Source organism: Hibiscus syriacus, unplaced genomic scaffold (assembly GCF_006381635.1).
Source record: "Hibiscus syriacus cultivar Baekdansim isolate YM2019G1 unplaced genomic scaffold, ASM638163v2 tig00111208_pilon, whole genome shotgun sequence".
Taxonomy (NCBI): domain Eukaryota; kingdom Viridiplantae; phylum Streptophyta; class Magnoliopsida; order Malvales; family Malvaceae; genus Hibiscus; species Hibiscus syriacus.
In genome coordinates, this window is record NW_024063020.1 from 1,536,700 (window position 1) to 1,608,788 (window position 72,089).

Sequence of the window (72,089 nt, forward strand, 5' to 3'; positions counted from 1 at the left end):
CTGAATTCCGGTATTCTTACTGCTACTCCACCCTCTATCAGTGCGATTTGATGAGGTGATCGAGTCGAGTTGTTCATAATATGTTCTTGTTGCTTTGTTAGTTTTTTGTTCATAACAAAATGCTGTTTGTTCCTCGCATTGTAAATTGAGAACTCATCATTATCCAATTGCATTTTGGATCAGGTTGTAAGCTATGACTTCAAGGAAGAGAGATTTGCAAACTTGCACCGCTCCGCTATCGGCTTTCCGGAGTCACGATTCTTTTACACTGGCACACCGGCTTCATCAACTTCGAAAGAAGCGGCTTTGAAAGGCGAGGCATTGGTGAGGGCTCAATTTCAACAAGATCCATATGGATGTATAGGATCGCTTAAGAAGAAGAAAGTAGGCCGTGATCCTTTCCACCGGTCGATCCCATATCCGAATGGATGCCCGGAGATTGAAGGTCTGTTCAGATACTGTGGGACTGCTCCATATCAAGGTTCACTCCCATGGACATAGCAAAATTAACCATAGCAAAAGACACTTGACCACGTGATATAAGTACTTGTTAAATGCAATTTCAATAACCAAATCAATGGAGTTATATATATACATACATACATACATACATATATATATATATATATATATTTCGATGTGTTATTTTCGTTTCTTTTTATATATTATGTCTTTTTTGTAAGGAACATTTTGAGATTTTGGAAAAGTTATGGATTCATTTAAAAACAACATAAAAAGAAGCTATTGTTCCAACTCAATGGAACTTGCTTATTTAAGCAACATACATAAAAATAAAAACAAGCAATCTGCAGATGATGTTTCAAACGAAGGGACAGAGAGGAAACCCCAAAGGGTGTTTATTTCATGTAAAAGTTGAAGAATTCTGGGAAAAATTCTAGCCTGTCTTCCTCAAGATTGGACACTTTGAAGCTGCTTCCATGGCGGAGGTATCATCAATGGCGGCACCTTTCAAGAGTTCTGCAAGCAGTTTTCCCCTAAATATTTAAAATATAAATTTAAATTGAATCAAGTAATTCTAATAACTTAAATATAACTCAAATTTAAAAAAAAAACTTAAATTTAACTCAAATTAAAAAAAAAAATGTTTGTGTTAGTACGATAGTTTTGATGACTAAAATATATTCTAAATAATGTCATTAGCCTCATAGTTACATCCAAGTGACTTGGTAGACATTAAGTCTCTCATCCATTGGACTCATTCAAATCTCATTGGTTGTATTTTCTTTTTGGAGGTTTAACATCTTTTTTAATTCAATAAAAAAATTAGGAGTTATATGATAATATTTGATTGATGGTTATTAATTTAGTAAAAAACAATTATTTATAATTAATTAAATTAAATTTTTTGTTAATATGATATCACACGTGAACATGTACGTGTATTTATCATGTCATTATTTACTATGATTTAGACATATCATAGTCAATATTTTTTTCGACATGCTTTTGATGAATCAATTTTAATCGTTGGTAATCAATTGACTAATAATTTTCATCGAATGAGAATAATTTTTTTAACATAACATGAAACGTTTAAGGGAAAATATGTTCTAAAAAATTAAAAGTAAAATTAACAGCATTATCAAAACATTATACCCTTTTAAATTACCGCAAACGTTGTGAATTAGATATTAAATAAGTAGCTTCAACTCATTAAAAATATAGACCATTTACGTTGAGTGTGCACTAAATTTTGACGAAGTTGAACTCAATCAACTTACTATCTCATTTGCAGCTTTACTCTCGAGGGCAAATGATTTGGCCCCTATCGAAGTTCTTGTAAATCTAACTAAATTTGTTCTTGCTCTAGCCATGGAGATTTAAGCTTCCATCGGAGATTAAACAAGTGGGATTATTCCAAATTAGATTTCAACAGAGGCAGTAATTTCAGATATATTTGAAACATTTTCAGATTTGAAATCGATCTTGAAGCAAAAGATTGAATCTTAAATTTCATCTGAAAAATTCATTGAAAGAGGAACCATCAGAAACCAATAATTATCCCCAGAAGCTATAAAGCGTTACGGTCCGCATCATGGTTCAATCTCCTCCTTGGAGAAGATCACATCATCTGGTTCCTTTACTTTTAATTTTCCTTTCAATGCTTAGAATTGAAGATCTTCGAGGCAGACAAAAGGGTTTTGCGAAGATGAATCTAATGCCGTGAAAACAAAAACTCTTTCAAAAATCAAAAGATAGATAATTGGGGGATAATAAAAGCTCAGAGGAAAATATGGGTAGAGAGAATTATCAGCACAGATTATCAGCGTGGTGCATGACTTCCTCTAATTTTCTCATCATTGCGCAGATTCTAGAGTAGAATTTTTTTTAAAAATAATGAATTTTGAAGCTAAATTGATAGGGAAAATCAATGCGATACAAGAAAGCTGCAGGCTTGAACTAAGAAAGATGCTATGAGGTAATCAACTGGGTTCGACCATTTATAAAGGGGAAGAAGCTCTAAGAAAAACCCTAATCGCATCTCCTGTTTTCTTTATTTTATTATCATTACCGTTTTACCCTCCGTTTCCCTTCCTATTTCCTGTTTTCACTACGATTTTTCCTTTTGGGCTCTGGTCTTTGGGATGGTTGCTTTCGTACAGCCCAATTAACTCACCCAACTTGTTAACTCCATCGAGCCATGCCAGAAGAGTCCCGGCTCGATGCGTCTAAAGTTCCTCTCAAGAACTCTACCAACGTCCGAGCCAAGCTCTTTTCTTCACCACTCTTTCTTCTCAACGATTCTTCCCCCGTCAACCCACTTGGGAGGAAGCTCAAAACCCGAGAGATACAGCCACCTAGTAAGGTTATGTCTACAACAATGCGGAGAACTCAAACTCATTACGTGTTCGACGAAATGTCTCACACAAGACAGCGGGCTTTGAAAGCCGGCAAAATGATACACGCACAAGGTTTGGAACTTGGGTTTTGTTCAAAAGGGTTGTTGGGAAATGCAATTCTCGATCTTTATGGTAAATGTGGAGATGTGGATTCTGCTAAGAAAGCCTTTCATAGCCTTGAGAAGAGAGATGTATTCGGTTGGAACTCGGTTATTTCGATGTATTCAAAACGAGGCTTGGTAGAAGAAGTTGTCAAGAGCATCGGACCTTTGCTGAACAGTGGGGTGTTGCCAAATGAGTTCACGTTTGCAACTCTTTTACCCGCATGTTCCAGATTGAAAGATGTTGGGTTTGGTAGACTAATGCATTTTTTTGTTGTTAAAATGGGCCTTGAAGCGAGTTCTTTCTGTGAAGGTTCTCTTATTGATATGTATTCCAAGTTTAATCATGTAACTGACGCTAGGAAGGTGTTTGATGGGTCATTGGATCTTGATACAATTTCATGGACATCGATGGTTGCGGGTTATGCTCAGGTTGGCTTAACTGAGGAGGCGCTAAAAGTGTTTGAAACCATGCTGAAAGATGGTCATATACCTGATCAGGTGGCTTTTGTTACCATCATGAATGCATTTGTCGGCTTAGGTAGACTTGATGATGCACGTGCCTTGTTTTCCCAGATGCCTAATCCGAATGTCGTAGCCTGGAATGTGATGATTTCAGGGCATGCCAAGAGGGGTTATGAGGGTGAGGCTATTGAATTTTTCCGTAATATGAGGGCATCTGGAGTTAAGTCCACACGCTCCACATTCGGAAGCGTGTTGAGTGTAATTGCTAGTTTAGCAGCTTTAGACTTTGGCTTATTGGTTCATGGAGAGGCAATTAAACAAGGGTTGAATTCGAACGTTTATGTGGGAAGCTCTTTAATCAATATGTATGTCAAGTGTGAAAATTGATGCTGCAAAGAATGTATTTGATGAGTTGCATGAGAAAAATTCCGTCTTGTGGAATGCAATGCTAGGTGGTTATAAACAAAATGGTTGTGCTGATGAAGTCATTGAGCTGATTTCTCAGATGAAAGGGTCTGATTCTCACCCTGATGAATTCACCTATACCAGTACCTTGAGTGCATGTGCTAGCTTAGGATGTTTGGAAACAGGTCGCCAATTTCATGGGTTAATGATCAAGAACAAATTCGCATCAAATTTATTTGTGGCAAATGCATTGGTTGATATGTATGCAAAATCCGGTGCTTTAAAGGAAGCAAGGCAGCAGTTTGAGATCATCAAAGATAGAGATAATGTTTCTTGGAATGCAATTATTGTTGGATATGTGAAGATGAGAATGAGGTTGAGGTTTTTAACATGTTTCAAAGAATGATTTTAGATGGAATTGTGCCTGATGAAGTGTCCTTGGCTAGTATACTAAGTGGTTGTTCAAATTTTCAGAATCTTGAGAATGGCAAGCAAGTCCATTGTCTTGCAATCAAATCTGGTTTAGATAAGAGCCTCTATGCAGGAAGTGCCCTTATAGACTTGTATGCCAAGTCGGGGACCATCTGGGATGCACATAAAGTCCTCCATGTGATGCCTCGACAGAGTGCGGTCTCCATGAATGCTTTGATTGCTGGATATGCGCCAAAACATTTCGATAAAGCAATTATCCTATTGCAGGAGATGCAGGTTGATGGATTGAAACCATCTGAAGTAACATATACTAGCCTTTTAGATGCTTGTAATGAACCTCATAAGATGAACATAGGAAGGCAATTCCATTGTCTTATAGTGAAGAACGGCCTTTTGTGTGATGAAGAATTCCTGGGGACTTCTCTCCTTTGCATGTACATGAACTCCCTCAGAGATACAGATGCAAGAATTCTGTTTGAGGAGTTCAAAAACCGGGAAAGTGCTGTCTTATGGACTGCTTTAATTTCAGGTCATACTCAAAATGACTGCAACCATGAGGCCTTACACTTCTACCGAGAGATGCGTGGCTACAACGTATTACCCTACCAAGCTACATTCGTCAGCGTCATTAAAGCATGTGCTGCTTTGTCTTCTTTGCAAGAAGGCAGACAGATCCACACTCTAATTTATAAGACTGGTTATGTTTCAGATGAGTTGACAACCAGTGCCCTTGTAGATATGTATGCTAAATGTGGGGAAGCTAAATGTTCTGCTCAAGTGTTCGATGAAACGAATAGCAAGAACGGTATTAGTTGCTGGAACTCAATGATCGTCGGGTTCGCTAAAAATGGTTATGCAGAAGATGCATTGAGAATATTTTTTAGATGAATCAAACACATGTAATGTCTGATGACGTCACATTCCTTGGTATTCTTACTGCATGTAGTCATGCATTGAAGGTATCTGAGGGTCGTCAAATTTTCGACACAATGGTTAATTATGGGATTCAGCCAGCCGAAGATTTCATCGACAGTCTGAAGTTCAAACCCGATGCTATGATTTGGTCTGCACTACTTGGTGGCTGTAGAATACATGGAGATGAAACTAGAGGACGGCTGGTTGCAGAGAAACTGATCGAATTAGAACCGAAAAATCCATAACCCTATGTGCTACTGTCTAACATATATGCTGCGACGGGAAAGTGGGATGAAGTGAATGCTGTGAGGAAGAGAATGCGTGAAAAAGGGTTGCAGAAGTTCCCAGGTTGCAGTTGGATCGTCGTGGGACGGAAAACGAATATGTTCGTTGCAGGCGTTTTTACCCAGAAAGCACACGGGTGTTTTTACCCAGAAAGCACACAAACAATCAATAATTATTTGTCAGACACTCATTGACCAAATTTTACCGATCTAACAATCATTTGATGACATAGATGGCGTGGATCACCATTTGTACCTTCACTGGGTTTTCGTCCGAGTTGCGCCACGTAAGCAAAACGTGGATCATCAAACGGGCAAAGCATGAATCACCATCTGCGTTTTTCATTATTCACATTGAATTATTGGGTACTCCATTATTACCCGAGGCTTAAAGCTCGATGACTCACCCCTCTCCCTCCCATATAAATTCTTCCAAATGCAAACATTAAACCATACCAAAATTACTTTAACATTCTTCCTTCTATCAATCTAAGTAGATTTTATTATAGTTTTTAGAAGAAAAAATTATTTATTATTATATTATATTTATTTTTTATTTAATTATTTTACTAAAATTTTTTGTACTAATGATTTTGTTTTATTTTGTGTTAATATAAAATGGAAGGCGGGATCAAATCTCGAGATATTTTCCCGAGATGGTAACAATGTTGAATTGTGTTATTAAATTTACTGTGATTTTTTTAAATATTTTAGCATTAGTTTATTTTTTAAGTTCATATATTATTTATTTAATTAGGCGTATTTAATCTATTATTTTTGTAGATATAAGACTCATCAATCTTTCAAACTTTCAAACTCTAAAAATGAGACGTATTTCAACTATTGTTTATTATGATGGAGAAATTAGAAAAGATGAAACAAGTGTTGCCTTCGTATCAAATCATTCTGTCATAATATCATTAAAGAGAAACATCACTCTTGAGGAGTTGTTCACTAAAATTTCAACGAATATTCATGTTGGAAGTACTAGAAGATTGTCCTCGCTTCAGTGCAGATTGTTAACTCAGTTCAAAATATCAGCATCGCATACACTCAGTTCAAAAGCCGTATGACACGATGCCTTTAAGTTCAAGGGGAAGTCATTCAACTTCCAGCTTGTTCGACCTAAATATCGGCATCGTAGAGGAACCTTCATCTTCACCAGAAGAACCTCTTCATGAGCTAGGTGCAGATGGTGCTGAGACTGGACTATTCGTTGAGTTAGAATCACCGTAGTTCAACATGAACTTCGATGATGATGATGTAGATGAAGTTCTCACAACTATGGTACACACCGAACCTCCATCACACATGTATGAAACTGACTATGGTGCAATGTACGGGCCATAATTTGAGGATATGTCTAATGTTGGTGACTGTGGATTTAACTCATCAATCAATAATGATGAGTTATATATCGAAATTAAGTTTCCATCGAAAGAAGAAGTGATTATTGCTATTAAGAATTACAACATTCATAACTCTATTCACTATAGAGTCGATCGATCTACCACTGAAAAGTATGTCTGCTACTGTGTCCAACGTGATAACGAATGTAACTAGATGGTTCGTGTATCGAAGAGGAAGATGAAAAATAACATATGGGAACTAACAATATACAAAGGTCCTCATACATGTTGTGCTAGATGGATTAACCATGACCATCCCAACTTGGACTCTGATATTATTTGCCAAGCCATTATACTCATGGTCAAAGCAAGCTCCCATATAGCTATTGTTGTGTTGATTTTAGCTATACAGTCTCAATATGGGTACACCGTCTCCTACATGAGGCAAAGCAGAATGCCATAAAAAACTACACGGTGAGTGGGATTCATCCTACAATGAACTACCAAGTTGGTTTAGGGTAGTGCGCAGACCGAATCTTGGGATAATAGTGGACTTCGAAACTTGTCATGCATACAACAATGATCGAATAATTCGCGATCAATGCCAATTCTACCGATTGATATGGATTTACCCACAGTGCATTAATGTTGTGAAATACTGCAAGCATGTGGTCCAAATTGATGGGACATTCTTGTATGGAAAATACAAGCAAGTTCTACTATTGGCAATTGTTCAAGATGGTAATCGCAATATTCTTCCACTTATTTTTGCCCTTGTTGAAGGAGAAGATACAGATTCTTGGGTTTTTTTCCTCAAAAACTTGTACTTACATGTTGTCACGAGAGGAATATCTGTGTCATTTCATATCGCGAAGCTGGGATCAAAGCAGAAATGAAATTTTTGGGTCCAATGTGGCAACCACCCTATGTCCAATATTGGTACTATGTCTGACATATTGCCACGAACTATCATGGAAAGTTTAAGAAGAATGATGAACGCCAATTACTTGTGCGCATGTATATGTCACATTTCTTAATTTTATTTTTGTACAATTTTCTTTTTTTATGGGAACTTAACAATAAGTACTATATAAATCGCTCAGGTTACGAACTAATACCTCAGACGTTTGAGTTCATGCTTCAAGAATTACGAGGGAAAAATGAGAAATGATACAATTATATCAGTCTCATCAACAAATAAATATGGACAAATGCATATGATGGTGAATATCAATATGGACACATGACGACCAACTTGGCTGAGGCTATTAATACAACCTTAAAGGGGGGGCGCCATTTACCAATTACAGCTTTGGTTAAAATGACTTATTTTTTTTTTGGGAGCATTTTTTGCCAAGCTCGGTGGACAAGCTTAAGCTTGGATGCAAAACGGTCATGTTTATCACACAAGATTAGTTGCAAATCTACAAAAAAGAAATGATGTTTCAAATGGAATGTCTGTAACTATCTTTTTCTCGAACCCATAAATTATTTCATGTCACAGAAATGTCACAACCTCTTCAAAGGATTTAAGTTAACTCGTTCAGAGTTAATCTACAAGACAAGTGGTGTGACTGTGGGTTTTTTCAAACTTTGAAGTATCTATGCTCCCATGTCATAGCAGTTTACTCTTATACCCGTCAAGACTTTAACATTTTTTATGGATATCGTATACTGATTTTGCAGAAGTATTTAAGGTATATAAATTTTAGTTTCCCTTATAGGTAATGAGAAAGACCTAAATGAGGTTCAAAATTGACTTCCGATTATACCAGATCCGTCCTTATTAAGGAAAACATATCGTCCAAAATCCACTCGAATTCATTGTGATATGGATATTCAAGAGACGTCCAAAGAAAACAAAAGATGTGAGCATTGTAGAAACCTAGGCCATAATAGGAAAAATGTTCATCTTTTTTATCATCACGTAACAATTGATGTTGTACCGATAAAATTATTTTTTCTGAAATATCAGCTTGTGTTATTTTATTTTCGTTTACATTCAAGTAATGGGCTACTCAAGTGAAGATTAAGCTCACAAACACTTCAAGGTTTATACCCCAAAACCTTAAATACACTCTCTCCCAAAAAGTAATTACAAATTTAGCAAACTAAAGAAAAAACCTCACAAAGACAAATAAGTTTGCACTAATTAAGCTATCACTCAAATTACACTTGAACAAAATAAACAACGTAGCTTTTAAGTGTGTTTACAACAAAGAATTTACAAATTAAGCACAAAACTAATATTTGATGTTGGTAAATTAGTTCAATATGATTCTTGATGACCTTGGGAAGCATTGACCTTCAATTTATACCTTTTCCAGTAATCGTAGCCATTTGGAGCCTTTGGGGATCATTATAGCCATTACCTACAACCAAAAATAATATTTAATGTACAATAGATCGATCCTTTATTAAAAGGGATCGATTCTTTATTAAAAGGGATCGATCCCAAACTCATTCTTGTCCAAGGGATCGATCATTTTTTAAAGGGGATCAATCCTTTGGTCAAAGGGATCAATATATTTTTCTAGGGGATCGACCCTTTTAGCCAAAAATCCTTAGAAACTTAACTTTAAAGTGCAAAAACGATCGAGTTTATTTTTGAAAAGGTTCGACTAACTCGGAAAACATTTAAAACATATTTTTCAAGTTAATTTGGACTTTGAATTATTTTTGATAAATTTTTGACAAATTCAATTAAGTCCAAAAATAATTTTGCAATTTAATGTTATATCAAAATATTAATTCAACAGAAACAATACAAACTAAACAAGTCTATCGATGTCTGCGTCTCGAATGTGTTACACAGGGCGGTGGATGCCTATTTCGATGAGGGTTTCTTCATATAAGTTGTTCTTCCTCCTCACTCTCATCATCATCATCATCAGTATCAGGTACATTTTGTTGATCAGGGATGGATGACGATGTACCATCTCTATAGAATAAGGACACTGGAGGTGTATGACTAATCATCCTACCTCTCATAGAAAACTGTGAAAATAGTGAAAACATAGACATTAATGAATGCCAAAACTGGGTCAGAGGTGTCTGAGTCTATGGTGGCGCATCACACCCATATATGATGCATATGAAGCCCACGCTAGATCTACAAGCATGGAACTATAATATCCGCCTAGAGGGGTCATAAAACCCTACAGTGATGGCATCATAACCTGCTGTGGTGGCATCTGAAATGGAGGCTGTAACACCCCCAACCCATACCCGATCCGGCTACGAGTCTGAGATGTCACATTGACTTTTCAAAACCTTTACTTGAACAAAATAGTGAATAATTTTAAAACTTTTACTAAATACAATTGACTAATTTACATAAATTAGTATCATATGATTTTACAAAACCAATTCGAGTATATCGGATTCAAATCTTTATTTACATGCCAAATGCATATATTTTCTGATCTGAACTTTGTAAAGGAGATACTGACCTGTCTTGCTCCGCATTGCTCTCTATATTCTTCTCGAACCTACGTGTGAAACAATAACACGCTAAGTCGATGACTTAGTGAGGCAAATAAAACATATAATAGAAATCATAAAACATTCCATATAACAAACCACATGAACATTTAATACTAACTTATCATACAAAATCATATAATAATTTCATACAAAATCACACACCTTTTTATATAACAAATACACTCATATACATATATCATCATCTACTTTCTTAACATTATCATATATATTATTATCATTATCATCACATTATTTATCACATGATCTTGTACTTATCATTTCTGTATATCATATCACACATATATCATTTCACCAAGAAACACCCATAAATCTTAATTCATGTAACACATTTCCTATCACCAAAAGCATATACATTATATATATTGTATTTATGTTATCTATTTGATTAGCCCATGATACACTTATGAGAACTATAGATATGTGAGTCTATAGAGGTTGTGCACTAATGTTGTCACCATAGCTCGTATAAATGCACCGAAGTACCGCGTAGAAATGCACCGTAGTGCCACGTAGAATTGCACCGAAGTGCCGCGTAGAAATGCACCGTAGTACCATATAATAATGTCCATAAGGACCACATATCTTTCTTTAAGAATCATATACATATACTAAGGACCAAGTATGTGTCTCAAAGACCTCATAAATGTCCCAAAGAATATATATATATCCCGAAGGACCACGTAGACCCTCGACTATTGGCATGCCAACTATACCCCTAGCTCTCATGATACATAACATGGGCATTATCATTTATTTCATTTCAAATATTCACATAAACATGTAATTCACTTTCACATATCACGTATCACATAGCTTTTCACCTTTACTTGTATTCTTTTTCACATAACTCATAGTCATATCACTTAGGTTTCATATACATCTAGTCACATATATCACTTTTGCATAGCTTATATCAACATATATACACAAGAATCAAATGGCATATACCAAATCATATAAATATATATATATATATAGTTTATGCCATCACATTACTTATACTCACATGGATCCCTATCATAAAGCTTAGTTCCCTTGTACATGTTATCACACAGGCATATAATCTTATATCAATCCTATAGGTACAAGCTATTTATCTTTATCTCATTTTCCCTTTGTATCAACTTACATGATTTATTATACTAACATGTACAATAACATATAACCCTTATCACTTATCTCACGTTATTTAATTATGAATTATTCTATCCATTTAATTTAGTTCTATATAGCTCCTATAACCTTCTCATAAGGTTTTATAGTTCTTCATTTTATAACTTCTATATCATAGTTTTCTTTTAAGCATATCACTTTTTCATATAGTGTTTATCCTATAGGTTCGTATCATCGTTATGCTCATGTCCCCTAATTTATATATACCATTTTAATAAAGTCTCTTAATTTATTATCTTCTGATTAATATATTATTCTCTTAAATATTCTCATATTACTCTATAGTCTGGTCTTATTTAACTCATCACTCATCTCATGTAGTCATAAATATATTATACTGATTCTCATAATTGATCATCTATACCCTGTAACATGTATGGTCATCTATCATATAACTTATTTTATTTCTCATGCAATCATATAGATCATTCATATTAGTTCTTATAACTGATCACACTACATGTATTCACACAAATCATTTAACACCTACTGTAATTTATATCATATATAATCAAATCAACATATACATATGATCATAAATTTATACAATCTAATATAGGAAATAGACTCGTCGCAAGTCTTATTTTCATTAAACATCATAAACTAACTTGTATGCACGCACCTGGGCCTTGTTTGCTTTGAATCAATCCTAATCCTTAGCTTGTTCCGGAACAAGCTTTCATTCTATATCTACATAATAATACATTTATACTTATCAGTATACTAATTAATATATTCGAAACTATCACTCCTTAGACTAAGAGAAAAGCCAATTTCATCTTTTAATGAAGGTATGCATCGATGCATTGTACAGTGTATCGATGCATTCCCTAATGATGCATCGATGCACTACTTGTGCATCGGTGCACAAAATACATTCGATGTTTGTATTTTAAAAGAGTGCATCGATGCACTACCTGTGCATCGATTCACCTTCAAACAATTTCTGGGTTTCAACCTTGATTCATCGGTGTACTATGAATATGCATCGATGCACTCAACCCAAAATCCTCTTTTTGAACCCAAAAATTCACTCTTTTTGGATTAAATCCTTCATATTCCTCCATTTTCATATTCCTAACTTGCATATACATACTTAAACTCCTTAATATTCATTTATCTAATCTTTAACCTCAAAATTCCATCTTTCATATGGAAATCAATAATCATACACAATTTTCCATGTTATCCAAACTTAATTCTAACACTTCTAACTTCTTATTCTTATAGATGAAAAGTCAAATTCATCCTCCAAATTCATTTAAACCTTCTTATTCAAAATTTCACTTAAAAACTCATTTTCTTTAATCTATTCTAACATCTTCATCTTTGAGTTTTCACTTATCTTTAGACTTCTTTAAGCTTTCTTACTTTCCAAAGAATCAAAACCAACTTAGAATTCAAATAATAATCAACTAACAAAAATTCTCACCTTTGCTCTTGGCTTCCACGCGTGAAGAAGAAATGAGAAGAAGAAAACTCTGAAAACTCATTTCCCTCATTTCCCACGTTTTTATATCCCCTAAAAGAGAAATAAAAATCTTCTCTTAGAAAATACCATAATACCCTTATTACTTTCAAGCTTTACTATTAAATCCAACCTCAAAATTCTCCAATTAAAATTCTGAACTTTTAACTTATTTCGAAATTGAACACAATGCTTTCAAAATTCACCTTTAGGTCACTAGCCCGATATTGAGGATGTTACAAATCTTCCCTCCTTAAGAAAATTCGTCATCGAATTTTCACTGCACATCTTGATAAGAACATATGTTCTAATGTTTTCATGTTGCTTCCTTTACTTAATCTTTCCTGTCACCATCAGAAAACTTACTTTTCATTCCTTTAGTTCTTTATATACCTTTTCCCTTATATATCCATATCATATCACTTATCAGGTATACAATAACATCAGTACTTATCACTTAAAATCATAAATCAATCAATTTACACATCAATCTCTAATTGCCTTGCAATCATACTCCAACTTTCATTCTATCATCACTTGACTGTCTCTTAACTTCTTTAATCATATAAATCATTCTTTATTTCTCTGATTACTTCTACTTGACCAAGAAACATAACTTTAAATCTTCATCTCGGATGATTAAAACATACATTTTGCAGAATCAAGCAATCTTTCACATCCTCTGACAAACCTTTCTTACTTCTAATCAACTTATAATTTATACTTCAACATAACCTTTATCATATCTGATCATTTAAACTCAATCATTTCATTTCCTTATTCGATTACTTTTCCCCAATTTAAAATATTCTTATAGCATAGGTCATATATTTTCTTCAGACTCTCATACTCTTTTAGCTTCCTTTGGATACCCAAATCCGTATCTTCTTAACTATACCATATTTATGTTATCAGAATATACTACCATATTTAAATCCACATCAGACTTGATTGACTTAACCTTACATCTTTTCCAAATCTTACAACTTTATCACTTTTACTATTACAACTCATCAATAGCAACTGTTCAATCTAGGGCACAAGCCCTAATCAATCAATCAATCAATCATATACATCATTTATATTCGAAATTATCTCAACAATAATTTAATTAACTTATAAATCCACCTTTATTCTCATACATCATGTAATTTCCATTATTCATACTTAACATTCTAACTTCTTTGTTTTTATAAACGGATTAATGATGTATCCATTCTTAAATTATTCTTATCAATCCTTAGCTTTACTCAAACATACAAATCCTCACTTCCTTCACTATATCACTTTACTATGATCACAGTATACAACTGTATCCAAATTCACTTCATATTTGGTCATCATATCCTGACAATATCTTACAATCTTATAACTCCAATACATTTCATCACACAATCTTGTTAGCCAACGCTAACTCTTTCCATCTGGAATACAAACCGTTATCATATCCACAATCTTATTTATACACAATACTACCCCTTTGATTCAAATTCATAACTCTGATTTCATTCATCTTATAAACATATCACTGATGCACTTATTCTTGAACTCTTTTACAATTCTAACCACATCATTTGATCCTTTAACGTTATTATGTTGACACTTGTTCACCATATTCTAGCTTGTCCACTTAGAAACGAAACTACTCAATTTAACTTCTCCATTTGCAAAAATGAAACCCTTCTAATCATTATCTTCATATCATTTAACCCAAAGGTCTGTAACAACAGAACCTTCCTCAAATCCACCCTTGAACTCGGGTGCTCTTAACTTTTTCAACTACTTCGATACATTCATTCTATGAGTTAAAGAAGTGGAAAATTGAAAACACATCAAAATATTATTCAACATCATGAAGACATTTTCTAATCTTGTACAGGCATTCCCTGAGGGTTTTTTTTCGCTCTTCTCCCTGCCTGGCCAGGACAGGTGAATGCTATTACCTTCAGGTCTATCGCCTTGTGCTTCACTTTTAAAGCTCTCATTATCAAACATCTAATATAATATAACTATTGAACTCTATTAACAAGACAACACACTCCTTACCGTTCAGACCAGAAACTTTTTCACTTCGTGTTGCCATGTACATTTTTTTTAAACACTGTTGACTTCGATTCAAGCCTAGAATCGGCTAAACCGTAGCTCTGATACCATTAAAATGTAACACCCCCAACCCATACCCGATCCGGCTACGAGTCTGAGATGTCACATTGACTTTTCAAAACCTTTACTTGAACAAAATAGTGAATAATTTTAAAACTTTTACTAAATACAATTGACTAATCTACATAAATTAGTATCATATGATTTTACAAAACCAATTCGAGTATATCGGATTCAAATTTTTATTTACATGCCAAATACATATATTTTCTGATCTGAACTTTGTAAAGGAGATATTGACCTGTCTTGCTCCGCATTGCTCTCTATATTCTTCTCGAACCTACGTGTGAAACAATCACACGCTAAGTCGATGACTTAGTGAGGCAAATAAAACATATAATAAAAATCATAAAACATTCCATATAACAAACCACATGAACATTTAATACTAACTTATCATACAAAATCATATAATAATTTCATACAAAATCACACACCTTTTTTATATAACAAATACACTCATGTACATATATCATCATCTACTTTCTTAACATTATCATATATATTATTATCATTATCATCACATTATTTATCACATGATCTTGTACTTATCATTTCTGTATATCATATCACACATATATCATTTCACCAAGAAACACCCATAAATCTTAATTCCTGTAACACATTTCCTATCACCAAAAGCATATACATTATATATATTGTATTTATGTTATCTCTTTGATTAGCCCATGATACACTTGTGAGAACTATAGATATGTGAGTCTATAGAGGTTGTGCACTAATGTTGTCACCACAGCTCGTATAAATGCACTGAAGTGCCGCGTAGAAATGCACCGTAGTGCCATATAATAATGTCCATAAGGACCACATATCATTCCTTAAGAATCATATACATATACTAAGGACCAAGTATGTGTCTCAAAGACCTCATAAATGTCCCAAAGAATATATATATATATATATATATCCCGAAGGACCGCGTAGACCCTCGACTATTGGCATGCCAACTATACCCCTAGCTCTCATGACACATAACGTGGACATTATCATTTATTTCATTTCAAATATTCACATAAACATGTAATTCACTTTCACATATCACGTATCACATAGCTTTTCACCTTTACTTGTATTCTTTTTCACATAACTCATAGTCATATCACTTAGGTTTCATATACATCTAGTCACATAGATCACTTTTGCATAGCTTATATCAACATATATACACATGAATCAAATGGCATATACCAAATCATATAAATAAATATATATATATATATATATATATATTATATATATATATATAGTTTATGCCATCACATTACTTATACTCACATGGATCCCTATCATAAAGCTTAGTTCCCTTGTACATGTTATCACACCGGCATATAATCTTATATCAATCCTATAGGTACAAGCTATTTATCTTTATCTCATTTTCCCTTTGTATCAGCTTACATGATTTATTATACTAACATGTACAATAACATATAACCCTTATCACTTTTCTCACGTTATTTAATTATGAATTATTCTATCCATTTAATTTAGTTTTATATAGCTCCTATAACCTTCTCATAAGGTTTTATAGTTCTTCATTTTATAACTTCTGTATCATAGTTTTCTTTTAAGCATATCACTTTTTCATATAATGTTTATCCTATAGGTTCGTATCATCGTTATGCTCATGTCCCCTAATTTATATATACTATTTTCATAAAGTCTCTTAATTTATTATCTTCTGATTAATATATTATTCTCTTAAATATTCTCATATTACTCTATAGTCTGGTCTTATTTAACTCATCACCCATCTCATGTAGTCATAAATATATTATACTGATTCTCATAATTGATCATCTATACCCTGTAACATATATGGTCATCTATCATATAACTTATTTCATTTCTCATGCAATCATATAGATCATTCATATTAGTTCTTATAACTGATCACACTACATGTATTCACACAAATCATTTAACACCTACTGTAATTTATATCATATATACTCAAATCAACATATACATATGATCATAAATTTATACATTCTAATATATGAAATAGACTCGTCGCAAGTCTTATTTCCATTAAACATCATAAACTAACTTGTATGCACTCACCTGGGCCTCATTTGCTTTGAATCAATCCTAATCCTTAGTTTGTTCCGGAACAAGCTTTCATTCTATATCTACATAATAATACATTTATACTTATCAGTATACTAATTAATATATTCAAAACTATCACTCCTTAGACTAAGAGAAAAGCCAATTTCATCTTTTAATGAAGGTATGCATTGATGCACTGTACAGTGTATCGATGCATTCCCTAACGATGCATCGATGCACTACTTGTGCATCGGTGCACAAAATACATTCGATGTTTGTATTTTAAAAGAGTGCATCGATGCACTACCTGTGCATCGATACACCTTCAAACAATTTCTGGGTTTCAACCTTGATGCATCGGTGCACTATGAATATGCATCGATGCACTCTGCCCAGAATCCTCTTTTTGAACCCGAAAATTCATTCTTTTTGGATTAAATCCTTCATATTCCTAACTTTTCATATTCCTAACTTACATATACATACTTAAACTCCTTAATATTCATTTATCTCATCTTTAACCTCAAAATTCCATCTTTCATATGGAAATCAATAATCATACCCAATTTTCCATGTTATCCAAACTTAATTCTAACACTTCTAACTTTTTATTCTTATAGATGACAAGTCAAATTCATCCTCCAAATTCATTTAAACCTTCTTATTCAAAATTTCACTTAAAACCCCATTTTCTTTAATCTCTTCTAACATCTTCATCTTTGAGTTTTCGCTTATCTTTAGACTTTTTTAAGCTTTCTTACTTTCCAAAGAAACAAAACCAACTTAGAATTCAAATAATAATCAACTAATAAAAATTCTCACCTTTGCTCTTGGCTTCCACGCGTGAAGAAGAAAGGAGAAGAAGAAAACTCTGGAAACTCATTTCCCTCATTTCCCACGTTTTTATATCCCCTAAAAGAGAAATAAAAATCTTCTCTTAGAAAAGACCATAATACCCTTATTACTTTCAAACTTTACTATTAAATCCAACCTCAAAATTCTCCAATTAAAATTCTGAACTTTTAACTTATTTCGAAATTGAACACAATGCTTTCAAAATTCACCTTTAGGTCACTAGCCCGATATTGAGGATGTTACAGAGGCGGTGGCGTCTGAAACAGTTTTGGAGCCATCTGAAATTGATGCATCCCAATATAGAACGGCTTTGGAATGTAACCCAATATAAACAGTGGCTGTCGGATGGTTCCCATGCTGCAGCTGACGATAAACCGAAAGTTCATGTTCTTCGTCCAATAGTCGGGGGACGATGCGACTGTGACAGTGGATGTCTTTCTCGACGCCGATGAATACTCCGGGCTCGTGCTTCCTCAAAAAACAGGAACGACTTACCGTTTAGGTTGAACCACTGTTAGTAGTCATCCGCAACCAAATATTGATCTACATAAATCGCCTTCCTACAGGGAATGTGTCCATGTCGAACCTCTCACATCATCACCCAATCGTTGTGTTTCATCAGCCAGTTGACTTCTTTTTTCCCCGTTTATCGATGTTATACAAATTGTCGAGATTTATAGGTACTTCTGGAATAGATTGTACGAAACCAAATTGTCAGAGCACGCGATCAGTCGGATGCCACTTGACAATAACATAACATATTAGAGGGACCACTGCAATCCATATATCTAGTGGGCCACTCATATTAGGTGGGATACAATGTCTCATTTCATCAGTGGCATAAGGACTCCATTGAAACTACAACAAACATATATATGTCTTTTCAAAATAATATTTTAATTATATAATGATAATTAAAGGTAAATAACAAAATTTAAATACATACTCATGTACCAGCTTTTTTATCAATGAGTAGTCGAATTTCTTCTAATTCGTATGATATTTCACGATGATCTTTCCTTACACATGATCACCTATTTAGTGTAAAAAAATTCATTATACACTCAAAAAAAATTATTTATATATGAACTCAGTATTGAAATTACCTCAGCAATAACGGGAAGACTAACGGGGTTCTTCACCACTGGACATAAAAGGACATGCGATACCACGCCCATGACTGCATAAACATGAGACATCCGCCGATAGCATTTTTTCGATAATCAGTTGCTCAACACATTTCTCTATACAAAGATGAAAAAAAAACTGTGGAGCCCCAACTGAATGACTCGACAACTAAAAAATCGACGAGGTGATACAACCACATACAATGAACTTGGTTGCGATATTTATCGAGAATCAAGATCCCTCCTATAAGTCGTAATATGCAAGCATGGGCAAATATTTTAGCCTCTTCCTCGGAAAAATCGTAGCTCAACTGTCGAAAATTTGTAGTCAACCACCGTTGAAATTATGCGGGATATCTCCAAGATACTCTTCGTACAAGGAATGTCAATCACTATCCGTCACACCAGAAATGACATCCCCATCTACCGAAAGCCGCAAATGTAAGGAAATCCTCCAACGTAATATTACACTCCCCACAAGGTAAATGGAATGTGTGTATCTCTAGTCTCCACATCTCAACTAGTGCATAAATAAGGTTGAATTCAAGGTTACAGTGTCCTTCATAACTAGCTATGAAATTGAATCCAGCCTCGGCTAAATACGACCAGACACGGTTCAATATCTCTAACTTAGCGTTATGAATAAATGGATCTAATATATCCTCATTCCCCTAATTAAATAAATAGTATACAAATTAAAATATAAACTAATACTAAAAAAATAAATAAATAAAACATTCAAAATAATTAACATAACACAATTTCAAATTGTTACCGTATATACAAAATGGCTCGAGATATGATTCATATCTAAACGCGACAATCTGCCTTCTATTTTATAACTGCAAAGCATAAAAAAATAGCACAATCAAATATAATAAAATAATACACTATTTAATAATTATAATATAATAAAATTAATTTTACATTCTAAAAAAAATAACAAAACCCACTTGAAGCTTGTTAGAATGAATGATAAAAGTAAGAAGGAGAGTGTTTTTTGGTGTGGTTTGAGAGTTGTATGAGGTGGTATTTATAGGGGAGGAGTATGTGGTAATTAGAATGAGCGACGGACGATTGGGGCGCCTTCTGCCGTGTGTCAGTTTTCCCCGCGAAGACGCGAATGGTGATCCATGCTATGCCCGTGTGGCGCCAGCTCGGACGAAAACCCAGAATGCTTTGCCCTTTATTTTTCATTATTTTAATTTTAGTCCTTTAATTATCGTCTTTTATTATTTTTATATTATATTTTAGTCTCATGAATAAATAGAGGGCATTCTTTTATAGAGAAGAAATCGATGAGATATCATTCATAGTAGTTAAACTGTAAATCTCGTGGTCTCTTCTCAAAATATGAAATGTTCTTTATTAATAATATACAAATTAATCAATATTCAATAAATGGATCATAATTTAATTTTCTATTCGAATTTTAATTTCCACTACTACGACAATGTATAAGCGGCTAGATATTAATTTTGGGTGGTGGGAGTGTTTATTCTTTCTCAAGCGTAATCGACTCCCAAATCTAAAATGACATGCCACATAAGTACAAACATGTCAGCGTAAGAATGTGAAAATGATTTGCCACAGAAGTACAGACATATCAACGTGAGAATGTGCAAATGATCTCCCACATAAATACAAACATGCCACATAAGTACAGACATGTCAGCGTAAAAATGTGCAAATGACCTTCCACAAGTACAAACATGTTCCAAAACGAGCTTTTTGAAAGGCGCTTTGACATTACCGTGCAAGGAATTCACTGTGCAAAATGGTTTGCTTGCAAGTTGCGAGTTCTATCCTTGTTTATTTGAGGGGATTGTCTTAGGAAAGACGGGTTAATATACGGCGTTACCGGCTACATTAAAAGATATTTAACAAATTCGGTTTAGCGCTACCGGAAATGTTGACTAATAATAATGTAGTAGGTCTAAGTCATGAAGAAATATTAAAAAATTGTGCAACCGGCAAACTTAACTTGTCGGTTCGTGCCGATCCAAATTAAAAATGTGTCGATCCAAAACGATATAACAGGTAAAACTATGACAAAACCGGTATTGAAATGATAAAACCGGTAAAGCGCTACCGGATACATTTAAAGTGTCGGTACTTTAATATAAGGATCGACACTTCGTGAATTTAAAAGAGAAGCAGTTTTAAATCCTATAAAGTGTCGATACTTTTAAAAAATGTATCGATCCAAAACGATATACCAGGTAAAAATATGATAAAACCGGTATCAAAATAATAAAACCGGTAAAACGTTACCGGATATATTGAAAGTGTCGATACTTTATATAAGGATCGACACTTTGTGAATTTAAAAGAGAAGCAGTTTTAGCGCCTATAATGTGTCGATACTTTAAAAAAATATATCGATCCACAATGATATAACATGTAAAAATATGATAAAACCGGTACCAAAATGATAAAACCGATAAAACGATACCGGATATATTGAAAGTGTCGATACTTTCGTAAGTACGTGTAATAAATTATCGACACTTTCAAAGAAATAGGTAAATATCCTTTCGAAAGTATCGACACCTGACATAAAAGTATCGACACTTTTGTATTTGTATCGATTAAATATAAATAACATATCCGATGAAAATATAAAGGTCATATCTAAATATCCTCTGAAAATAGATAGAACGGATGAGTTTTTGAAATCGAAGCGTAATTGTTGCTGCATATCAGAAGGCGTTTCTAAAGCGAAGTTTGTTTGTTTGTTGCTGCAGTCGAATCGAAAAGTATGTTGTCGAAACCCTAGTTTTTAATTATTACAGTAATAGGAAATAGGGTTTTTATGTGTTGTTTGGGATTTTAGAGTAAAGAAGCATTTGAGAAAGATTACAGGTAGAAAGTGATATTCAAGTTAAAATATAAATGTCGATACTTTTATTAAATATTATAGGTAAAAATGATATTATAGGTTGTATAAATGTGCCGACACATTTTGTAGTGGCAATTCAAATTCTTTTGAAGAAAACCGTTTTACCACAAGAGTAGTTATCTATATTTGTATATTGAATAAAGTGTATGTAACAAGTATTTGATTTGATTTGCGTAAACTGATATATGAAGGAAAAATGGAGTCAATGGGTGGAAAAATTGTTGGTGGCGCAGATGACTTTGAAATTAAGGCCGAGACTCGAAAGCAACCAAAGGGTGGATATATGTACTTCTAGTAAGTATCAATGTCTTTTTGTTATTATTATTGAAATGGTAATTGGATTAAAGTATCGATAAACTTTAAATTGATTACAAATTTTAAATGTTGACAGTATGGTTGAATGCAAAAGGATGAAGGAAAATGGCACACAGAGCGGTTTGGTATGTAAAATGAAATTGACATTGAGTAGTATTTAGTGTTAATGTATTGATTAAGAAACGTTTATGTTTAATATTAGGTGACAAAAGATGTGAGGTCCAAATGGAATTCAATGAGTGATGCTGAAAAGGAACCTTACATCACACAGTCAAGGAATGATAGCAAAGAATACAAAGAACGGAGGAAAGCACATGAAAATAAGGTATTCATTAAACTTGTAAATACGTTGATACAAAATATATAAGAACTATAACATTATATATTGTTAAAAAATGTAGGAAGTGTCGACAAGATGCAGCATTAAAAGGGTGAATTCATTAATTAAACACCTTAAGGAGAAGGGTTAGTTGAATGTGTTGGGAGAAATAGGTTTTGGATCATTGGTAGGAGTAAGGGATCGACCTATTCAGAGGGAATTGTGTCGATCCTTGATGGCACAATTTGATGTCAGACAATGTATTGCTAAGTATGGTGATTTTTTATTTCCTCTCGGGATCCCATGTGCTGCAGCCGTATTGGGGGTAGAAAATGAAGACAAAAGTGTTGTAGAAGTCTGTAAGAGTAAGGACTGGAAAGCACTTGCCTCCAAATATGGTTTAAAGCAGAAGGTGACATATGCTGAAATTGAAGAGGAAATAAAAAGTGGATCTTACGTTGGGGATGAGCTGAAGGCCAGAGTTCTATTATACCTTGTCGGTATCTTTCTTTGTCCAATGGGTCATACGTCAACGAACAAGGAACATATGAAGCTCATTTGCGATGAAGGCTTGAAGGGTGAATTCAATTGGGCTGAATATATCCATTCGAGATTGATTGAATCAATAATCACCTTTAAAAAGGGCAGCCAGAGATACCTCAAATGGTGCATAACAATCTTAGAGGTAAATGAGTTGAAGAACTTTTTTGTGTTTTTATATAAAAATATAAAAAATGGTTGTCCCTTTTTCCCATATATATGGGGTAAGGGGGAGGTAAGATAGTAGGCTACTCCCAACACCAAGTTGAGAGCAACTTCCGTAAGAGACCTCCGAATTATGAAATGCCCTCCATGGGACTCGATCCCACGACCTCAAGGTTAAGAACCTTGTGCTCTACCAACTGAGCTAGATGGTCATTATATAAAAATATAAATTTTATTATAAATACAGGTTGCACTGTTCGATTTTTGGTCGGGCTGTGAGGCAGTGCCGGCTTATGAAAAAACCGGAGTGGCACGCATCCATGCATGGGGGAAGGAAGAGGTGGTTAGAGTGATGGTGAAGTTAAAGTTGGATAGAGCGAAGAAGCAAGAAAGGGTAATAAATGTAATTAAATAATATTAAGAATATAATCAATGTCTTAATATTGTAATTTAATTTTGAAGGTTATTGGCAAGGATGTAGAGGAGGCAGAGGAGAAGAAATGAGAGATGGTTGTATTGGGGGATGACGGTGAGTGGGACGACGGTGAGGGAAAACATAGTAACTTCGACATTTTGATGTCTGGATTGGCTGATATCAAAAAAATCCAATTTGATATCATGTAAAGACAATCAAGAGTCGAAGAGAAACTTGATAGAGTCGAAGAGAAACTTGAGAGAGTCGAAGATACACTTGAGAGGCATAAGGGGGTAATGGAAGGAAAAATAGATGGAGTGGTGAAAGAAGTAGAGGTGTTGAGGGGTGAAGTGGTGAAAGAAGTTGGGGTGTTAAGGGGTGATATTAAGATGGTGACGGGTGAAAATTTTGAGGGAGTGGTGAAGGAGGTTGTGAAATTGAGGAGTGAATTTACGGGGGTGAAGGGGGTGGTTGATAAATACTTGGATGAAGGAGATCAATTGAAGGGTGAAATAAAAGAGATGAAGAGCTATGTAGAAAAAAAATACGATGAACTGAAAAAATATGAAGAAGAAAAGAGGGAGGAGGAAGAAGAATAGATGGAAGAAATGAGGAGGAAGGAAGTCGATGTCGTTTATACACCGGAGAGTGTTATATCAGCAGATTTGGATTTGGAATGTCCTGCACCCCAGAAGAAGAAGCAGAAGGTAAGTTGAATAAAAGAAAACTTAATTTGATTTTTATTATGTTGTTGTGACAAAAATTTGTATGCAAATTGTAGGTGAAAAAGCGGATATTCCAAGCGGAATTGATGACATCGAAGCTGCAATTTGTGATTATTTATGGAATAGTGAGTTAGAATCGGAGTAAGTGAAATATATTGCTTTGTGAGTTATATTTAAATATTTCATGACAACATATTAATCCTAATGATTCATACAGATATTCTGTAATCTCAATGGGAAATCAATTCGCTAGTGTATACGACGTTGCAACGTTGAAGCCTACGGAATGGGTTGGCGGTGTGGTAAGTAGAAAGTATAAAATGTTAAAACTTATTGAATATGTTCTGATTGTGTAATTAATTTTGTTAGGTTATTGATTTGCTCGCCTGGACAGTATGCTACGATTCTCAGAAGTCACTCCGGAGGATTGACTACCTTCCATACCACTTAGCGGTGAGTTAAATTAATAAATGAAAATAAGTAGTGTTATAGACGGTAAATTAATAATGTTTGTTGCGTAATTGCAGCAGCAGGCGTTGGATGCCAACAGCAAAGAAAGTGTTGAGAGTATTGCTACCTTCTGGGGTCCCATATTGAATAACTATGTGAAATTCACCGACTGTGAGAAGGTAAGATACCATACCAATTGCAAATGATGTTTTTGGATATAGAATGTTGAATTTTGTCAAATTGTGTATGAAATTTGTTGCAGATCATGATCACAATAAACTACCATAATTCACATTCGTATATGTTGGTGTTGGATATGGTAGATCGTGTTGCAACAATATATGATAGTATGTTTACAACTGAAGCAGCTAAACAGAGAGTGAAGGATGCTAAGAGATTGGTATGTATGTATGTATGAAAGGACATTATGTAAATTATAATGCATAATTTTTTTGGATCATAACTTCTTCTATTTTAATGCAGATTAAAATATTAGATTTTTATAATAAGAAACGCATTTGGGTTGAATCCTGTGGATCTCTAGGAAAGTATCCCTTGAAAAATTTCAAATTTGTGGAGCATAAAAAGAATAAGCAATTGAATGGGTATGAGATGTTATCACAAATAGAAAGCTTAATTTATGCAGTATTCATCATAATTGACATGTGTGGTTTTCAAATTTTGTAACAAACATGATTGCGGAATGTATGTGATGATGTGGATGGAATCGATCGGTTCTACAGGGGCAACTGGTGATTTTGTAAGTGGAAAGAAAAATTCGTTTGTGGTAAAATTGTTAAAAGTCATAGATTGAATGCTGTAGTTTACAATACTTAACGTTCTGACAATTTGAATATAGGTTGTTGGAGAGTGGGATCGATCGCGAATATTAAACGATCTCGTAAACCACAATCAAAATCAACGAAGACATGAGATAACAAAAGCTGCCATGATACATAAGAATAACAAAAGGATGCAATGATGTAAATGTAGGGTTAATTTTGTATAAGATTTATAATTTTGTATACGATTTATAATTTTGTATGTGAATATAATTATGAATGAGATGAGAAAAGTTAGCAGTATGTTGTTGTACATGTTTCTTATACACATTGAGGGTCATGTTGATACTTACGATATATGGAGATTGTTGTCTGTATTATACCAAATGTCATCATAATTGTCATCATGTGCGAGAATGAATGGCCATTCCATATATATTGAGGGTATGTACAATAACTACAAAATTTACTTTAAAGTAAAAGGCAAATTTACAATATGGCAAACAGGGTGCAACCATAAAGTGTCGATCCATATATAAAGAGTGTCGATCCCATAAACATCGAAACCCAAAAGTATAATGTAATAGGTAATTTTTCAATCTAATCGGTACAAGTATACCGGTTTTATGAGAGAATAGGTCTAAATAATGTATCGACACTTTTGTAGTTTGTGTCGATATTTTTGGTCCAGAATAAATGGCAAACAGGGTGCAACAATAAAGTGTCGATCCATATATAAAAAGTGTCGATCCGATAAACATCGAAACCCATAAGTATAATGTAATAGGTAATTTTTCAATCTAACCGGTACAAGTATAGCAGTTTTATGAGAGAATAGGTCTAAATAATATGTCGACACTTTTGTAGTTTGTGTCGATATTTTTGGTCCAGATTGAATGGAAAACAGGGTGCAACCATAAAGTGTCGATCCATATATAAAAAGTGTCGATCCCATAAACATCTAAACCCATAAGTATAATGTATTAGGTAATTTTTCAATCTAACCAGTACAAGTATACCGATTTTATGAGAGAATAGGTCTAAATAATGTATCGAAATTGTTTAATGTTTTGTCGATACTAATTTAAATATCAAGTGTTTTTCCACCGTTCATTATATATAGTAATCTAAAATTGAAAAACCCTAAACATAAAGGCAAGCATGCAGAAGATAACTCTTCCTCTCCGAAGAATACTAGCGTTATCATAACAGTGACGATCAGATATTCAGGTAAATTTATCGATATTTTATGGGTTTGATTAATTTCTATATTGGAGTTTTTTTCCTGAATGTGTTTGTGTTCCATTGTAATAACATCCAACCAAAATGGCTCCAAAACGTCAGTGTCAGAAGCGCGGTCTTTCTCAAAGCTCTTCTCAACCCAGTTCTTCTCAACCACAACCTCCTTCTGAAACAAACGATTCTTCTGAGGAAATCAGGTCCTTCGAAACTCTGAACTTTAGATCTGATATGGAGAAACAAAGATGACAGACGAGTTTTAAAGTAAGGAAGATTCGTCCCGAACGTGTCATTGACCTGGGTTTCTTGTTTGATGATAAATATGCATTTAGTTTTAAATCCACATTTACATCTTGGGGTTGGCTTAAATTCCTTGGTGTAGAACCAAGATATTATCCCAACCTAGTTAGAGTCTTCTACAACAATGCTTCCTTACAGCACGAGCCTAATAAGACTAATATAATAGGAATTAATACACATGTCATGGGGAAGGATATATATATCTCCGGAAACTATTACGGAGGGTTTAGGTGTAGCGAATAAAGGGGATTCAGATGAAAATGGTGTAGATTGGTCTACAATTAAACGGGTTGCTAGAAATAACCCAATTCACCTCGATGTAGAGTCGAGAGTGTTTCACAAAATGCTCACATGGTATATCCGGCCTAGTGGGGGAAAACATTCAACGCTTCGAGACAGCGATTATTGGTGGATAGCAAAGTATAAATCCAAATCCAAAACGGCTCCAAACATTGCAAAACTCATATTTAATACAATTGTATATATGGTCACAAAGGGAGCAACAATTTCAACTACACTACCATATGGATGTGTCATCACCCATCTGTTGAAGAAGAAGGAAGTTGATTTTTCGCATGACGCCCCTGTTCGATTAACCCGCAAGATTGACATGGTATTTATTAAAAAAGCGGGATATGATTTTGTTGAAAAACTCAGTTGGAAGCGTGTCAAGGAGGTCGGATTAGATCAAGAGAGGGAGGAAATTGACCTCGTTGGCCATGAAGAAGAGCAACCAAGTGGAGACGCAATGATGGAAGAAGCTCCAGTTGCAGAGGATGTCACAATTAAGACCGTGATGGAATACATGGTCAATTTTCGGGAGCATATTGATTCCCTTGTGAGTGGAATGTGATCCGATATTTCATCATTGCAACATGAAGTCTCCATGTTGCGTGACGAATTACGTCAACGACATCAAACGAGTTAGGTAATTCATTATTTATGTTTCTAAACATTTACACGTTCTGAATTGTATTTTATTTTCTTTTAACAGATGTGGACAACCAAGCGGTCAATGAAGATGAAGCTGACGATGAAGATGAAGATGAAGATGACGATGAAGATGACGATGAAGATGATGATGATCCAAACAAGTATATCGTGTCTGCAACGCCGCCTTCAAGAAAACTTTTAATTTTTGATCTCAATAGTGTCCTTGCCTACATCCCAAGACTGCCTGCAGGTTTTAATTCTATTCTTTTGTATCCATTATTTTAACATATAAGCGTAGAACTTTAAACTCATTTTCTTCATGTTGTAGATGTTGTCCTCAAAACAGGATTATTTGAATTGATGCAATTTTGTGTCGACAATTTTGTTGTTGCCCTTTGGTCTTCAAAGCTGAGGTTAGAACATGTTTGGAGCAATTGAATTACTGTAGTCAAAATCGTTAATATATATTTGAATGTTAACATTCAAACTTGATTACAATCTCAGGCATAACGTCGACCGTGTACTTGAGAAACTACCTTTATTTTCTGAGCATTTTCTATTCTTGTGGGTAAGATGAATGTCATTACAGTTTACTGACTTTTCATTGTCTATGATTCCTACATATTTATGTTCGACTGTTTGTGAACAGGATCAAGCAAAATGCAAAACATACGATACTGTTACCTACTGTAAAGATCTCAATGATGTTTGGAACGCGTGTCCAGATTTTAACGAGCTAAATACACTTTTGGTCGATGATTCAGCGGAAAAAATGATTTATAATCCGGTAAGTTGCATTTATGCAATATGTTTTTCCAGTTGAACAGGTGTTCAGACATTGATTATTTTAACAACTTATGTGTTTATATAGAAATACAATTACATATGTCTACATACCTTTGACGCTGCTTCCCATTCGAACGACAATGCTCTAGGTATAACACAAATTTATTCATGCTTATGCGAATTTAGTTTATTGTTAGTAAAATTGCACCTCATTAGTTTAATAATTGAAATTATTTATGTATGTCCTCAGAAAAAGGCGGAAACATAAGAGAGTATTTGGAAAATTTGTTGAAGGCCTCTAATGTTCCGGACTTCGTTAGAAATAACCCTTTTTCATCGGATTAATTTCGTTTGTCGGTACATTATTTGAACATTCTTGTGTATGTATATTTTGGTGTGATTATATTGTGTGTATATTTTCATTAATTATTTCATATTTGCTTCTCTGTATACATATACATTTGAGGATTGTTGAAATATCAATACTAGTTATTAATGTATTTTACATCTGCTTGCAAATGTATCGAAACACATTACTATATCATTGTTTTCTATGATATCCACAACAAAGTTTTCACACTTTTTAATATTGTGTCGGTACTTTATGTCCAGAATGGAAGAAAAATATTTCGATACCTTGTCAAAAAGTGTCGACATTTACACATCGGAACCCAGAATTATAATGTAATAGATAATTTTGTAATATAACCGGTATAAATATACCGGTTTTATGAGCGAATAGGTCTACAACCTATATCGACACTTTTTAATTTTGTGTCGGTACTTTATGTCCAGAATGGAAGAAAAATGTGTCGATACCTTGTCAAAAAGTGTCGACATTTACACATCGGAACCCAAAATTATAATGTAATAGATAATTTTGTAATATAACTGGTATAAATATACCGGTTTTATGAGCGAATAGGTCTACAACCTATATCGACACTTTTTAATATTGTGTCGGTACTTTATGTCCAGAATTATAATGTACTAGATAATTTTGTAATATAACCGGTATAAGTATACCGGTTTTATTAGCGAATAGGTCTACAACCTATGTCGACACTTTTTAATATTGTGTCGGTACTTTATGTCCAGAATTGAAGAAAAATGTGTCGATACCTTGTCAAAAGGTGTCGACATTTACACATCGGAACCCAGAATTATAATGTAATAGATAATTTTGTAATATAACTGGTATAAATATACCGATTTTATGAGCGAATAGGTCTACAACCTATATCGACACTTTTTAATTTTGTGTCGGTACTTTATGTCCAGAATTATAATGTGCTAGATAATTTTGTAATATAACCGGTATAAGTATACCGGTTTTATTAGCGAATAGGTCTACAACCTATGTCGACACTTTTTAATATTGTGTCGGTACTTTATGTCCAGAATGGAAGAAAAATGTGTCGATACCTTGTCAAAAAGTGTCGACATTTACACATCGGAACCCAGAATTATAATGTAATAGATAATTTTGTAATATAACCGGTATAAATATACCGGTTTTATGAGCGAATAGGTCTACAACCTATATCGACACTTTTTAATTTTGTGTCGGTACTTTATGTACAGAATTATAATGTACTAGATAATTTTGTAATATAACCAGTATAAGTATACCGTTTTATTAGCGAATAGGTCTACAACCTATGTCGACACTTTTTAATATTGTGTCGGTACTTTATGTCCAGAATGGAAGAAAAATGTGTCGATACCTTGTCAAAAAGTGTCGACATTTACACATCGGAACCCAGAATTATAATGTAATAGATAATTTTGTAATATAACCGGTATAAATATACCGGTTTTATGAGCGAATAGGTCTACAACCTATATCGACACTTTTTAATTTTGTGTCGGTACTTTATGTCCAGAATTATAATGTACTAGATAATTTTGTAATATAACCGGTATAAGTATACCGGTTTTATTAGCGAATAGGTCTACAACCTATGTCGACACTTTTTAATATTGTGTCGGTACTTTATGTCCAGAATGGAAGAAAAATGTGTCGATACCTTGTCAAAAAGTAACGACATTTACACATCGGAACCCAGAATTATTATGTAATAGATAATTTTATAATATAACCGGTATAAATATACCGGTTTTATGAGCGACTAGGTCTACAACCTATATCGACACTTTTTAATATTGTGTCACTAATTTTAAGTAACGCGGTTTTTCTTCCTTCATTTAAAATATTTATATGTACATGTTTCTTATACACAATAGGAGTCATGTTGATACTTACGATATATGGAGATCGTTGTCATTCCATTCCGTCTTCGAAAAAATAAGTTGATGTAGGTTGTGTGCTTGTACTCAAACTGAGCTTGACTTGAGGACATGTTAGTTTGTTATGTCCCTCACCGTTGCAGTACCCACATCGCCTAATTTTCTTCTCGACCTTGTTCTTCGGCACTTCTTTTCGCTTGCGTTGTTTTCGTTGAGGGTCACGAACGTTGTTTACTACAATGCTCTGGTTGACTGAATCATTCAAACCAAACGAGTTTTCTAATTCTTCTATTAGTTTTTTCATCTCATCTCTTGCGGTTTTGAAATACTCGTCTGTCTTTGATGCAATGTAGCATAACCTACTTGACGTTGAACGTAGAGCAGCGAACCTTGCCATTTGCATCACTTCTGGAGACACATTCAAATCAACATAACTGGGTGCAGAAGCCTTCGCATCATTAGTCCACCTACTTTGAATCAAAGTCCCGGGAAAATATGTGTAGTCCAAGTGCTTCAAAATGTGAAGTTGATGGCGACACGGAAGTCCAACGGTCTCGAATTTTTTGCAGGAGCAAATTAGAGTTTTCGTACGAGAATCAAAACTAATTTCAAATTTCCTATTTTTTTCTGCGTACTTTGACAAAATATAATGTTGACATTCATCTAATAAGGACTTAATCTCTGCCTCAATCTGGCACAATGTCTCCCGTATAAGTTCATCTTGGAACACACGAAAAGATTTGCGGGTAAAAATCGCAGCGGCATGGCTTTCAAGGTCGACCAGTTTTGTGAACTGGAAGGGCTTTGTATGGGAACTTAAGTAATCCGCTTTCAACTCGTTCATACGCATTCTACTAATTCCATCTTCAATTGCACGAACAACATCTAAATATGTCTTCTTGTGTTTCAGTGCAATAGCTAGTGAAGCATTCATAGACTCGCACCTTTGTGTTGAGCGAATATTGGCAAAGAAATGACCGGTTAGATATGCTTGTGCCCATAAGTGTCGTGTATTTCCCTTCTCAATCACCCATGAATGCTTTTGGACGTTGAATTCTGAAACAACCGAACGCCATTGAATATCAAATTCCTTGGTTGTCCACCAGGAAGCCATGCATTTTGAGAATGCTGCTGTAAACTTTGGGTTACCAATGTTAGCTTGTGCATTGCGAGAAAGATGCCAAGAACATAATCTGTGCTTAGCATAAGGGATAACAGATTTGATAGCCCTCTGCATTGCCCTATCCCCATCGGTGACAACTGAAATAGGTGATTTATTCATCATGGCTTCTAAAAAATTCTGTAGAACCCACTCGAAAGGTTGAGACGTCTCGTCAGCGATTATGGCAGTGGCAAACATAATTGTGTTATGGTGATGATTGACACCAACAATAGGCATAATTGGTCGACCATACAAATTATCTTTGTACGTTGTGTCGAACGCAATTACATCACCGAAGCATGTGTAATCCGATATCGATGTAGAATCCGACCAAATAAGATTATACAATGCCCCCGATTCGTCTACCGAGTATGTCATAAAAAATCCGGGATCATCATGTTTCTTATAATCAAAGTAGGCAATAAGCGCATTCACATCCCCATCGACGATTTCCTTTGCTTTACCTCTTTGAAGTGCATTGTAGAGGTCTTTATGTGTAAATCCAACATTATGATAGCCCCCTTCCTGCTGCGTTAAATAGTTCATTACTTGTGACGTGCCAACACCGAACTCTTTCAATGTTGTTGCCTCATCGATATCAGCCTTACTTACAGCTCTATTAGAACGCATAAATGGTGTCATAGCAGGTGTGCATAATGCATGATTATGTTTCTGATCAGACTTACTTATAACCCACTGATCGTTTGTATTTGTTGCTGTAACTACGACTCTAGCCTTACATCCTGTTCTTGTGACTGGCGTATGAGCACATTGACGATCAACATTATTGACTTTTGATACTCGAAACCCTTTTTTGGAACAACAAAATTCTTGTGTCTTCACATTCCCTTCCACGTCAAGCCGTGTTGTTCCCTTACGTGCACTAAACCCATGTTCCCGTGCGAATCCCTTGTAAAAGTACCAAGCTTGATCACATGAACAGAAGAGCTGACCAACCAATCTGTCAAATTCATCAACATTATGTACTTCATGGCATTCCTCGATTGGCTTAACATTGTCTACATCAGTATTATCCATGGTAAAAATTTTGTTGTGCAAGTTCAGTGGTCCAGGAGTTGATGGAGATGTAAGCAAAGGTTCATTTTGAACATGTTTCAGTCGTGCTGCTTTCAATAGGATGTGGTATTGATAGTGGTAGTTAAAGGGTGGGTACAACATTAAATTCGCAGTACATATTTAGGTATGTACAATAACTACAAGTATCGACCCAAAAAACATCAAAACCAATAATTATAATGTAATAGGTAAATTAACAATGTAACAAGTATCGACCCAAATTAATATTATTTTATAAAATATCAAAACAATCAAATAATTTTTTGTGTAAATGAAATTATTAAATTAATATTGTAGGTGGAAAACATGAAACACTATTAAAAAAATTGAAACATAAATTTCATAACTTTAAAAAAAGTATCGATCCTTTTTATAAAAAGTATGGACACTTTCAATATAATAGGTAAAAATATGATGTAATAGGTAGCGCTTATATAATGTAATAGGTAGCGTTTATATAATGTAATATGTAGTGCTTATATTGTAAAGTATCTATCCTTTTTATAAAAGTGTCCATACTTTTTTTACTGTGGAAAACATTAATTTAAGGTTATCTTTTGAGTGAGTTTTAAGATATTAATTTAGTAATTATAGGCGTCTAATGATTTATTTTTTACGTTACGATATATATTATTATTAAATTAAAAACAATAAACATATATATTACATATTTATTATTATCTTTGGTTAATATTGTTAAATTTAAATTCTAAATATTATTTTATAAAATATCAAAACAATCAAATAATTTTTTGTGCAAATGAAATTATTAAATTAATATTGTAGGTGGAAAACATGAAATACTATTAAAAAAATTGAAACATAAATTACATAACTTTAAAAAAAGTATCGATCCTTTTTATAAAAAATATGGACACTTTCAATATAATAGGTAAAAATATGATGTAATAGGTAGCGCTTATATAATGTAATAGGTAGCGTTTATATAATGTAATAGGTAGTGTTTATATTGTAAAGTATCTATCCTTTTTATAAAAGTGTCCATACTTATTTCAGTGTGGAAAACATTAATTTAAGGTTATCTTTTGAGTGAGTTTTAAGATATCAATTTAGTAATTATATGTATCTAATGATTTATTTTTTATGTTACGGTATATATTATCATTAAATTAAAAACAATAAACATATATATTGCATATTTATTATTATCTTTGGTTAATATTGTTAAATTTAAATTCTAAATATTATTTTATAAAATATCAAAACAATCAAATAATTTTTTGTGCAAATGAAATTATTAAATTAATATTGTAGGTGAAAAACATGAAACACTATTAAAAAATTAAAACATAAATTACATAACTTTAAAAAAAGTATCGATCCTTTTTATAAAAAAGTATGGACACTTTCAACATATTATAATGTAATAGGTAAATTTGCAATGTTATCAATATAAATATACCGGTTTACTTATAAAATATGTCAATATAAGCGTTACCTATTACATTATATAAGCACTACCTAATATGTTATTGTACTTTATAATATTTCCGGTTAAATAATATAACATAACCGGTCTAAATTTTAACCGGTCACTTATTTAACCGGTCACGCCGTATATTAGCCGTTTTTTAGACGTCGCACCGCAAAACTACCCTTATTTGAGTAATTTATATGAGTTTGGATTTCTTATTAGAAAGGAATTGTTTTACAATGCAAATAAAGCCCCCATTGGCCCAACTTTTCTAAACTTGGAATGAGAGTCAAGTTATACAAAACTTCATCTGGATTTCATAGCCAAAAACAATGCACAACTTTCACTACAAATACACTCCAAAATGCCACCATTTTGTGCACCACCAATATCAACTTCATAGTGTATCTATTCCTCGAACCACAATGGCCTCTCCTTTTAACTTCAACTTCCCTTATTCCTCCCCTCCACCATCCAATCACTTCGCCTCCACCCCACGTCCATCCTCCACCACTGCCGACACCTGTTCCTCCACCACCATCTCCAAATAACCATACAGTTATAATCATCGTGTTTGTATCATGTGGAGGCTTGTTCTTCCTCGCATTCCTTGCGGCTATTCTCTTTTGTTTCCTCAAGAAAAGAAAAAAAGAAGACGGTCGGTACATGTCGATGAACATATGAAAATCAAGGAGGCCATTGTTCAAGGTCCCCATGGACCTAGAACGGTTTTACTAGAGAGTGAAGACGATATTCATATCAATGAAGAGATTGCGAAGACCCAGAGAATTGAAAACGGATCCAATCTCCACTCTTCGGAGCAAAATCATCATAAAGACATCGAAGCAGGAGGTGAAACTTCAAGTTCTCTATTCACCGTCAACTAGAACACAAGGCCTAGTCTTGTTTGGGTATATATATATATATATATATATATATATATATATATATATATATATATATATATATATATATATTAACACAAATGTGGAATTAAATAAACTTAAATACCAAAGGAAAAAAGAGTTCTGAGAAAATAGGATAAACATTAGCATTAAAAAGAGTAAAAACAGCAAAACCATGTAGTAGCATACATTATTCTATTTCCTTAAGTCACACTCTTTGAAAATAATATACTTAAATCCATTGAAAAAGCTTCACCCAACCAGCAATCCATTTCCTTAAGCATCCATGCGAATCACACATCTCAGACCCTCACCCGCAAGCATCAACTCAAATGCCTTGTTGATCTCAGAGAATGGAACCGAATGAGTGATGAATTTATCCAATTCAAGTTCCTATAACATTTAACACATCACATGTTACCTACTTTTTTACATACAAGATTAAATGTTACATCAAACAGGAAAAAAACCTGACCTTGTTCATGTATTTCTCGACGACAGCAGGAATATCGGTCCGAGGTTTGTAGTTGCCGAAGAAAGTACCCTTCAGAGTCCTCTCATTCAACAGATTCACCGGATGAGTTTGGAATGCGTCGTCTTTGCTCGGGACACCGACAAGCACCGCAACACCCCAGCCCTGAAAATTAAGTGATTTCAGCTAAAACCAACAATGTGAAACGATATGTTCTGATATCATGAATGAAGAGAAAAATGATGTACATCATGGACGCATTCGAATGCAGAAATCATGGCCTGGATGCTCCCGGTACATTCAACGCTGCGATCAACTCCTCCGCCAGTCATCTCAGCAATGACCTGATTGATAGAATCAATTCTATAAGAAGGATCTCAAACAAGTTTATCATACAATGCAGGGTTTATGCAAGGTGATGACCCTAGTACGTAGGGTCATAAGAAGTGGGAACCAACCTTTTGAACAGGTTTGTCATGATCTTTTGGATTCACAAACTCTGTAACACCAAATTTCTTGGCTGCAACAAGTAACAGGAATCAGTTTGGTAACTTTGCTTAACCAAGAACATAACCAAACCTTGGATGTCTTGTGCAAATCATGACTGTGAAACAAATCCTACCTTGTTCGAATCTGCTGGGGTTCAAATCGACACCAATGATCCTCGAAGCCCCCGAAACTCTTGCTCCTTCAGCAGCCTAATTTCAGAGCAGAGTTTTAACTTAAAAGTACACACCAATAGGGGGAGAAAGAACTAACATAAAAGCAACAAGCATAACTCACAGCAAGACCAACAGCGCCTAGTCCGAAAATCGCAACAGATTGACCCTTTTTGGGTTTAGCAACATTCACAGTGGCACCAAAGCCTGCAAGAACAACAACAAAAGCTTACTTCATGTCATTAACATGGTTTATATATCCCAAAAGAGGAAGACAAAAGGAGGCTTTAGTCCCCAACCTGTGGACATTCCGCAACTTAGAACACAAACTTTATCAAGAGGAGCCTCTGGATTGATCTTAGCGACCTGGCCGACATGGACGACGGTGTATTCGCTGAAAGTAGAGGTGCCAAGGAAGTGGTAGATAGGCTTGCCATTGATGGAAAACCTGGATTTCCCATCATGAATCATTTCACCCCTATCTGTGTTGATCCTGAGGAGATCACACATGTTGCTTTCTTCCGACAAGCAATGTGGGCATTCCTTGCATTCTCCGGTGAAGATGGGGAGCACGTGATCACCTGGTTTCAGATCAGTCACCCCTTCACCTACACTCTCCACGATCCTAAACATCATCAAGTTCAAACAACATGATCAATATACACACACATATACAGATAAGAACACAGAAAGTAGAAACTTTAAACAAATGCCTACCCTCCAGCCTCGTGACCGAGAATGCGTGGGAACAGGGGGTTTTGTCCCTACAACAAGAGATATGAGAGGGATCGGAGTCAGATTTTCATATGAAGCAAATGTATAATAGGCATGGATGAAGGAATGAATAAGAAACCTTAGCATCCCAGAAGTAGACATCGGTGTGACATAAAGAAGTGAAGAGAATCTTAACACGGACTTCGTTCTTCTGCGGTGGAGCCACTTCCACTTCTTCTATTGACAGCGGCTTCCCCGATTCCCACGCCACCGCAGCTGTAAGACAACCACCACTAAATTAGCAAAATAACCACCGAGAAAAGGAACCCATCAACCAGTAACAAAATAGAAGAATTCTCATCAAAGAATCAAGACCCCAAAAGTCAAAACCAACAGAGAACATGCAAAAACAGATCAAATGAAGAAAAAGAAAAGAACCCAGCAAAGAACATCTGAGAAAGAGTCGATTGATCACACCTTTGCACTTGATGACCTGACCAGCAGTACTCATATTGGCCGTATAATTCGCTCTCTGAGTTTGTTTTATTGTCGTTTATGTGGGGTAAAAGGAAGGTAACGAGATTTTATTTATAGTGAAACTCATTTCTAGTTCACTAGATTACGCAGACCAGACCAATGGTTTTCCCCTTTGTTAGCTAACTGTTTTGTTTTTACGGGCGAATCAGTGGCTGGTTTTGTGGTATTACTGTTCACTCTCGTCGTGGTTTTGTGACAAGTGTGCAATCTTTGGATTTTTGTTAGGGTTAATATCAAAATAAGTTGCTAAATTATACCTATTTTCTCTAATAATTATCTAGATTATTTTTTGACCCATTCAGATGTCTAACATTATAAACATTACCCACTTATGTTTCTGGATCGTCAACGTCTTTAATTTCCGCATTTAAGTGACATGTGTCTTAATTCGATAATTTTGAAATTTATTTTTTAAAATATTATTATATTTATAAAAAAAATAATATCTCTAAAATTTTAAAAAAATCCCAAAATACCTAAATTTCCCAAATTCTAGCTTTAACTCTCCTCCGTCGTTCTTTCCGGCCACGACCACCGCCGTCGACGTAGTCTCTGTCATACTCTTAGTCAAACGTTGTCGTAAATGTCGTTGATTGACCGTCTTGATCGCGTGGGATTATGATTTTCATCCTAGGGTTCATGGGGTATAAAACGTTGATTCGTCGTTGATTGGACACGATTTCATGCGGGTTTTGGTGGTGGGGGAGAGATGAGGTCGGGTGGAGCTTCGTCGACAGCAAATGGCGACGATTGGCGTGAGTTTATGGGTTGAAATAAATGTTTTCAAAGTTTTGGGGTTATTTCAACATTTTTTATTTTTCTTTAATATATATATATATATATATAATTTTATTTTTTTAATAATTTTTTTAAAAACACTATATTATGACATGTGTCACGTAACGAAGAAATTAACTTCGTTGAAAGTCCGAATACCTAAATTGATAACGTTTTTAATGTTAATCACCTAGACGTATAAGAAAATATTTTAGGTACCTATTAGGGGGAAATATAGTTTGTGAACTTATTTTGGTATTAAATTTTTTTTTTTTGGTATTTACAGGGCTGAATTGGTGAATCACCATAACCATGGGCGCCTCGTGGAACCCTGTTTGGAATTTGACATTTTTGCTTATTGGACAAGAAGGTATCAACGCGGGTCGAAGAAATCGTTGGCAGAAAAGGCAATACCACTTGCCAACTCAAATCCGGTATTCGGTTTCACAAATGTATTCATTGGTTCATTCCAATCGAATATTTTATGATTTTCCTTCTTTTATTAGTATTAAATAAAAACCATGGTTGTCTATATTATATATATTTGTCCATTCGATTTCGATCGCGGGTTAAAAAATTGATTTTTGTCTTTTACTTTATTGAATTAATATATTTTGATTTATTGACAGTTAACTCTCGTTGACCAAGTGACGGAGTCACTCAAGGCTTGGGAGGGGTTGTGCCCTGGGGTTGTGCCCTGGGCCAGTCAAAATTAGCTTTTTTTTTACTTTTAATTTATATATAAAATTTAAATATTTATGAGATAATTATGAAATTACCCCTTATTTTAGAAAAGTTATATTTTATCTTCCTCAAGTTGAAATTCTGACTCCGTCCATGCGTCAACCCAATAACAAAAGTCAAATTTGACAATTGAGGCAGATAATGCCTTAAGTATAAGGAGCAGTTGTGAACTATCAAAGTTAGAACCAAGATATTCCTCAACTCTTCCTTTTATTGTTGTCCATAACATTTCATGAGATCATGCATTTCATGATATCCATAGGTATCACATAAATGTCATTACCTCTTCAAGGGATTGAAGGTAACTCGTTCAAAGTTAATCTACAAGATAAGTGGTATGATTGTGGGTTTTTTCAAGCTCTGAAGTATCATTGATCTCATGTCATAGCAGATTGCTCTTATACCCGTCAAGACTTTAACTGTTTTGTTGATATCGTATACCGACTTTTAGAAGTATTTAATGTATATGAATTTGAGTTCCCCATAGATAATGAGAAAGACAGAGACGGTGTTCAAATTTGCCTTTAGATTATACTAGATATGTCCTTATTAAGGGAAGCAGATCGTCCAAAATCTACTAGAATTCACTGTGATATAGATATTCGATAGACGTTCAAAGAAAACAAAAGATGTGGGCATTATAGAAACCTATGCCATAATAGGAAAAAATGTCAATCTCTTTTTATCATCACGTAACAATTGATGTTGTACCAATGAAATTATTTTTTCCTGAAATATCAACTTGTGTTATTTCATTTTCGTTTACGTTCAAGTAATGGGCTACTCAAGTGAAGATAAAGCTCACAAACACTTCAAGGTTTATACCCCCAAAATCTTGAACACTCTCTCTCCCAAAGAGTAATTACAAATTTAGCAAATTAAAGAAAAACCTCACAAAGGCAAATAAGATTGCACTAATTAAGCTTTCACCCAAATTACACTTGAGCAAAATAAACAATGTAGCTTACAAGTGTGTTTACGACAAAGAATTTACAAATTAAGCACAAAACTAAGCTTTGATGTTGGTAGATTGATTAAATATGATTCTTGATGACCTTGGGAAGCTTTGACCTTCAATTTATACATTTTCCATTAATTGTAACCATTTGGAGCCGTTGGAGATTATTATAGTCGTTACCTACGATAAAAAACAATATTTAATGCACAAGGGATCGATATTTTATTAAAAGGGATTGATCTTTTTGGTTAAGGGATCGATCCCAAACTCATTGTTGTCCAAGGGATCGATATTTTTTAAGGGGATCGGTCCTTTGGTCAAATGGATCAATCCTTTTTCTAGGGGATCTATCCTTTTAGCCAAAAATACGTAGAAACTTAACTCTAAAGCACAAAAACGATCGATTTTGTTATTGAAAAGGTTTGACTAACTCGAAAAACATTTAAAACATATTTTTCAAGTTAATTTGAACTTTGAATTATTTTTTATAAATTTTTGACAAATTCTATTAAGTCCAAAAACAATTTTGCAATTTAATGTTATATCAAAATAATATTTCAACAAAAACATTACAAACTAAACAAGTCTATCGATGTCTACATCTGGAATATGTTCATTAGGGTTGTGGATGTCTATTTCAATGAAGGTTTCTTCGTAGAAGTTGTTTTTCCTCCTCACTCTCATCATCATCAGCAGCAGCAGTAGCATGTACTTTTTGTTGATCAGGGATGGATGACGATGTACCACCTCCGTAGATTAAGGACCCTAGAGGTGTATGACTAATCATCCCATCGCTCATAGAAAATTATGAAAACTGTGAAAACATAGACATCGATGAATGCAAAAAATGGGTCGGAGGTGTCTGAGTCTATGATGGCACATTACCCACCAAAAATGATGCATATGAAGCCCACGCTGGATCTATAAGCATGGAACTGTAATATCCACCTTAGGGGTCATAAAATCCTGTGGTGATGGCATCGAAACCTGTTGTGGTGGCATCTGAAATAGAGGTGGTGGCGTTTGAAACAGTTGTGGAGCCATCTGAAATGGTTGCATCCCCATATGAAACGGTTGCGAAATATAACCCGGTATAAACGATGATTGTTGGATGGTTTCAATGTTGCAGTTGAATACGAACTGGAAGCACTTGCTCTCCGTCCACTAGTCGGGGGACGATGCGACTGTGACAGTGGACGTCGACGCCGATAAATGCTCCGGGCTTGTGCTTCCTCGGAAAGCAAAAACGTCTTACCGTTCGTGTTGAACCACTAGTAGTATTCATCCGCAATCGAATACTGATCCACATAAATCGTCTCCCTACGGGTAATGCATCCATGTCGATCCTCTCATATCATCACCCAATCATTGTGTTTCATCAGCCAACTGACTTCTTTTTTCCCCGTCTATCGATGCTATACAAATTGTCGAGATTCATAAGTGCTTCTGGAATATATTTTACGAAACCAAATTCCCAAAACACGCGATCAGTCGGATGCTACTCGACAATAGCATAACATATCAGATGGACCACCACAATCCATACATCTAGTGGGCCACTCATATTAGGTGGGATACAATGCCTCATTTCGTCAGTAGCATAAAGACTCCATTGAAACAACAAAAATATATAATTCTTTTCAAAATAATATTTTAATTATACGATAATTAAAGGTAAATAACAAAATTTAAATACATACTCGTGTACCAGCTTTTTGATCAATGTGTAATCAAATTTCTTCTAATCCGTATGGTATTTCACGATGATCTTTCCTTACACATGACCATCTATTTAGTGTAAAAATGTTCATTATACACTCAAAAAAATTATTTATATACGAACTCTTATTGAAATTACCTCAGCAATAACGGGAAGACTAACGGATTCTTTACCACCGAACATAAAAAGTGCATGCGATAAAGAACTCATAACTACAGAAGCATGAGACATCCACCGATATCATTTTTTCTATAATCAGTTGCTCGACACATTCTTTATACAGAGATGCCAAAACTGCGGAGCCCCAATTGAATGACCTGACAACTCAAAAATCGGCGAGGTGACACAACCACATACAATGAACTTGGTTGCGAGATTTATCAGGCATCAAGATCCCTCATATGAGTCGTAATATGCAAGCGACACAACCACATATAATGAACTTAGTTGCGAGATTTATTGGGCATCAAGATCCCTCCTATGAGTCGTAATATGCAAGCCCGGACAAATATTTTAGCCTTTTCCTCGGAACAATCATCGCTCAACTGTGGAAAATTTGTAGCCAACCATGATAATGGTATTCGACCATCGTTGAAATTATACGAGATACCTCCAAGATACTCCTCGCACAAGGAATGTCAATCATATCCGCTACACCAGAAATAAGATCACCATTTGATGACTTCTACTTTTTTATATGTTTCTGTCATTGGAATTTATGAAGGCTTAGAACTAGGGTAGCGGAGTAGTGTTGCCTTAGTTTAGGTTTTAACCCATTTGACTTTATTCCTTCTCGTAGCTTGCTATCGTTGACTTCTGTGTATCCTGCTCTTCATGTTTCCTCTTTTTAAATTTCGTCGGGTCTTACGTTTATGTCTATATGAAGAGATTTTTACGCAGGGATTTATTTGCAGTGATTACTTCCCATTACAGACGCGCATATGAAGACTGTTCAACTATGTATTTATTTATTTATTTAAACATGCATTGCATTTTATCTTTATTTTTAATTTCCTCACTGCCGGAGGTCTTCCACGGAAGATGCTCCCAAACCTGGCGTTGGGGGCAGCCTACTACCATACCTCCTCCTTACCCCATTGCATATGGGAATAGGGTCTTGTTGTTGTTGTTGTCGCACGGTAGATGGAATGTGTGTGTCTCTAGTCTCCACCTATCGACCACTGCAGAAATAATGTTGGATTCAAGGTTACAATGCTCTCTTTATATCCAGTTATGTAATTGAATACAGCCTCGACTAAAAACGACCAGACACAAATCGATATCTCTAACTTAGCGTTGCGAATAAATTGATCTAATATACTGGCATTCCCATAATTAAATAAATAGTATAAAAATTAAAATATAAACCAATACTAAAAAAATAAATAAATAAAACATTCAAAGTAATTAACATAACACAATTTCAAATTATCACCGTATCCGCAAAATGACTCTAGATATGATTCATATCTTAACGCGATAACATGTCTTCCATTTTATAACTGCAAAGCATAAAAAAAATAAGCACAGTCAAATATAATAAAATAATATACTATTTAATGATTATAATATAATAAAAATACTTTTACATTCTAAAAACAATAATAGAAACCACTTGAAACTTGTTAGAATGAATGATAAAAGTAAAAAGGAGAATGTAATTTTAGTGTGGTTTGAGAGTTGTATGAGGTGATATTTATAGGGGGAGGAGTAAGTGGTAATTAAGAGGGAGAGACGGATGATTGAGAGTATTTATGGAATGTATGGATGGTGATCTGCGCTTTTTGTCGCGTGTCAGTTTTCCCCGTGAAGGCACGGATGATGATCCGCGCTTTGCCCGCGTGGTCCCAGCTCGGACGAAAACTCAAGGAAGGCATGGATGGTGATCCGTACCTTTCGTTCATTTCAACAAATAAGTGTTAGATCGGTAAAAATTGATCAATGGATGTCTGACATGTAATTATTGATTGCTTGGGTATTTTTAGGTAAAAATGACGTACTAATGTCGCTTGGGTCAAAATGAAGAAAAAAAAAAGAATAATGTGTCAAAAACGGAAAAAGTTGTATGGAATTTTTAACAAAGAAACAACATTCATAGTACGTGTCAAATATACATATTTGTACGAGCACGTGCTAGCTAGTCAATAGCAATAACGTGTGTGTAAGCTTTATCTTCAATATTTTAACGAGTGTATGTTTAGAAAAATTATATTTAGACACTTAAAAAATCTATATATAAAATAATGTAAAATTAAAAAAATAATGAAAAACTTATTGCTTTCGAGTTGTCAAAGACAATTTTGTGCACCACCAATATCAACTTCATAGTGTATCTATTCCTCTTACCACAATGGCCTCTCCCTTTAACTTCAACTTCCCTTATTCCTCCCCTCCACCACCCCACCATCCAATCACTCTGCCTCCACCGCACGTCCATCCTCCACCACCGCCAACACCTGTTCCTCCACCACCATCTCCAAATAATCATACGGTTATAATCATCGTGTTTGTATCATGTGGACGGTCCAAAAGGCCGACGTGGTACATGTCGATGAACATATGAAAATCAAGGAGGCCATTGTTCACGGTCCCCATGGACCTAGAACAGTTTTACTAGAGATTGAAGACGATCTTCATATCAATGAAGAGATTGCGAAGACCCAGAGAATAGAAAACGGATCCAATCTCCACTCTTCGGAGCAAAATCATCATAAAGACATCGAAGCAGGAGGTGAAACTTCAAGTTCTCTATTCACCATCAACTAGAACACAAGGCCTAGTCTTGTTTGTGTATATATATATATATATATATATATATTATTGTTTAACACAAAAGTGGAATTAAATAAACTGAAATACCAAAGGAAAAAAGTGTTCTGAGAAAATAGGATAAACATTAGCATTAAAAAGAGTAAAAACAGCAAAAACCATGTAGTAGCATACATTATTCTATTTCCTTAAGTCATACTCTTTGAAAATAATATACTTAAATCCATTGAAAAAGCTTCACCCAGCCAGCAATCCATTTCCTTAAGCATCCATGCGAATCACACATCTCAGACCCTCACCCGCAAGCATCAACTCAAATGCCTTGTTGATCTCAGAGAATGGAACCGAATGAGTGATGAATTTATCCAATTCAAGTTCCTATAACATTTAACACATCACACGTTACCTACTTTTTTACATACAAGATTAAATGTTACATCAAACAGGAAAAAAACCTGACCTTGTTCATGTATTTCTCGACGACAGCAGGAATATCGGTCCGAGGTTTGTAGTTGCCGAAGAAAGTACCCTTCAGAGTCCTCTCATTCAACAGATTCACCGGATGAGTTTGGAATGCGTCGTCTTTGCTCGGGACACCGACAAGCACCGCAACACCCCAGCCCTGAAAATTAAGTGATTTTAGCTAAAACCAACAATGTGAAACGATATGTTCTGATATCATGAATGAAGAGAAAAATGCTGTACATCATGGACGCATTCGAATGCAGAAATCATGGCCTGGATGCTCCCGGTACATTCAACGCTGCGATCAACTCCTCCGCCAGTCATCTCAGCAATGACCTGATTGATAGAATCAATTCTATAAGAAGGATCTCAAACAAGTTTATCATACAATGCAGGGTTTATGCAAGGTGATGACCCTAGTACGTAGGGTCATAAGAAGTGGGAACCAACCTTCTGAACAGGTTTGTCATGATCTTTTGGATTCACAAACTCTGTAACACCAAATTTCTTGGCTGCAACAAGTAACAGGAATCAGTTTGGTAACTTTGCTTAACCAAGAACATAACCAAACCTTGGATGTCTTGTGCAAATCATGACTGTGAAACAAATCCTACCTTGTTCGAATCTGCTGGGGTTCAAATCAACACCAATGATCCTCGAAGCCCCCGAAACTCTTGCTCCTTCAGCAGCCTAATTTCAAAGCAGAGTTTTAACTTAAAAGTACAGACCAATAGGGGGAGAAAGAACTAACATAAAAGCAACAAGCATAACTCACAGCAAGACCAACAGCGCCTAGTCCGAAAATCGCAACAGATTGACCCTTTTTGGGTTTAGCAACATTCACAGTGGCACCAAAGCCTGCAAGAACAACAACAAAAGCTTACTTCATGTCATTAACATGGTTTATATATCCCAAAAGAGGAAGACAAAAGGAAGCTTTAGTCCCCAACCTGTGGACATTCCGCAACTTAGAACACAAACTTTATCAAGAGGAGCCTCTGGATTGATCTTAGCGACCTGGCCGACATGGACGACGGTGTATTCGCTGAAAGTAGAGGTGCCAAGGAAGTGGTAGATAGGCTTGCCATTGATGGAAAACCTGGATTTCCCATCATGAATCATTTCACCCCTATCTGTGTTGATCCTGAGGAGATCACACATGTTGCTTTCTTCCGACAAGCAATGTGGGCATTCCTTGCATTCTCCGGTGAAGATGGGGAGCACGTGATCACCTGGTTTCAGATCAGTCACCCCTTCACCTACACTCTCCACGATCCTAAACATCATCAAGTTCAAACAACATGATCAATATACATACACATATACAGATAAGAACACAGAAAGTAGAAACTTTAAACAAATGCCTACCCTCCAGCCTCGTGACCGAGAATGCGTGGGAACAGGGGGTTTTGTCCCTACAACAAGAGATATGAGAGGGATCGGAGTCAGATTTTCATATGAAGCAAATGTATAATAGGCATGGATGAAGGAATGAATAAGAAACCTTAGCATCCCAGAAGTAGACATCGGTATGACATAAAGAAGTGAAGAGAATCTTAACACGGACTTCGTTCTTCTGCGGTGGAGCCACTTCCACTTCTTCTATTGACAGCGGCTTCCCCGATTCCCACGCCACCGCAGCTGTAAGACAACCACCACTAAATTAGCAAAACAACCACCGAGAAAAGGAACCCATCAACCAGTAACAAAATAGAAGAATTCTCATCAAAGAATCAAGACCCCAAAAGTCAAAACCAACAGAGAACATGCAAAAACAGATCAAATGAAGAAAAAGAAAATAACCCAGCAAAGAACATCTGATAAAGAGTTGATTGTTCACACCTTTGCACTTGATGACCTGACCAGCAGTACTCATATGGCCGATTAATTCGCTCTCTGAATTTGTTTTCGCGTAGTTTATGTGGGGAAAAGGACGGTAACAAGATTTTATTTATAGTGAAACTCATTTCTAGTTCACTAGATTACGCAGAACAGATCAATGGTTTTCCCCTTCGTTTGGTAACTGTTTTGTTTTACGGGCGAATCAGTGGCTGGTTTTGTGGTATTTCTGTTCACTCTCGTCGTGGTTTTGTGACAAGTGTGCAATCTTTGGATTTTTTTAGGGTTAGCATCAAATAAAAATTTCTAAACTATATCGTTTTTGTCTAATAAGGTCTAAATTATTTTTTCACCCTTATAAACATTACTTATTTATATATTCGGGTCATCAACGATACTAATTTTTTTATTTAAGTGACACATGTCATAATCTGATAATTTAAAAAAATAAAAAATATTATTATATTTATAAAAAAAAAACCTACTTTCTATTAAATTATAAAAAAAGTCCCAAAATACCTAAAATTCTCAAATCCTATCTTTAACTCGATGTCGTCGCTCTTTTCGACCACGACCACTGCCGCTGACGTAGTCCATGCCATACTCCTAGTCATACAACATCATAAATATAGTTGATTGGCCGTCGAGATAGCGTGGGATCACAATTTTCATCATATGGTTCGTGAGGTACAAAACGTTGATTCGCAGTTGATTGGTCAAAATTTCATGCGGGTTTTGGTGGTCGGGGAGAGATGAGGTCGGGTGGAGTTTCGTCGACGGCAAAGGCCGACGATCGGCATGGATTTAGGGGTTGAAATGAAAGTTTTCAAAGGTTTTGGATTATTTCAAAATGTTTTTTTGTTTTTTTTTCTTTAATATATATATATATATATATATATATATCATTTTTTAAAATTTTAATAAAAATTTTAAAAGTACAAATTGTGACACATGTACGTAACGGAGAAATTAACGTCATTGAAAGCTCGAACACCTAAATAAGTATCGTTTATAACGTAAGACATCTATATGAGTTAGAAAATAATTTAGGGACATTTGGAGAAAAAGTATAATTTGTGCATTTATTTTAATATTAAACTTTTTTATTTATTTATTTATTTACAGGGCTGAGTTGAAAACTCGAAACGAGTGAATCACCATAACCATGTGCGCCTCATGGAACCCTGTTTGGAATTTGACATTTTGCTTATTGGACAAGAACGTGTCAACGTGGGTCGAAGAAAATGTAGGCCTATAGATTTGGAAAAGAAAAGGCAATACCACTTGCCAAATCAAATCCGGTATTCGGTTTCACAAATGTATTTCATTGGCTCATTCCAATCGAATATTTTATGGGTTTTCCTTCTTTTATTAGTATTAAATAAAAACCTCTATTATATTTTTGGTCCATTCGATTTCGATCACCGGATAAAAAATTGATTTTTGTCTTTTACGTTATCGAATTAATATATTTTGATTTATTGACGGTTAACTCCCCTCGACCCAGGGACGGAGTCACTAATGGCTTGGGAGGGGCTACCTTTAATTTATATATAAAATTTAAATATTTATGGGATAATTATAAAATTGCCCCTCATTTTAGAAAAGTTATACTTTTTTCTTCCTCTCTAGTTGAAATTCTGACTCTGTCCCTACGTCAACTTAATAACAAAAGTCGAACTTGACAAATTGAGGCAGTTGGTGTCTTAAATATAAGGAGCAGTTGCGAACTCTAGAATTTAGAATCAAGATCTTCCTCAACTCTTCCTTTTATTGTTGTCCATAACATTTCATGATATCATGCATTTAGTAATAATATATATATATATATATATATATATATATATATATATAGGGTTTTTAATAATATATGTATATATATATTTAAGTCTCACGCAGGGATGGAGCTAGGATCAAATGTTGAGGGACGTAAAATTATTTTATATCAAATGAACAAGAATCTATTAAGTATTTAAATCTAGAAACTAGGAGGGACGGAGAACTTATTTGACTAATATTTAAACTAAAAGGACCTAAAATGCTATTATACCAAAAAATTGAGAGGCACTAGGGATGGACATGGGACCCGACCGAATCTAATACGGATTTAGGTTAGGACTTTGCATTAAGTATAAACTTGCTTTGAATTGTATTAAGATTTTGTCTTGTGAATAGGCTTTTTAATCATAATTAAGGGAGTACATGATGTTTTAGGCATATTAGGAAACTGTCGACACCGTTTTTCGTCCGGGCGGGGAAATATCGATATCGACTCGGGGTTTTCTCTTTGAAAATCGTTTCGAAATGTGAGGAGTCGCCACCAATCATTTAAGGTGAGATTGGAACACCATAAAAATCATGTGATCTTAATAAAATATTTTATTTTAATAAAATACCGAGTTTTTGGGTTTGCAAAAATCCAGAAATCAGGTTCGGGAGTCGGTTACGCGTGGGGAAGGATTAGCACCCCCACAAGCGCCCAAAAATTGGTACGTAGTTGGTTACCCTATATTTAAAATTGAAAAATCTGAATTCGATCTTTATTTAATTTAAAAATCATTAAGGATACAGAGTTTGAAAAGGATATTCGTTTATTGAGACCGATAGCATTCGCCCCTGAGCGTAAATGCGAGAGATCAACTATTGTGCCTAATAACCGAACATCGCCTCGTTTTTAGAAAATATGATTTGGTTTTGAAAAGAATGTCGACCTATTTAGGAAATTATCAATAGTCACCCCCTGAGCACGATCGCGGGAGATATACTATTAATTCCTTAATAAGTGAACAGTGTCTTAGATTTATAAAAACAATGCGATCAAGGAAAAATTTATTTGTCCTAATTATGCTAAAAATAAATTAAGGCATTTTCTAACTTACGGTAACAAATTATGAAAATTAAAGAACTTAAGAGCTGAAATCTAAAAACGTAGACTCTAATATTAATCTTAATTAATTATGTAAATGTTAAAGTTCTAATTAAACTTGGGGACTAAATAATCAAAGGATTTTAAAAAATACAATGATGAGACTTAAACTAAAATCCTAAAATTTAAAGACCTAAACCTATAAATCTTAAAGTTTAAAGTATTAATTTACATGTTTAAGTCCTAATAATTATTAAAAGCGATGAACTAAATTAAAATAATTAAAAAAACAACAAATAATAAAAATATTAAGAAAACAACCAAAAAATAAAATAAAATAAGTATACAATAATTAATTTTAATCGAGGTCTAACAAATTAAATATAAAGGGACTAAATCATATTGTCAATTAAATTATGGGGATTTAAAAACAAAATTAATAAAACATGTAATACAAATGACTAAATTAAAGATTAAGTAAATAAATCCAAAACAAATTAATGAAAAGCAAGTTAGTGACTAAAATCCATAACACCTTTAAACCGTAGGAATTAAATGACAATTATTCATTTTTCAAGTTAAATAAAAATGCAAAAAATACATATCAACTCAAGAAAATTAAAATAAAACAAAATAACCACGGCTAATGACCATAATGCAAAAAATGCTAAATATAAGGGTGTATAAGCATATTTTTCCTTAAACAAATGGTTAAAATGCATAACACGAAAAGCCTAACATATGGTGACCTATGGATAGTTAACCCTTAAGTCTGGTGACAAAAGCATAAATACTAAAATATAGGGACCTAAAGCTTGATTTACCCAAAGAAAAAAATCACCCCTTTAAACTTTCCAGAAACACGTAAAGCTTCAAAAACTTCCCCCTTTCATCTTCTCTTTATTATTTCTCTCAACTCTCCCTCTTTTTCTATTTAATTTTTTTCTTTGTGGAATAAACTATCGGTGGCCATGAACCACCATGGATACCACCGCGAACCGCCCGGATCGACACTCTTCTAAGGTAAGAATCTTCTCACTCGCTTTCCCTTGTCTTATTTTATATGCAAAGCTCAAATATATATATATATATATATATATATATATATATATATTCGAAACCCAAAAAAATACTAGAAATACCTTGGAATAATATGATTTTTATTGCTTTTCTCTCCTCATCTAAATTATTTTAGTATTTTCTCGTAATAGCATAGAGTAAAAAAACCAGTATTTGAATACGGAAAAAAATGACACTTTAATCTGCTTGTTTATTTCTCTAAAATCTCTTAGAGAAAAAATCCTCCCCTTTTGATTACATGCGTTTGGCTTTTATAGCCAAATTTACAATGATTTTCAGTTGGTTATGCCTTGATTCTCGTAGGGAACAAGGGATGATGGAATTGGTGTTGAAAAAAATGTGATGGTGTGTATTGGTGTTAAAAAAAATGAGGTGATAGGTGTTGGTATTGAAAAATTGTGTTTATAAAAACCATCATTTGTAAGGGGTTTTAGTATAAATCGAGGCTCACTTCACCTCAATAATCATTGAAAAATTCATGATCAGATAAAAATCAATATGAACATTGGGGCTCAAATATCTTTCTAGTCATTTTTTTATCACAAGCAATCCTTTTTTTTTTTTTGGCTAAATCAACCCATCATATTTTTTCTAAGTCGGTCTAATTTGAAGAGTTTGAGCATCCATAATTGAATGTTGATTTTTATGGTGCGTTTGGTTTACATAATGTTATATTATCAGGGGGGAATAGGATTACCGGTGGAAATAAGATTACTGAGAATGTTGTATTTTGTGTTTGGTTCGTTTAGTATGAATGTAGGATTACAATATTTGGTTAAATAAATAAAAGATTATTGGAATGTGTTGAACTATGTTTTTGATATAATAATTTATGGCAAAATGATTTTGGACTTGAATTGAATTTATTCAAAGTTTTCAAGTTTACAAAAATAATTCAAAGTCCATTTAATTTGGGATTGAGCATAAAAATGTTTTTATGAATAGTATTGTACTATATGAATAGTATCAATATTGTATAAATAGTATCGAACAGTAATGAACAATACTAATGCTAAAAAAATCGAATGTAAAATGTGTATCGATACTGTTACAGTGTATCGATACACTGCTACAGTAATTTCAGCCCAACGGTCATAAAATTCAAATTTTATGAAGGGGTACCGATACACCTTAATAGTGTACCAATACACCCTGTTATGGGTTGTTTTATTTTGCAGAAAATGAATCCCCAACGACTATATACGACTTCAAACTCATTTCAAACTATAAATACAAGCTGAGGACACTTGAAGAAGTAAGAGAACAACTATATAAGCATTCAAACACAAGAGAAGAGTTTTTCATTCTTATTTTCATTCTCTCTTATAAATATTGTTCTAGTGAGCTTAATTCTTGTAAACACCTATCTTTGAGAGGTTTATTTGTTTACTTCTTTTATCCTTTTGTAAATGAGAAATGTTCTAGCTAAGCCCGTATGAAAGCTAGAGAAAGGTTCTAGTTTAGCCATTGAAAAACTAGGGAGTTGTAAAGGTTATCTCTTTGTCCTTGAAAAAGAAAAAACAAATTAGTGAATTTGTTGAAAAATCCTTGGTGAGGAGTTAAGGTAGTGGATGTAGACTTAGTTGAGAAGTCGAACTACTATAAATCGCTGTGCTATTTTTTATCTTTCAATCTCTTTACTCCCTAAACACAAAAACCGTTACGACCCCTCTTTGCAAACCGTTCTGATTGTCGATTCGAGTTTCCGTAAAATCCCAATATAATATATATTTTACCAAATTGTCTTTATTATATATTTATTTTTTTAACAAGTTGAATTATATTATAATATTACTATAATTAATTTATATATTTTCTTTAAAAATTTAAATTCATAAAATTTATATAATTTTTTTATAAAATTGAAAAGATAAATCAGTTTAATGAAAAGGTAAAATTTTATTTTAACTAATGAACTTTATACAAAATTCTAATTATAGATTTTTTTTGTAAATCTAAAATAGTTTAAGGATAAATTTGTAATTTAACCTTCATATAATTTTTATTATTCAACGACAGAAGAATGATATTTTTGAAGAAAAAAATTTAAGAACATTTTAGTCCAAAACGCCGGTAATCCAACAATACCTAAAGAAATGAAATAATCACATTTCCGTTAATATATTTTCAAAATACCACTATTAAAAATAAAAAATTATCAAATAATAAAATTATTGGTAAACCAAATTGGAGAATGACATCTTTAATCCCATATTACCAAAATCAAACACCCCTGTACAACTCATATTTTGGCGCCAAAGGTCATGCGATTGGTAAGTTTGAATTTTAGTCCCGTAACAAGTGGGATGAAAGAGAGATTTGAAAGTGAGCTTGATTGAGATGACTCAAGAAAGTGATATTGGTTTTCAGTACCGAATCAGTTAGTAAATCATATATATTATTGATTTATTGATTTAATCGGTCGAATTGATTTGACCGATTGAAAGAATCGAATGACATTATAATTATTTAAAAAATTAAATAAAAATATAAAAAATATTTAATAAAAAATATTTTTTTATATCACAAGTATATTCAAAGCAAATCATAACATATATATAAGTTAAAAACCATAAAATCAAGTAAAACAAAATGATTTAAATTAATTACAACATAATATTTAAGGTAAAACATATTAAATAATAAATATAATTATATAACTATAATTAAAAAATAAATTTGGGGCTAAAAAATCATAACAAAATGATATTGTTTGGTTTATTTTTTTTTAAACAATCTCACATGACTAAGAAACATAGAAGAGCATCCCAAAAGTCTAAAGAGTAAAAATATGAGAACAAAACAATCACACATGGCTAAGAAACATAGAAGATCATCTCAACCAACTTCTATAAATAATAGAGGTAATTTGGCATTCAAAATCATGGAGCCTTTTGGTGAGCATTGAGTGAACTATTCTTTCACTTCAATCAAACTCGAATTTTAGGTTTCAATCGAGCTTCTAAATTTTTTTTGAGTTCAAGCCTTTTCGAGTTCAAGTTTCAATATTATATTTCGAGTTCGAGTTGAACTTGATAATTTTTAGCTCGTGAGTTTGAATCGAGTTGAGCTTACTTTTAAAGTTTTCAAGTTCTAGTCGAGTTCAGCAATACTCGAGTTTGACTTGGCTCGTTTAACAAACGACGTCGTTTGGTTTAATTTTTTTAAAAAAAATTGGCAGTTTTTTCCCATTTTCAGCCGATCTGATTTGAACGGTTCAGCGGTTCCGGTCGGTTTACTAGTAGCAGTTCAACCGGTGTAGATTGAACCGGACTAGACAACAATTTCTGGTTGAACCGATCGATCCGGTTCGATTTTCAAAACACTGGTCAGAAGAGATGGGATCAAGACTCATATCAAGAAAAAAAACAAATTGGAAGGATCTTTTGTCATCCTTGGATGAAAAAAGTCAGCCCACTTGGAGGATTCATGAAGGGTTTAAGGGAGACTCTTGATGGGCACGAACAACGCCTTGACGAGTATGAACAACACCTTAATTTCAAAGTATATTATTTCCATGTATTCTTTTATGTGAAACAACTATAAATATTGTGCGAACCTTTTAGGTTAAATACAACTCAAAAAAGTCTCCTCCTCTAATTTTAGATAATAGATGCAGGTAAGAGTATAGTTTGCGATCTCTATAATTTTACTACTGTAATTAATCATCTAGTTGTTGTATCTTAAAAGACAGACGACGTACGATCTCAATAACCAAGGAGTGATTGAAATTTTGTCTTAAGAAAAGTGTGTAACTACATGTCTTAACTCATTTTTAATCGTTTGTTCTATCTAAAATCAAATATTTATTTCTATATTGTTCTCTTTCAATTATTTAATTAGGGTGCGCGTTGGATCGAGTCAAGTCAAAAAATTTCGAGTTGTTTGAGTTGAAGAGTCTTATTTTACAACTCGAAATTAACTTGAAATATTTTCAAATCAAGTCAAGCCGAGTTAATTTTTAAAGTTTCTGTTTAAAGTTAATTGTGAATATTTATAATATTATAATATTTTTTGTTTCAATTTAAGTTACTTTTTGTAATATTATATCTAATATAAATAAAAAATAAATCTAATAATTATTAAAAATTTTGAGTTATTTAAATTAAATTTTAAGTTAAAAATCAACTACTAACAACAGACGCAACCCATTTACTCCATTATGGTTAATCATTTTAAGTTTTCAGCTCAGCCACGTAAAACATATAGCAATTCTGGGGCAAAATTCTTCTCGTGAAGCTTTGAAGAAAAAAATTCTTCACATATTGCATTTGATAATTTATTTGCTGAAATAACGTGATTTCTACAGTAAAAGGACTGGTCGCCAGGTGCTCCAGGCGATCTCTGTAGGTCGTCATGTCGTCCGAGCGTCGTGTTTATTTGCTGAAATGGGTTCGTGCTTATTGCTGCCATTCTGGTTTATCATGCAGCAAGGGAACAGAGGTGAAGGCGAGTTCTTCAGCAGGTGAGTGTACCAATCGCAAAGATTATGAAATTGTTTTGCACCATAGCTTCGACTTGACTAGTGAACGAAACAACAGATAAAAAAGAGAGATTATGATTGGAGAAGTGAAGAATCAGTAAACTTCAACTTCCATAAGGGAAGAAAGTTAAGAAGAAGAGAGAAGAAATGAACCTTGGATTGGTTGGCGACCTTTCTTAGATGCGCATGGACGACATGGCGACCTTCACAGGTTGCCCGGAATACTTGACGACCAACTCTATTACTGTAGAAATCACGTTATTTCAGCAAATAATTGATCAAATGCAATAAATGAAGATTTTTTTTTTCTCAAATCATTATGTGGGCAAAATGGCCGCAATTCTGGTTAGTAATAATGTTGGGCAATTGCTCACTATTCTGGACTCAATTAGACACCCATCCTAAGCATGAAACAACATGCATTTATTTTAAAATAAGGAATATAGTAGCAAGCTATTTTCTAAAATAATCCTAATAATTATAAGATAATATCAGTTTAGAATTTTTATAATTATTTAATAACGTACGTATATTCTATAGATAGTGTCAGATCTAAAAATTAAAAAAATGAAGTCCAAAATTTTAATATTATATTTTTTTCTTCTTTTTTGAAATAGCATGAATGATTATAAGATAATATTTGTTCATAATCTTTCTTAGTTATTGACAATACGTGACGCAATTGCTCGAACTCAAGACCTCTAGAGATAACAACACTCCCCTTAAACCACTGATATTGTTTGGTGGATTATAATATTCTATTTTTAAAAAAATGGGTATGCAATTTTTTCATTCCTTTTAATATATTAAACTAGGTTTAATAATTTTTTTCAAAATAACAGAGATGCAATTGCTCCTCATAAAGACCATATATATTCGTTTATACCAACAAGTGTAATTATTCGAACTTAAAACGTCTAAAATAATAATTTTTTATTATTCAGATTTGAACTTAAAGACCAAATATATTTTATTATTCGAACTTAATACATAATTATGAATTAAAAATTATCCTTCTTCTCCTCGTCGTCGTATGCTTCTTTGACACCGGGAGGTCATAAACTCTCGAAGAGTTTTCTAGATCAAGTCATGCTGCTGTTGACTATGCTTCTGCAGCTGCAGTTAGACCACCTGAGAGGCTTAGAACCGCACATGCAAGCCTTATTGCTCGTTCTGCAAGCTATGGCCTTGTAAGAAATTTTGGTAGTACGCCCAGTCATACATGATTTGAGCTTCTTTCCAGAAAAGTCGAACACTTGGGGAAATTTTGGGAAGAAGATAAGTGAAAACATCGGATATTTTGTTCCAGAAATTTTATCTCGACGGATTCTTTTTAGGTAAGAAATGATCTATGTTCACCGTATCAATTATTGATAAAAATATTTGAGTTACGATATTATAAACGGTTCATCTATTTTAATTTAAGCGAAGAATCACAACAAATACTACTATGGAGGGTAGTAATGAGTAAATAAGATGAGCAATGAGGGGTTGATAGAGTGAGTCTTACATAAAGAATTTATGTAATGATTCTTAATATTGATATTAGACGGTGAATTTTTATGATAAAATAAAATTATAAAATATCAAAATTTATTATGTTACTATTACTTTTTACATAATAAAAATTTTGAATATCTGAAACTAAGACAATATCACAAAACAACTCTATAATTAAAATATTTTATTTAAAAAGTTTTATTTCTTGGGTCTTACCCACCAAAAAAATCCAGATGTGACACTCGAATCGGTCCTGATTAATAATGACGATACATTAAAATGGGAAGATAACCAAAAAAAGGTTTTATTTTCCATGATACTAATCAAAACCTTCTTTCTCCAACCTTTTCTTGTTCTCTTTCTTCCTCTGCATATGGCAACTGATTTGCAGGAGAGTTCATGGCACTTTCTTAATAATTTTAGTTACTTACTTATAAATGGATTTCAAACTAAGAAGAGACGGGATTTTATTTGATTAAAGAAAACATAACTATATTAGATTTGGATGAACCAATGAATCCTTGGTGAAGGCAGGTGATATGAGGGATTCAAATCATGATCACAGTTTTGTTTTCAGTCATGTCGCTTACCGTGATTATGATCATAGCATACGTTATTACGGACATAGCGAATGATATTACGAGTATAACAAATATAAAGCAACACTACCACTATTTCACGGGCCGTATCATAGTCACTTACCGTTATTTAAAACATGGGTGGTATTGTATTCATAATCTACAGGCCCCACGACATAAATAAAGATTCCATGAGGCGCCTATGGAAATGATTATGCTAATTTCAACTCAGCCACGTATATCAACTAGACCAGAAAAATATTATACTAACATAAGAGAAGTTAAATTTGAAGATGGATGTCGTGAATGAAAACATCTTTTATAAAAATAAAAAAAGTCAACTGTGATGTCGTGAATGAAAACATAAGTTAAATGTTTAGCTTTTATTTTATTTTGGTCATTTATCGTTAGAGAATCAACTATGATGTTAATATGTCGTCATAAGATAATATCATGTTATCTTTAAAATTTTAAAAATATTATATCAATAGTTCTAATTTTTTAACGGTAGATGGTAAAAATAAAATTAAAATATAATTCAGATTTGATTTTAGAAAAAATAATTAAATAACCAAAACAAAACAAAAAACTATGAGTGAGGTGATTAAAGTGTAGTTGAACCTATAAAAAAATGATACTTGATGTTAATTCTAATTCGAATTGATCGAAACCAGACACAGATTAGCCTGGAAAGTGTAGTTGAGCCTATAAAAAAATGATACTTGATGTTAATTCTAATTCGAGTTGATCAAAACCAGACACAGATTCGCCTGGAAAACAAGCAGCCATTCGACGAAAAAGTAAACTATGGGTGTGCTATGCGTCATCTAGTGAGCTGGAAGTGGGTTTCGCTTTGTATATAGAACCCCTTTTGGCTTTCCTCTTTCATCATAAACAAGAAAACACAAATAAAGAAGAAAAAACGAGTGATCAGATCAAAACACAAGTTTTCGTCTCTATCAGTCGAAGAAAATTAAAGAGCCAATATGAGTACCGCTGGTCAGGTCATCAAGTGCAAAGGTGTGATCAATCGACTGTTTCTCAGATGTTCTTTGCTTGGTTCTTTTCTTTTTCTTCATTTGATCTGTTTTTGCATGTTCTCTGTTGGTTTTTATTCTTCGATGGGAATTCTTCTATTTTGTTACTGGTTGACGGGTTCTTTTTCTCTGCGGTTGTTTTGCTAATTCAGTGGTTGTTGTCTTACAGCTGCGGTGGCATGGGAATCGGGGAAGCCGCTGTCAATAGAAGAAGTGGAGGTGGCGCCGCCGCAGAAGAATGAAGTCCGTATTAAGATTCTCTTCACTTCATTATGTCACACCGATGTCTACTTCTGGGATGCTAAGGTTCCTATTAGTCCATCATCTATGGCTTATTATACATTTGCTTCATATGAATATTTCACTCTGATCCCTCACATTGAGAATGAAAACAATTTTCTCTTGTTGTAGGGACAAAACCCCATGTTTCCTCGAATTCTTGGTCATGAGGCTGGAGGGTATGTATCGGTTTAAAGTGTCTACTTCCTGTGTTCTTATATGTATGTGTATGGTGATCATGTTCTTTGGACTTGGTGATATTTAGGATCGTGGAGAGTGTAGGTGAAGGCGTGACTGATCTCAAAGTAGGTGATCACGTGCTTCCCATCTTCACCGGAGAATGCAAGGAATGCGCCCATTGCTTGTCGGAAGAAAGCAACATGTGTGATCTCCTCAGGATTAACACAGATAGGGGTGAAATGATTCATGATGGGAAATCCAGGTTTTCCATCAATGGCAAGCCTATCTACCACTTCCTTGGAACCTCTACTTTCAGCGAATACACCGTAGTCCATGTCGGTCAGGTCGCCAAGATCAATCCTGAGGCTCCTCTTGATAAAGTTTGTGTTCTAAGCTGCGGAATGTCCACAGGTTAGGGACTAAGACTTCCTTTTGTTTTCCCCTTTTGGGATATATAAACCATGTTAATGACATCAAGGAAGCTTTTGTTGTTGTTCTTGCAGGCTTTGGTGCCACTGTGAATGTTGCTAAACCCAAAAAGGGTCAATCTGTTGCGATCTTCGGACTAGGCGCTGTTGGTCTTGCTGTGAGTTATTCTTGTTGCTTTTATGTTAGTTCTTTCCCCTCTCTTGGTGTGTACTTTTAAGTTGAATCTCTGTTCTGAAATTTAGGCTGCTGAAGGAGCAAGAGTTTCGGGGGCTTCGAGGATCATCGGTGTCGATTTGAACCCCAGCAGATTCGAGCAAGGTAGGATTTGTTTCACAGTCATGATTTACGCAAGACATCCCATGACTGGTTATGTTCTTGGTTAAACAAAGTTACAAAACGGATCATGTTTGTTCCTATTACTTGTTGCAGCCAAGAAATTTGGTGTTACGGAGTTTGTGAATCCAAAAGATCATGACAAACCTGTTCAAGAGGTTGGTTCCCACATCTTTATGACCCTACATACTAGGGTGCCCTTGCATAAACCCTGCATTGTATAATAATCTTGTTTGAGATCCTTCTTATAGAACTGATTCTATCAATCAGGTCATTGCTGAGATGACTGGCGGAGGAGTTGATCGCAGCGTTGAATGTACCGGGAGCATCCAGGCCATGATATCTGCATTCGAATGTGTCCATGATGTACAACATTTTTCTCTTCATTCATGATATCAGAATTCATAACATATCATTTTACATTGTTGGTTTTTGCTGAAATTCAGGGCTGGGGTGTTGCGGTGCTTGTCGGTGTTCCGAACAAAGACGATGCATTCAAAACTCATCCGGTGAATCTGCTGAACGAGCGGACTCTGAAGGGTACTTTCTTCGGCAACTACAAACCTCGGACCGATATTCCGGCTGTCGTCGAGAAATACATGAACAAGGTGAGGTTATCTTCCTGTTTGATGCAACATTTAATCTTGTAAATGAGTACCGTTAATAAGATGTGTTAAATGTTATAGGAACTTGAACTGGATAAATTCATCACTCACTCGGTTCCATTCTCTGAGATCAACAAGGCATTTGAGCTAATGCTCGCGGGTGAGGGCCTGAGATGTATGATTCGTATGGATGCTTAAGCAAATGGATTGCTGGATGGATGAAGCTATTTCAATGTATTTCAGTATATTTTCGAAGTGTGTGATTTAAGGAAATAGAAGAATGTATGCTGCTACATGGATTTTGCTGTTTTTGCTTATGTATAATGCTAATGTTTATCCTATTTTCAGGTTTTTCATTCTCTCCTTTGTTATTCTCGTGTTCAACTTGTTGAATCCTACATACCATGACCCTATTATAAACTCTAAACCCTAAACCATTACCCTATTATCTCTAAACCATAAACCTTAAATCCTGAACATTAACTTATGATTTATAATTTAGGCTTTTAAGTTAGGAGAAGATATAGAATGATACAATTAAACAACTTTGATGGTTAAATTGATGTGAAAATACGATAGGAACGAAAATAAAAAATTAAGTCTACTATAGAGACAAATCTGACTTAAGTGACCCTTAAGTATGCCTTTTAAATATTAACCTCAATTTGCCTTTAACAACTTTAGATTAACCTTTAATATATATGACATATTTATGGTAACTCTTGCAAGAAACATGATGAATTAGTACCAACCAGGCCATCATACCTACAAACACACAAGGGTTAGATAATTGTTTTAACGGTCGTTACGACTTATGCAGTTAGAAGAGTGACATCGAAAATATTAGACATTTTCTTGGAGTGAAAAATTATTTAAACACCTAAAATTAAAAATATATATAGTTTAAACATGTTTTTATTAAGCCTATATATTATTTAATTTGTGTGATAAATATTAATACTATTTATTAATACGATTAATAGTAATTAATACTTAATGCTTAAAATATTCAATACTATATATTAATATAATTAAGATTTGATGTTTAAAGTATTAAATACTATTTATTAATATAATTAATAGTGTTAAATACTAGGGGTGTTCAAAATTCGGTTTTAACCGAATTAATCTACCGAACCGAATTAGTTCGGTTAATTCGGTCGGCCACCGAATTAATTCGGTCGGGGAACGGTTAAGGATTTTTTTAAAATTCGATTAACGGTTAATTCGGTTCGAAATCGGTTAATTAACCGAATTAACATTTAAATATAATTATATTAAGAGCCCAATCCATTTAAAACCTAAATCAATATTAATTAATTAAAATAATATCAAAACTAAATGCAAAATGTTTGAATCAAATTAATTAGATATTATTTATAATTAGATATTATTTAAATTAATTGTAAATTGTTTTTTTAATTAAAAATATTAAATTCTAAAATTCTAAAAAAATTCGTTTAATTCAAAAATTAACCGAATTAACCGAAATTTATTCGGTTCGGTTAATATTTTTGAAAAAAAATTCGGTTCGATTAACGGTTAAAGAAAAAAAAATTCGATTAATTCGAAAATGGTAGTTCGGTCGGTTCGGCCATCGAATTAACCGAATGAACACCCCTATTAAATACTATATATTAATAGTTTAATTTATGTGGTAAATATTAACGGAAACGACATCGTTTGGATCACTAAGCTATCTTGTCTTGAAGACTGAAGAGGTTTTAAGCTTTCTATTTGATGCTCCACTCGACTCAGTTGAGTCTGGAAAACAAGGCAATGAGTCAGGCTCGAGTCTTCCAAGCGCATGCCTACGCCTCGCCATTCTGCACTTGCGCTCACCAGATATCCGCTCTCTTCCTCGTAACCGCCACTTTCTTCCTCACTCGTCTCATTGATCAATCATTTTCCCCCTCTAGCTGCTACCTCGATAACGGTCGTCCGTCCCCGAACGTAGACAACCTCTACGTCGCCAAAACCACCGCCGCAGGCCACCTCTTGTGGCAGGAGCGAGGGTACGGGTCCTACCTCTCTCTCAAGATCTACGTCTACGACGAGAACGATATCGACGGCTTAAAACTCCTTTTGTACGGAAGAGATGGATCAATTTCTACCAATGCTTGTCTAAAAGGCCAGTGGGCTTCTCAGGTAATGGTTCTTTCTTTTAGAAATAGTTTCCTTCAAATTAAATCTTAATTTGTCAGTAAACAAAAATGCAGGTTAAAATCCACAGGCTATTGCTTGAATCTCGATTTCGAACAAGAAAGAAAGAGGAAGCTGATTTGTTCTTTGTACCTGCTTATGTTAAATGTGTTAGGATGTTGGGTGGTCTTAATGACAAAGAAATTAACCAAACCTATGTCAAGGTAAAAGCTTACTTTTAATTGTTCAATATATATAATTTTTTTGTTCATTTTCAGTAACGAATGAACTGTTGCTTCGTTTCAGGTTTTGAGCCAGATGCCGTATTTCAGGCGGTCCGGAGGACGGGACCATATATTTGTTTTCCCAAGGTATAATAACTGTTAGTCTTTTGTTTCGTTTAGGTTTGAATCTTATTAACTTTGATTCCAAGGTTGTTTGCTTTATACATGTATATTACAGTGGTGCTGGAGCTCACTTGTTTAGATCTTGGGCAACTTATATAAACCGATCCATAATTCTCACTCCTGAGGTATTGGTCTTTTCTGTCCAAAAAATCTTATGACTTTTGTTTAGCATATGCATTTGGTTTTGCTAGGTCGTGACCTGTGATATAGGTCAATCGTTCTGTCCTTGTGCCTGAGTTCCATCATCGGTAGAGTATATGTGTCTCTTACTTTCATGGGGCATAAATTGTCATAACCATTAATCTGATCCCAATTAAAGAAGCTGAGCAAAATGCAAAGAATACGGGTGATTCTAGGGTTGTATAACCAACTTATGGAAAACTATCAAAATTCGTTTTTGTTGTGGTTTGAGCTCCTTTGTTTAGAAATTAGATTTTCTATAAAGAATACAATTTAATATTTATGTACACACTCCAGTTTTTGCTTTGTCAAATTCAACCATGGTAACTGGCTAGATGATTTCATCTAAGCTCTTTACCCAACAGGGGAAAGTAAGAGAGACTGAATTCCTGGATTCATTGAGTCATAATCAGTCGAAAATCTTTAAGTCCTAGACAAAACCATGACCAAACATTTGGAGGGGACAAATTACCTGACATAAAAAATACAAGGGCCTATTAAGTATTTAAGCTCATTTTTTTTCGGGTGGGGGGAGGGGAGGTGGTAAGGGTTAATTTGTCTAATATTTAAACTCACAGGGACCTAAATTGTCATTAGGTCTGATTCCGTCACTGATTATGTGCATGGGAGAAAACAATCACTTTTCTTGTTGGAAGAATTATTTTGGTCCAGCCTTAACTGCCTATACCCTATTCTTTTTTGTTGAAATTACCAACTCTATTTGTTAATCAGAAATTATTACAGGCTGCTACTTATTTGATATATATATATATATATATATGTATATGTATATATGACGGACAAAAACGAGTTTAATTGTTCCCAACTCTTGTAGGGGATGTGGAATTAATAGATGTATTGCAGAACTATTATTAGATATTGTGATGCACAATGAAGTTTATACTTTTCTCTGTACCCCCCCCCCCCCCACACACACCCCACCAACAAATCTTGCTTTAATATCTTACAAATGAATGTTTGAAGCCATTTTGTCTCCATTTAAGTTATTCCTAAGCTTCACATTTTAATTTTTTTTTACCAATGGAGGCCTTCAGAATTGAACTTCTCGTGTTTTATGTTGGCTTTTGTAACAAAAGAATGCTGATTTGTGTATTGTGCAGGGAGACCGTACTGATAAGAGAGATGTAAATGCCTTCAATACATGGAAAGATATCATCATTCCTGGAAATGTTGATGATGGGATGACGAAAACAGGGCTTACTATTTTCCAACCTTGGCCTCTATCAAAGAGAAGGTATTTGGCAAACTATTTAGGCCGGGCACAAAATAAGGTTGGTCGTCTCAAGTTGATTGAGCTTGCTAGGGAATATCCAGATAAGGTACGTTTTCTTTCTCTGTCAGATTACTGCTTTAGATATGACATTGTATCGTATATTGATGATTTAGTATTGGCCTCATATAGAACCTCAAAACAACAATATAAAGCCTAATCTCACGTTTAATTGATTAAGAATTTGTTCTAGAATAAAGAATTGGGTAAACTACATGTTTTGTTCCTAAACTATTAATTTTGTTTTGTTTTGGTACCTAAACTTTATTTTCTTTCAAAACCATACCTAACGTTTAGTTATGTTTCGCATCAACATCACCTTTAAGTTTTTAACGGAAGGTAATTGAAACCTAAACTAAACGTTAGGTATGGTTTTGAAAAAAAAATAAAAATCAAGTTCAGGTACCAAAACCAACGGAACAAAAGTAATAGTTTAGGTACTAAACGTGTAGTTTACCCTAACGAATTATATGTTTTAATATGTTTCATATTGTTACTTCTTTGCCCTATGGCCGTATCTACTATTTTGGCAGAATATTGTTTGCCTAATTTTATTGTGGGTTTTAATTCATTTATGGTTGATTGATGTAAATTATGATATATCTAGATGTAGTTAGCATGCTTTCTTTCACATGCTAAATTGGTTGATTTTGACTACAATTTTCTCATTTCTTGTAGGAAAACTGTGCAACAGTTGGAATGTCCAGAGCTAGAGTTCAGGGGTCCTAACAAATTGGGGAGACTGGAATACTTTCAGCACCTTGGAAATGCCAAATTTTGTCTTGCACCACGTGGAGAGTCATCTTGGACCCTCCGCTTTTACGAGGCATTCTTTGTGGTCTCTCTCTCTTTCCCCCTCTCTCTGTCATTCACAAACACATGAACACAAGCTTTTGAGGCCAACTGAACCATCATTAATTGTTATTGTTTTTTTCTCCCCCTTTTGGTTCACAAACAGGAATGCGTTCCTGTCATCTTGTCAGATCAAGTAGAACTGCCGTTTCAAAATGTAATCGACTACACACAGATATCAATCAAATGGCCATCCACATCAGTAGGACCTGAACTTCTGGACTACCTAGCTTCAATACCAGGTTAGATATTCTATCTTTTGCGTGTTTCTCTACTTATTGAACACTTTAGCAGCATTGAACAACTGAGCTTTGCATTTACGATTCAGATGAGGTCATAGAGCAGATAATAGCTCGCGGCAGGCAAGTAAGATGCTTGTTTGTTTACGCTCCGGACTCGGACCCATGTTCTACCATGCAAGCACTAATGTGGGAGCTTCAAAGGAAAGTGAGGCAATTTCACCAGTCAGCTGAAACATTTTGGCTGCATAATGGATCCGTTGTGAATAGGGATCTTGTTGAGTTTGCAAACTGGAAATCTCCTATTCCTGTGCCTTAAAAAACAGGCTATTTGATAGGCAGAGATTCCTTTTTCTTCAATTTTCAAAAATTAGTATTTACTATTTTTTCAATGTTGTAAAAATTACACGAAATTGTATTTGTACATTGTAGTATGATGAAAATTAATGATAATATGAGCTGATTTTAGAATATTATGTCTCTGTTTCTAGATGTTTATAAATGTTTAAGGCTGTATAAATAGATATTTGAAGGGGATTTGTGTGTAGGGAAAGTAATGCAAGATCTTCCACGTGTTAGGCTAAAAATGATCATATTTTATCGGTAAGAATCAGAAAACCGAGCAGAGATGACACAGGGTCCACAAGGACACATACAGTTTCTCCTTGCTCCTTGAAGTTCAGCTCTATAATCCTTTGCTAGAAAAAAGATGGTGACCACATTGTTCTCCGGTTGCAGTAACTTTTCATGGAAATTTCATCAGCAATAACTCTCTCATTCTTCACCAGAAACTGGGATTTCCAGACCCAGAACTGTCTCCACTTCAAGAGGAAACGGGTTGGTTGATCAGGAGAAAGATGATTGTAGACACCCATTTTTTGTCAGGGTTAAAAAATATTATTAAACTATTATTATTATTATTAAGTGTGTTTATATTTTTGTGCAGGCTAAATGTGGCCCAATTATAAACAACCCAACAGACCCAAATCAACAACAGTCACCAAGACGAGTCACTTCCGAGCAAGTTGAAACATCATCATCACCATATCAACCACCGAACATCAAAAACAAACAAACAATATCAGCAAAGTCAAAAGCATATCACCTAAATCATACCTAACCTGTCAATATCTTACTAAAAACAAAGAAAATGCAGATGCATCCATGAAGATTAGGTGGAGATATCAAGCATAAAATACGCAGAGGAGGGGAAAACATTTGGAGAACAAAAAATTATCAGGAGAAAGAAAAAACGAGAAATTAGACAAAAAAAATCACCAACAAGAGGGGGCGAACGATCCGAACAAGGGGAATTAGCACAGAGGGGAATCTTATAAAAAAAGAAAATATTGTAGCAGGGATTTCACTTTTGTATTCAAAACAATCAAGAAAGCAATAAAAATACAATTTGGGTTAAAGGTATTTTTGTTGTTTATTTTCGTTTTTCCTATTTTCTTTACATGTACTGGTATTTATTTTGAAACCAAAATAAATAGTGAAATTAAAAAAGAACCAGAAAATAAAAGTAAAATAAAGAGATTTATAATCGGGTTACTTTATTCGTCGGAAACATTATCGTCGGTTTTGTTAGAGTAGAGAGTGGGGTATCGTCATGTGAGTTTTGAAGGGTAGATGGTGTAAAGGGTCTCAGAGGTTTCGGTTAAAAATGATAGAAAAGGTTAGTGGTCGGAAAGGAGTGTAAACATCATGATGCGATGGTCGATCCGGTGGTTTTGGGTTAGGCTACGATGACTGTTTGCGTGAGATGAGTAAAGAAGAAGAGTTGAAAGATGTTGTTTGAGAGCGAGAGAAGGTGCGGCTGAGAGAGGTAAAATGGGGATATGGTTAAAATCAATTACTTAAAAGTATAATATATTAAATGTATAAAACGGTGTGCTATTTGGTAAAAATAATAACGAGGGTTCTAATATTAGTTTAAGTACGGTTATAAGCCAAATATAAAATGACAGTGTTTTAGGAATTGAAAAATGTAGGCTTTAATGAATTATAATAAAACGACAGTGCTTTTGGAACTAAAATATAGGTTTCGTATCATCTTTGCTCTATATGTTTCAACATTTTATGGGTTATTTTCAGAGTAAACCTTTCCATGTTCTGTTTTGATGCATTTTAATCCATGGTTTTTCCTTTTAATAATTTTTTATTTTGCTATTAATCTTTACGTGTGTTACATCTTAGTCCTAGATTGTGTTGTTTTAAGTTCTTGCTATTTTGTATATTTGACATAACATTTTCATAGCTCCCATTTTAGTCTAATTGATATCTTTATGATTTTCTTTCTTTTTCTCTATAGTCTGAATAGTTTATGAGCATTTTGATTTAAGGCATTGGATTTATTTTCAATTTTATAAGTTTAATTTTAATTTATTTGAATTTAATCATTATTCTAAAATTGTGTTTAGCTTAATTTAGTCCCTAATTGAAGGTTTGCATGTTTGTAATTTTGTCTATTTATTTTAGGTACATTTGATTCCAGTCTTACTTATCATTGTATTTAAATTTTTTAGACATTAGGATTCTATATTTTTGCATGTTACCTTTTAGTCCTACTAATCTTTAAGGTTATTTCGATGTTAGTCCTTTATATTAATGTTTTGTTTTAATTCAGTTTACTTATTTTGATTGTCTCCCTTTATTTTCGTTCCTTTCAATTTTATCACTAACATTTTAATATTTATTTTATCGTTAACTAATATTATAACTTTCGTTTGTTTGTTATCATTAAAATACTAATTTTTTTTATTTTATTACCACTAACTTACTAATTTTTTTATTTACACTAATTAACTTCTAATCTTTACTTTTATGCAATTGACATATTTTTATTTATTTATTTTTCAGTGTTTTAAATTTCAGTATATTACTTTTATTCCTTTAATTTTTTTTTGTTGGTGTTTAGTCCTTTAAATGTATGTAATTACTACTTATCCGTCTAAGTTTTTGTTTTATCTATTTTAGTCCCTGACATTTTTGTCTTATATATCTTAATCTTTAAAGTTTTTTTTTCTTTCTATGTTGGTCTCTACAAATTTAAATACTTATTTTTGCTATTTTGTATTTTGGCTTATAATATTTATTTGTTTTCATTTCTGCTCTTTTGAATCTTTATTAATTTGAAGCAAATCAATATTCAATAAACATATCATATTTTAACTTTACATTTAACTCATAAATTCCACCATTATGACAACGTATAAGCGACACAATACAAATTTTGGGCGCTGTGGGGGTACTAATCCTTCCCCATGCGTAACCGACTCCCGAACTCGTTTTTAATCGAATCTTTAGTAAACGCATACCAACTTTTGTCTTAAAAATGATTTTTCTAAAAATTATTTTTAAAAGACGTTTTTATGTATTCGACCTACCTAACCCAAAGGTTGATGGCGACTCTATCCAAATTATTCTAAATCAATTCAAAACCGTCAATTTTCCCAAATCTAAAGTCGAAACTATTTTCAAAACAATTAAACGATTGTCCCCGTAGAAGAATGGTTACGACAATGATTCATGGGAGATTCTCAGCAGACGATCCATTTTGATTTCCAGGATTTCTCTATCGTCATCGCTTGTATTAGGATTTCCAGGCGAGGGCTTGGAGGTCGTTAAACAGGGTCTTCTAGCAGGAAGGATACCTGGCTTGTCTGAGCCCGGTGAACAAGGTTGGTATAACAGTTTGATTTGCTCATCGGTTCCTAGTTTCAAAACTTGTGAAGAAAGTTCGCATCATCATTATCATCTTCACCAATGAACAATGTGCTTAGACAGGTTGGAGTACATATCGGAGACCGGACAACAAGTCGTGAGGACACGGTATTGGATGGAGTCCTATCATCCCTTATTCCTTTAAAGTTCCCTAGGTTGGGAAGAATGTCTCTTAGACATAGAAGCTCATGATTAATGGAGTAGCAAGAGTTTGTTGAAGCGTGAAAGAACAAATTTTTGCAAACCACAAATTTTTGCAAACCAAGAATTACGGTGACAAACTCAAGAAATAATGAAGGGAATTGAGGAATTCGAGAATGAAGGCTTCCTACCCAAATCTACATTATTATTCATGAAAGAATACACTTACATCACTAACATATTTGCATCGAACATTCATTTTTCATTCCTTAAGATTATTTTTCTCTCATAAGAATACTTTTAAATTTGCCTTCTTAAGATCATTTCTTTCCTTCTCTTGAGGATTCCATTAAAAACTTCAAAAAATTGCATATTTCTTAAGACCATGAGACTATTTTCTTCTTTTGAGGCCTCGTAAAATATTTTCCAAAAAAATGTCTTCTTCAAGACCAGTTTAAATTTCCAGAGAATCTCAGTTTTCTTAAGATCATTTTTTCTTCTCTTGAGGATATATTTTCAAAAAATTGTCTTCCTTAAGATCGTTTCACTTTAAACGTAAATTTTGTCTTACAATTTTCTTTTGAAACAAAAATTTTATCTCACTCAAGATAGCTTTCCTCAAGAACAAATTCTGTCTCACCTGAGACAATCTCCTTGAAATAGAAGTTTTATCTCGCTTGAGATAGTTTCTGTCTCACTTGAGACAATTTCTCTCGAAACAAAATTTTATCTCACTGGAGATAGTCTTTCGACAAAATCAATTTTTGTCTCACTCGAGACAGTTCCTCTCAAAAACAGAATCTTATCTCACTTGAGATAGTTTTTCTTGAAAAAATAATTTTTGTTTCACTCGAGACAGATTCTCTCGAAACAAATTTCATCTCGCTTGAGATATTTTTCCTTGAAAATTTGTCTCACTCGAGACAGTTTTTCTCGAAACAAAACTTCATCTCTCTTGAGATTTGTTTCCATTGAAACACAAATTTTATCTCCATTGAAACACATATTTTGTCTCCATTGAGACCAGTTTCACTTGAAAAAATCTCCGTTGAGGCATTTATAATCTCTCTTGAGATAAAGATGAGTCTTTCTTAAGACAATTCATTTTTTTAATCTTACGTGATCTCTTTCTAGCTCACTTAAAACAACTTTCGTGAACCTTTTTCTCTTTTGAATATACAAAATCCTTCGTAATGATCATAGTTTCATCGGAGACATAAAGCTAATTCATGTTTTGGGCATTTTATGAAAAAATGATGCATCTAAGGCAAATGCATTAAAATCATATTTATGCATACGTGAACTCACATTTGATAGATAACAGGTTTCCAAGAAAAGAGAAGAATTTTCATATGAAATTTGCTACGTGATGAACCCATCCAAATTTCTGAACATGAGAATGCCTTAAAGATGAATGCATATTTTGAAGTTAGAATGAAATTTCATACAAGTAATGAAAAGACCTCAAAAAATGGTTGCTAAAGGTCCTCATGGCCTTAACTTGGAGGTCCATACATCTCTCATTGCCTCGGGTTGAAAGGACAAGATATCATTCATCGCTTCAAATCAAAGAAGCAGTCCACTGAAAGTCTCATTGCCATAACTTGGAGGGGCATGGTATCTTTCATTGCCTCGGGTTGAAAGGGCAAGACATTTTTCATCGCTTTAAATTAGAAGAGTAAAATATGTTAAGTTTCACTGCCTAAGTTTAAAGGGGCAAGACATACATCTTTGCCTTCGATTAAAAGGGCAGGACATCTTTTATCGCTTCGAATCAAAAAAGTAAATTTTCAAGACCGAGTAAGCTTTAGCGTTCCTTTATTACGTAGGAGTAGAGCAAATTTCCAAGGCTAAGTAAACTCTAGCATTCCTTTGTTATGGAGGAGTAGAGCAAATTCCCAAGACTGAATAAGTTCTAGTGTTCCTTTGTCATGGAGAAGTAGAGCAAATTTTCAAGACCGAGCGAGCTCTAGCGTTCCTTTGTTATGGAGGAGTAGAGCGGGTTATTCAATATTTGAAGACATCTAGACAAAATTTGTTATTTTAAGTCTTTGTCCTATTCCTATTGCTCATCAATGGATAAAGAGGTGCAACTGTAATCATAAATTTTGTCCAGACTCAATACTTAGACCCAAATCTATTACAAACCCAAAGGAAAATCCTAGCCCTTTTTTCTCCCTAAAAAAAATATATAAATAAAAATAACAAA

The 72,089-nt window shown here is 34.1% G+C and overlaps 4 protein-coding genes, 1 non-coding gene and 2 pseudogenes across 5 annotated transcripts; 4 read left to right on the forward strand and 3 right to left on the reverse strand.

Moving 5' to 3' along the window:
- LOC120155778 overlaps window positions 1–654 on the forward strand; it is a 1,908-nt pseudogene extending 1,254 nt beyond the window's left edge.
- A 1,584-nt stretch (window positions 655–2,238) lies between these two features.
- Window positions 2,239–2,327, reverse strand: LOC120155942. Its single transcript, XR_005519016.1, has one exon. It is a non-coding gene; the product is annotated as a small nucleolar RNA Z221/R21b (small nucleolar RNA).
- A 299-nt stretch (window positions 2,328–2,626) lies between these two features.
- On the forward strand, window positions 2,627–5,658 carry LOC120155908 (annotated as a pseudogene).
- A 30,491-nt stretch (window positions 5,659–36,149) lies between these two features.
- LOC120155933 (alcohol dehydrogenase class-P) lies at window positions 36,150–38,288 on the reverse strand. Its single transcript, XM_039167385.1, has 10 exons — window positions 38,201–38,288; window positions 37,863–37,999; window positions 37,727–37,773; window positions 37,309–37,634; window positions 37,134–37,216; window positions 36,973–37,048; window positions 36,809–36,870; window positions 36,599–36,694; window positions 36,354–36,515; window positions 36,150–36,271 (listed from the first exon to the last, which is right to left on the reverse strand). The coding sequence occupies exons 1-10, from the start codon at window positions 38,232–38,234 to the stop codon at window positions 36,155–36,157; spliced, it is 1,140 nt and encodes a 379-aa protein (XP_039023316.1). The 5' UTR covers window positions 38,235–38,288; the 3' UTR covers window positions 36,150–36,154.
- Window positions 38,289–45,484: 7,196 nt separating this feature from the next.
- LOC120155934 (alcohol dehydrogenase class-P) lies at window positions 45,485–47,621 on the reverse strand. Its single transcript, XM_039167386.1, has 10 exons — window positions 47,536–47,621; window positions 47,198–47,334; window positions 47,062–47,108; window positions 46,644–46,969; window positions 46,469–46,551; window positions 46,308–46,383; window positions 46,144–46,205; window positions 45,934–46,029; window positions 45,689–45,850; window positions 45,485–45,606 (listed from the first exon to the last, which is right to left on the reverse strand). Exons 1-10 carry the CDS (start codon window positions 47,567–47,569, stop codon window positions 45,490–45,492), a joined length of 1,140 nt encoding a protein of 379 aa, XP_039023317.1. The 5' UTR covers window positions 47,570–47,621; the 3' UTR covers window positions 45,485–45,489.
- Window positions 47,622–58,948: 11,327 nt separating this feature from the next.
- On the forward strand, window positions 58,949–61,175 carry LOC120155867 (alcohol dehydrogenase class-P-like). Its single transcript, XM_039167327.1, has 10 exons — window positions 58,949–59,059; window positions 59,246–59,382; window positions 59,488–59,534; window positions 59,621–59,946; window positions 60,039–60,121; window positions 60,207–60,282; window positions 60,394–60,455; window positions 60,568–60,663; window positions 60,744–60,905; window positions 60,984–61,175. The coding sequence occupies exons 1-10, from the start codon at window positions 59,026–59,028 to the stop codon at window positions 61,098–61,100; spliced, it is 1,140 nt and encodes a 379-aa protein (XP_039023258.1). The 5' UTR covers window positions 58,949–59,025; the 3' UTR covers window positions 61,101–61,175.
- A 1,436-nt stretch (window positions 61,176–62,611) lies between these two features.
- On the forward strand, window positions 62,612–66,406 carry LOC120155790 (probable glucuronosyltransferase GUT1). Its single transcript, XM_039167250.1, has 8 exons — window positions 62,612–63,050; window positions 63,122–63,268; window positions 63,351–63,415; window positions 63,507–63,576; window positions 64,753–64,971; window positions 65,617–65,760; window positions 65,881–66,016; window positions 66,103–66,406. Exons 1-8 carry the CDS (start codon window positions 62,643–62,645, stop codon window positions 66,330–66,332), a joined length of 1,419 nt encoding a protein of 472 aa, XP_039023181.1. The 5' UTR covers window positions 62,612–62,642; the 3' UTR covers window positions 66,333–66,406.
- Window positions 66,407–72,089: the final 5,683 nt, after the last annotated feature.

Excerpts from the sequence above, each read along its gene's own strand:
- LOC120155933 (XM_039167385.1), bottom strand. The coding sequence starts at position 38,234 with ATGAGTACTGCTGGTCAGGTCATCAAGTGCAAAG. Across the intron at positions 38,000-38,200 it reads TCAGGTCATCAAGTGCAAAG|CTGCGGTGGCGTGGGAATCG; the intron begins GTGTGATCAATC and ends GTTGTCTTACAG. Across the intron at positions 37,774-37,862 it reads TCTACTTCTGGGATGCTAAG|GGACAAAACCCCCTGTTCCC; the intron begins GTTTCTTATTCA and ends CTCTTGTTGTAG.
- LOC120155934 (XM_039167386.1), bottom strand. The coding sequence starts at position 47,569 with ATGAGTACTGCTGGTCAGGTCATCAAGTGCAAAG. Across the intron at positions 46,552-46,643 it reads AAGTTGCGGAATGTCCACAG|GCTTTGGTGCCACTGTGAAT; the intron begins GTTGGGGACTAA and ends TTGTTCTTGCAG. Across the intron at positions 45,607-45,688 it reads TCGAGAAATACATGAACAAG|GAACTTGAATTGGATAAATT; the intron begins GTCAGGTTTTTT and ends TAAATGTTATAG.
- LOC120155867 (XM_039167327.1), top strand. The coding sequence starts at position 59,026 with ATGAGTACCGCTGGTCAGGTCATCAAGTGCAAAG. Across the intron at positions 60,122-60,206 it reads TAGGCGCTGTTGGTCTTGCT|GCTGCTGAAGGAGCAAGAGT; the intron begins GTGAGTTATTCT and ends TCTGAAATTTAG. Across the intron at positions 60,664-60,743 it reads CATTCGAATGTGTCCATGAT|GGCTGGGGTGTTGCGGTGCT; the intron begins GTACAACATTTT and ends GCTGAAATTCAG.
- LOC120155790 (XM_039167250.1), top strand. The coding sequence starts at position 62,643 with ATGCTCCACTCGACTCAGTTGAGTCTGGAAAACAAGGCAATGAGTCAG. Across the intron at positions 63,269-63,350 it reads TTAACCAAACCTATGTCAAG|GTTTTGAGCCAGATGCCGTA; the intron begins GTAAAAGCTTAC and ends GCTTCGTTTCAG. Across the intron at positions 65,761-65,880 it reads TTTACGAGGCATTCTTTGTG|GAATGCGTTCCTGTCATCTT; the intron begins GTCTCTCTCTCT and ends GTTCACAAACAG.